Source organism: Erinaceus europaeus, chromosome 2 (assembly GCF_950295315.1).
Source record: "Erinaceus europaeus chromosome 2, mEriEur2.1, whole genome shotgun sequence".
NCBI classification, from domain to species: Eukaryota; Metazoa; Chordata; class Mammalia; order Eulipotyphla; family Erinaceidae; genus Erinaceus; species Erinaceus europaeus.
The window spans coordinates 17,126,270-17,193,504 of NC_080163.1; the positions used below are offsets into that span (position 1 = coordinate 17,126,270).

The 67,235-nt window shown below is 43.9% G+C and overlaps 1 protein-coding gene across 1 annotated transcript; it reads right to left on the reverse strand.

Moving 5' to 3' along the window:
• Window positions 1-19,566: 19,566 nt before the first annotated feature.
• FEM1C (fem-1 homolog C) lies at window positions 19,567-44,280 on the reverse strand. Its single transcript, XM_060177077.1, has 3 exons — window positions 43,985-44,280; window positions 41,841-42,541; window positions 19,567-24,264 (listed from the first exon to the last, which is right to left on the reverse strand). Exons 2-3 carry the CDS (start codon window positions 42,382-42,384, stop codon window positions 22,955-22,957), a joined length of 1,854 nt encoding a protein of 617 aa, XP_060033060.1. The 5' UTR covers window positions 42,385-42,541; window positions 43,985-44,280; the 3' UTR covers window positions 19,567-22,954.
• Between the last annotated feature and the right edge of the window lie 22,955 nt (window positions 44,281-67,235).

Consider the following 67,235-nt stretch of genomic DNA (forward strand, 5'->3'; position numbering starts at 1 on the left):
CCTGCTTTATCTCTTGGTCAGGAATCAGTGATTAAGCCAAGAAGCCGACTCATAGTTTAAATGCCCTCAGGCTCCCATAGCCTAAAGGGAAGAAAAAGAACAAAAGAGGCTTTTAAGCCACTGAGCTCCAACTCAGGGATTAAAATACTATTGAAACAACTGTCAATTTCTACAACTGTGAACCCTTTAATTACTTTACTTAGACACAAGTCAGTCCAGGCAAGAGTGATCAGTAATTTGAAAAAATACTGAGAGAGGGACCTCAGAACATACTATATAGAATGGTTAAACCAACAAGAAGAAATATTGGCGAAATGAACCAGGACAAGAGTCCAGCTAAAAGCCCCCCAAAGGTTGAAGCACAAAATAATGAAGTCAACATCCAAACACTAGTTAAGGAAATAATCAGAGGAGTAAAGAGGTTGAAAGAACTGTCATTAGAAATGCAGAAACAACAAAAGAGACTCTGGAAGAAAACACCAATTAACTCAAGGTTATTAGAAAGCTGAAAGCTGAAATAGTTAAGAACACAAATAGCTGAACAAGCTAAAACAGTATCAGAACAGGGTAATAAGATAGATGAACTCCAGAAAACAGGAGAGGGGAAAGAGAATAGAGTCAATGAGGCTGAAGACAATTAGCAAGATTGAGGACGAATTAGAGACAACTGAAAAAGAAGTAAGAAATCTCAAAAGGAGATTAAAAGATACTGAAAACAACAACAGAGACCTATGGGATGACTTCAAAGGAAATAATATATGCATTATTGGCTTACCAGAGGAAGAAAGAGAGGGAGGGGAAGAAAGCATTCTTCAGGACGTAATAGCTGAAAATTTCTCTAGTCTAGACAACATCAAAGACATAAAGGTTCAAGAAGCCCAGAGGGTCCCAAATAGAATTAACCCAGACTTAAAGACACATCATATTTAGAATGGAAAGGAATAAGGACAAAGAAAGGATCCTGAAGGCTGCAAGAGAAAAAGAGTCACCTACAGAGGAAAACCCATAAGATTAGCAGCAGACTTCACACAAACACTACAGGTCAGAAGAGAAAGGCAAAATATCTATGGAGTGCTCAATGAGAAAGGCTTTCAATCAAGACGACTGTATCCTGCTAGACTGTCATTCAGACTAGATGGAGGCATAAAAACCAGAGCTGGACAGTGTTCCATCTCTCTCTCTCTCTCTGCCTCTCCTCTCTCCCTCTCTCTCTGTATTTGTCATTGAAATAAATATTTTTAACAACCAAAAAAGAAAAAAAAAAAACACTACAGTATGGGGCCCTGTCTCCTGAGCAGCTGTGATCTGAGTCTTACCCCAACTCAGCTTTCCAAATTGGAAGTCCATACATGGCTGAGTGCAGAGGCGGGGAGGCCGCAGTTGGATCAGAAGCAGGTATGCCGCTATGGGCACTGGCCCCTCATAGTCTGGGGACTTCAGTCAAAGTTTCAGATGAGCATGTTCCCTCAACTCCTGCTTCACAGGTTACTGTGGAGAATCAGCTAGCTCAAGTCAACATGTTATTCCCATCCAAACTTCCCATATGGAGGGAGGCTTTTTGGGTTTGTTTTTTGAGCCTCATATAATCCCCCTCCTCCCTCTCTTAAGCCAGAGTGCAGTGCAGCTTTGGTTGATGGTATTGCTGGGGACTGAACCTGGGACCTTTGGTGCTTCAGGTATGAAAACCATTTTGCTTCCCAGCCCCCAGCCTCACCTAATCAGATAAGTTATCTAGTCAGCCTGAGAAGAGTCTTCTTTGGCGAGTAATAGTAATAGCCTCACAGCCTTCGCTGCATTTTATTCTCTGTGCATCACTGAAATGACAAGCTACTTTCCCCCAGAATGTGTCAAGAATTCTGTTTCTTAGCAACACCCCTCCCACTGGCAATAAAAGACAAAAACAGAATTATCTTTGGGCATTAGGAGTCTGCTTATAATCCTGAAAATATGGCCAATTTTCCCTTAAATGCAGAATTTGAAATCAATATTCCCCCTTTGAAAGACAATGTGACTGAGACTTTTCCAAGCAAAGCTTTTGAAAAGTTGAGCTCATTTTTCCTGGGTAGGGGAAGCTATTTGAGAGCTTATTATTAGTATTATTTTTAAAAAGATGTTACAGAATAGACTAGGTCTTCTTGGCCTTGGTCTTTGTGATTCAGAATTAAGAATGGAGCTTTCCTGAGTCTAATTTCTTCCCTCATCGTACCTTTCAGGTTCACCTTTCAAGTGAGCATAACAGGTTACTCATTTCCAACACCAGCTGCTTTCTTTGATTTTGCATTCGGGATTGCAGAAGACACTGATTTTACGTTTTTGCTCAGGTGTTTTGATTGTGCACGTTGAGTTCACTTAGAGGTTACACTCCAAATAAATCTCAGTTGGATTGCATTGTATCATCTCCTTTTCACTAAGTAGTGATAATAATAGCTACGACACTAATGAAGGAATCATTACATGCCAAGTGTTCTACTTAGCACTTTCAATGTTTCATTTACTCCTCATAAAAATAATAAAAAAAACCACCACACCTCGCAAGATAGGTGTTATTAATTCTCATTAGTTGTGGAATAGAGGTTTAGAAATGGAAGGTAACTAGCTCAAGGTCACACCAGTAACAATAAGAAAACTTGGCACTGGAGTCGGGCGATAGGGCAGCAGGTTAAGCGTACGTGGCGCAAAGCGCAAGGACTGGCATAAGGATTCGGGTTCCAGCCCCCGGCTCCCCACCTGCAGGGGAGTCGCTTCACAGAAGGGTGAAGCAGGTCTGTAGGTGTCTATCTTTCTCTCTCCCTTTCTGTCTTCCCCTCCTCTATTCATTTCTCTTTTTCTTATCCAACAACGACATCAATAACAGCAACAATAATTACAACAATAAAAAGTGAGGGCAAAAGAAGGAAATAAATAAATATTAAAAAAAACAACAAAGAAATCCTGGAACTTATGGGATATGTTAATCTTTATTCTCTACTGTTTTATTGGGTCCCTCTCTGTGCTACTCATTGCTGGGCTTTGATCTAGTTTGTTGACTCTAATTGAGTAGGTTAAATAAAACCATGTGTAATTTTTTTTTTAAAGCCATTTCTAGAAAGGGTAGCATTCAGTAGATACCTAAGGGACTTGGATACATCCATAATTAGAATTTAATCTGTTCCTGCTATACTTGGATATTACCAAGCCAAAAAAAAAAAAGTATTTGGAATGAATTCAATGCGTTCCAGATCTGCAGTGAGCTCTGACTTGTTTTCTGGGCAGCTAAGTTTCTTCCACCAGCGCTTGACTCTTCCTTCAGCTGTCTGGTAAGCAGGACCATTTGCCACAGCTTCTCGGGGTCTGTCTGCACTGCTGTCCTGGCTCTCGGGTAACTGGGAGACCAGCAAGCACAACAAATGTGGTCACAGTTATTTAAAGCATCTTCCCATCTGACAGAGCTAATGTTTTCTTAGACACCTGACATCTGAATGACTATTATTTTCTATGGCTAAAAACAGTCTTGAGTTGCAATTTAATAGAGAGCTCCTTAAGTTTCAGGTAAGAACTTCAGCCAGTATACTGGTACACACTTACACAATCCCCAGAAGTGTTTCACCCCTTAGTTGTATATTAAATAACCTCAGAGAGGTATCTCTCTCAACCTCAGTGTAGAAAAGAATATATATATATATATATACTGTATTTTTCTCTGTATTTATATACTTGTATGTGTACATGTGAATTGGACTGTCAAGGTTTAGATTATATTAAATGGAAATCTTGTAATTCAATACACATTTCTTCTTTCAGTTCCCTTGATATTATGAGTTTATTGCTAAAGATATATAACATCCTCCTTTTTTATCCTTTTAAAAAGTGTTTTTATTTGTTTTTAATAGTTGGTTATAAGATTGCAAGAGAGGGGCCAGGTGGTGGTGCACCTAGTTGAGTGCACATGTTACAACATGCAAAGACTGGATTCCAGTCCCCAGTCCCCACCTGCAGGGGGAAAGCTTTGTAAGTGGTGAAGCAGTGCTGCAGGCGTCTCTCTGTCTCTCTCCCTCTCCCTCTCTACCCCCCTCTCAATTTATGGATGTCTCTATCAAATAAATAAAGATAATAAAAAATTTTTTAAAAAAACCAAGATCGGAAGAGTACAATTTTTCAGTTCCGCACCACATTCATCACCGACATTTTGCATCCCCATTCTCTTACCTCCCAAAGATCACCACCAGAGTTCTCCTAAGTCTTACAGTTCGCTAGCTTCTGTTTTGTTTGAATTTTGTTCCCTTTGGCAAGTTCATATAAATCAGATCTCTACTTTCCACATAGGACTGAAGTCATCCGGTGCTCGTCTTTCATCTCTTAGTTTGCTCAGCATAATCACCTCCAGTTCCATCCATGTTGTTTCAAAGGACACAAGCAGACCCTGAACTGGAGTTGGCGTATTGCACCAAAGGAAAGACTCTGGGGTGGATGGCTGGGAGAGTACAGGTCCTGGACAAGGATGAGAGGACCTAAAGGGGGTTGTATTGTTATGTGGAAAACTGAGAAATGTTATGCATGTACAAACTATTGTATTTACTGTCGAATGTAAAACATTAATCCACCAATAAAGAAATTTAAAAAAAAAAAGGACACAATATCATCTTTTTTTTCATTGCAGAGTAGTATTCCATGGAATACATATCCCATAACTTCTTTAGCCAACATCTGTTGACGGGCATTTAGGCTGCTTCCGTTCTCTGGCTATTGTGAACAATGCAGCTATGAGCATAGGGGTACATAAGTCTTTTCTCGTTGGTGCTTGAGTGTCCACTGGATAAATGCCTAAGAGTGTTATTGCTGGATACATGACATACTCTTTATTATTATTGCTGTTATTGTTGTTGTTGATTTAATAATGATAAGCAAGACCACAGGATAACAGGAGTACAATTCCGACCACTAGAGTTCTGCATCCCATCCCCTCCATTGGAAGTTTTTCTAGTCTTTATCCCTCTAGGAGTATGGACCAAAGGTCTTTATGGGGTGCAGAAGGTGGGAAGTCTGGCTTCTATAATTGTTTCTTTATTGTACATAGATACTGGCGGTCAATCCATACTCCCAGCCTGTTTCTATCTTTCTCTAGTGGGGCAGGGCTCTGGAGAGGTGGGGTTCCAGGACACGTTGGTGAAGACATCTGTCCAGTGAAGTCAGGTTGGCGTCATGGTAGCATCTGCAACTTGGTGGCTGAAAAGCATTAAGATATAAAGTGGAACAAACTGTTTAATAATCAGGAACCTAAAAGTAAGAATATAGCAGATGAGATTTGGGGTCTCCATTGTGGAAAAAAAATCTAGGAAGTCTATTTTAGGTATATTCCAAGGGGCCCGTGACTTTACTAATTTTTGCCTGAGCCTGACAGCTAACATGCAGGTGGGCTAAAGGTATTGTTTGAGGAGATGGTGTCAGAATTGGGAATAGGACTAGAAAGCTGGGTCAGGGAAGAGAGTAGCTCCTAAATATGGGAAAAGTATATAAACACCATTAACTGTAAACACCGTGGAGGGGCCAGGTGGTGGCGCATCTGGTTGAGTACACATGCTAAAATGTGCAAGGACCCAGGTTTGAGGCTCAGTCCCCACCTGCAAGGGGGAAAGCTTCATGAGTGGTGAAGCAGGCCTGCAGGTGTCTCTCTGTCTCTCTACCTCCCCCTTCCCTCTCAACTTCTGGCTGTCTCTATCAAATAAATAAAGATAACAAAAAAATTAAACCCCATTGATCTGATCTGGGGCCCATATTCAGCACAGGAGCCTGTGCAACATGTAACCTCTGCATCCCTGTAGGCCTGAGCTTCCCTTCTATGGGTAATAGCTAGGGACATTCTAGGCTGCCTGCATTTCAGGACCCATCTTCCTCAAGTGGCAGAGTATTTTGACCCAGCCTCCCTTTGGAGAGTGGAGCAGTTTCTACAATGAGGACAATGTCCTGTAGAGGCCCACAAGAGAGTTTATGAAGATGTTCCTGATGGAGATAACCAGTGATGGTGGAGAGAGGGATCTGTTAGAGGTCTAGGCCCATCTTATCTATGTAGAAATCCCAGGATTCCCTGACTAGGGCCCTGGATGATGGGGTAGCCTGGTAGTGACCAAAAGGGCCATCATTAAAATGTGCCAGTCTCTTACCCTTATACAACTTTTGTAGTCCTTACTTTATCTGACAAGGTTAGACTTAGGGTGATTGAGAGAAGTGAGATAGGGAGCAGGTGAGGAGGGTATCTAGGTCTAGGTAGAAACTATTTGATTGGGAGTCGGGTGGTAGCGCAGCGGGTTAAGCGCACGTGACGTAAAGCACAAGGACCAGAGAAAAGATTGCAGTTCGAGCCCCTGGCTCCCCACCTATAAGGGAGTCGCTTCACAAACCGTGAAGCAGGTCTGCAGGTGTCTATCTTTCTCTCCCTCACTCTGTCTTCCCCTCCTCTCTCCACTTCTCTCTGTCCTGTCCAACAACAATGACATCAATAACAACAACAATAATAACTACAACAATAAAACAACAAGGGCAACAAAAGGAAATACATAAATAAAGATTTTTAAAAAAAGAAACTATCTGATTAAGTACTAAATGGTATCTTTTTTTTTTTTTTTTAGGTCTTTCTACTTGTTTGTTGCACTTATTGAGTCACTGCAGACTATTGTACATTTTTACTTTAAGCTCTATGCTTTCCCCTGACTTGTGGATACATGTGCACATGTGCCCTATCTCATGGGCCCTGGTCTGTATCTAGGTTCTGTGGCTTTGTTAGGAAGTGCACCACCCAGAATTGGAACTAAGGAGTCTTATGAGCTAGGAAACGCCTCACCAAGAGTATCGGAGCTGGAGGGCTGACATCCCAGGCCTGTCATCTCTGGACACAGTGAAATATGTTGAAGTGACACTGGTTGCACTGATTTGGTTGAGGTCAGCAGATTTAATATCCATTGGTGTGGGTCGAGAGAAGCGTGAAGGAAAACGAGCAAAGGAGGCCCCATATCTTACTACATTGGAGCCACCAAGTTGCAGACGCTACCATGATGCCATCCTGACCTCCCTGGGTGGAAAACCTCATCAATGTGTCCTGGAACCTCACCTCTCCAGACCCCTGGTCCACTAGGGAAAGATAGAAGCAGTCTGGGGGTATGGATCAACCTGCCAGCGTCCATGTCCAGCAGAGAAGCAGTTACAGAAGCCAGATCTTCCACTTTCTGCGCCCCCCCCCCCAAAAAAAAAAAGTATTTTGGTTCATACTTCCAGAGGGATAAAGAATATGGAGGCTTCCATTGGAGTGGATAGGACATGGGATTCTGGTGGTGGGAACTGTGTGGAATCATACCTCTATTATCTTTCAATCTTGTTAATTATTATTAAATGACTAATACATTTTTAAGTTGTCCTTAGTGTACCCCCAATCACCCATAATTTGTCTAGTAAGTTAAGAAAATGCATCTCACACTCTCTTTTACTCTGGGGAATTGCAGGAAGGTTTGCCTGAGCTGGGTCTACTATACAATGAAGACCTGCTCTGCAGCCCAGACTGCTCACAGCCAGGAATCTCAGCCTCACTGTGGCTGCTCTAAGCAACTTTGCTTTCTGCTAGGGCAAAGGGATTACAGTGTTCACATTCACAACCCAGTTCACGCCCCAGGTCAGGTGCCATTCCCAGCAGCTATCATTCTAGCCTTTTCTGATCCACTAAAAAGCACAGCTGAATTCTTGAAGGACCATCAGTTTAAGAAGGACCTTGAGAAGATTAAGTGGTCATGTACTCATTAGAGTGAATACTTTACAATGCACAGAGACCAGGGTTCAAGCCCCCTGGTCTCTACCTGAAGGGGAGAAGCCTTGAAAATGATGAAGCAATGCTGCAGATGTCTCTCTCCAACTCTATCTCCTGCTTCCTTCTTGATTTTTCTCTGTCTCTATACAACAAATAACTAAGTCTTTGTTTAAAAAAATCAAAGACACAAGGTGACTAATATTAAAAAAAAGAGAGAGAGAGAAAGAATAAAAGACCTTGACTCAACTCGAATATCTGGAAAAATTCCTGAGTAACTTGTATACCTAAAACCTAGCATGGTGTAAAAGGAAAGCAATGCATTACTCATAGCAGACGATGAATGGAAGCAGCCTAAATGCCCATCAGTAGATGACTGGCTAAAGAAATCATGGGATGGTGGTCCGGGAGGTAGCACAATGGATAAAGCATTGGACTCTCAAGCATGAGGTCCTGAGTTCAGTCCCTGGCAGCACATGTACCAGAATGATGTCTGGTCCTTTCTCTTTCTCCTCCTATCTTTCTAATAAATAAAAAAAGTTTTTCAAAAGGAATAAATAATTTATGGGATGTATACCCCATAGAATATGACTGTGCAATCAAAAAAGATGATATTGTGTCCTTTGGAACAACATGGATGGAACTGGAGATGATTATGCTGAGCAAAATAAACAAGGAAGTGAAAGATCAGATGGTTTCATTCATCTGTGGAAGCTAGAGAACTGAAACATATGAACTAGCAAATAGAAAAAAGAAAAAAGGAAGGAAGGAAGGAAGGAAACAGAGGTAAACAAACTGTCTCTAAGACTTAGTGAGAACTATGGTGGTTACCACTGGGAGAGTGGGGACACAGAACCTTGGTAGTGGGTAGTGTCTTCCACTCTTGTAAACCACTATTAATCACACACACACACACACACACACACAAACACACACACACACACACACACACACGGCTTAAAAATACGAGGTTCATAGCTCTATTCTAGGTATAAGCCAAAGGACCCATGGCTTTACTAGTTGTTGCCTGTGCCTGACATCTAATATGCAGGTGGACCCAGGTTACTGTCTGGGGACATGGTGTGTCACAGTTGGAAAAAGGACTCGAAATCTGGGTCAGGGAAGAGAGTAGCTTCCAAACATGGAAAAGGTGTATAAATATTGTGGACTGTAAACCCCATCGATTTGATCTGGGGCCCATATTCAGCACAGGAGCCTATGTAACCTCTGCATTGCTGTAGGTCTGAGCTCACATTCTGTGGTCCCAGCTAGAAACATTCCAAGCTTTTTCCAAAATGGAGACCCCATATCTTCACCTGCAATATTCTTGCCATTAGGTTCATGATTAGTCAACAATTTGTTCTGTTTTGTATGTTAACTCTTTTTCAGCTACCAGGTTCCAAGTGATACCATAATGCCAACCTGACTTCCTGGGCAGATGACCCCTGGAGCCCCACCTCCCCAGATCCCTGCCCCACTAGGGAAAGAGAGAGACAGGCTGGGAGTATGGATCAACCTGTCAATGCCCATGTTCAACAGGGAAGCAATTACAGAAGCCAGACCTTCCACCTTCTGCACCCCATAATGATCCTGGTTTAACTCCCAGAGGGTTAAAGAATAGGAAAGCTATCAGGGGAGGGGATTGGATATGGAGCTCTGGGTGTGGGCATTGTGTGGAAGTATACCCCTCTTAACCTATAGTCTTGTCAGTATTTCCATTTTATAAATAAAAAATTAAAAAATACATGGATGACTTTATCTTTAAAAAAAAATTGGCTCAGAGAGCTATGGACTCAAAGATGACAACATTTTAATAAATAAGTAAAGACACAGTTGAGACTGAAAGAAAGGAAAATGTGCAAATTTCGCAAATGAAGAGAACCTAAAGGCAGAGCAGAGTGTCAGTGTCCAGGGCATAAATGCTGATAGGCTGGGAAGCCTAATGGTTAGGTGCTGTGCAGATGTCCCCTCAGGCTAGTGCCAGTTCCTGTGAGAGTTGGGACATTCTCGGAGCGCTTGTTCCTCCATGTTGTTCCCTCAAGCTAGTGCCAGTTCCCGCGAGAGTTAACACGATATTCTCGAAGTGCCCTTCCCAACCAATCCTGTCCCGGCTCGTCACTCCCGGATTTCGGTGATTAGACGCAGGGAAGGTTGCTGTGCAAGGCGGCCATTTTGGCTAGCTCCACGTGGCCCAAACCACTGTGCTCTCACCCAACTCTGAGGTGTCCTCGCAAATGAAGAATTGTGTTCCCTCTCCGCTCCGGATCTCCTCTCTCTCTCTCTCTCTCCTCCGCGTAGCAGCACGACAGTTAGGAACTGAGGTTTCCTGCCAACAGAAGGCATCGACTTGAGTCCCAATTAGACAGAAAGCTGGAACTGACTTCTCCACAGAATGTGAGCACCCCTAGAAAGAGCACACTTAAAGGAGCCAGGAAAACTCAGCCTCCTAGTCCAGTGAGGCAGGAAAACAACTTTGTCACCTTCCCATTGTCATGCTTTAGCTAAGGAAACAGAATTCCCCCATAAGAAGCTGGGTAGTGAGCGGGGGTAGATATCATAATGGTTATGCAGAGTGATTCTCATGCCTGAGGCTCCGAAGTCCCAGGTTCAATTCCCAGCACCACTATAAGCCAGAGCTGAGCAGTGCTCTGGTAAAACAAACAACCAAACAAACAAAAAAACTCCCTTGCCTGAGACTCTGAGGTCCCAGGTTCAATCCCCAGCACCACCATCAGCCAGAGCTGAGCAGTACTCTGGTGTTTCACTCTGTCTCTTTCTCTCTGCATCTCTCTCAAAAAAATTTTTTAAAAATAAATAAAATACAAAAAAAACTGGGTAGTAGCACACCTGGTTGAACATACATGTTACAGTGCACAAGGACCTGGGTTCAAGCCCCCAGCCCCTACCAATAGGAAGAAAGTTTTGTGAGTGGTGAAGCAGTGTTGCAGTCTCTCTGTCTCTCTCCCTCTCTACCACTCCCTCCCTTTATTCTCAACTTCTGCCTGTCTCTATCCAATAAATAAATAAGGATAATAAGATAAAAATTAAAGAAACTAGAATTTTAAGCATGCATTTCAAACTAGCCTTACATTTCTCTAAATGGATTCCAGAGCTAAAATGTTGACACAAAACTGTTTCTGGGTGCTGGGAGCCCTGGTTGCTGTGTGGGGTTTTATCCACAGCCCTACCTAGGCCCTAGGCCCATATAATTTCCATTTGAAGAACTAGCAGATGCAGAAGGTAGTTTCAAAATTAAGACTGAGCAGTCCCAGATGGACGTGGTGCAGTAGCTAAGACACTGAACCCTCAAGAATGAGGTTGCAAGTTTGATCCCTGGCAGTGCATGTTCCAGAGTGATGCTCTGGTTCATTCTATCTATCTATCTATCTCTCATATAAATAAAGAAGGAAGATCTTGGGAGTCAGGCGGTAGTGCAGTGGGTTAAGCGCAGGTGGCGCTAAGTGCATGGACCGACTAAGGATCCCAGTTGGAGCCCTCGGCTCCCCACCTGCAGGGGAGTCACTTCACAGGTGGTGAAGCAGGTCTGCAGGTGTCTGTCTTTCTCTCTCCCCTCTGTCTTCCCCTCCTCTCTCCATTTCTCTCTGTCCTATCCAACGATGACATCAACAACAATAACTACAACAATAATAAAAAAACAAGGGCAACAAAAAGGAAAATAAATAAAATAAATATAAAAAAGAAGGAAGATCTTTTTTAAAACATATATGTTTTTTATTTATTAATGAGAGGGATAGGAGGAGCGAAAGAACTAGACATCACTTGAGCACATGTGCTGCCAGGGATTGAACTCAGGAAGTCATGCTTGAGAGTCTAACACACCTATCCACTGCACCACGTCCTGGACCACAAGAAAGAAGATCTTAAAACAGAGAGAAGACGAAAGGACAGGAAAAGAAAGGGAAGGGAAGGGAAGGGAAGGGGAGGGAAGGGGGAAGGGGAAGGGGAAGGGGAAGGGGAAGGGGAAGGGAAGGAAACTGGTTGAGTGCACATGTTATAATGCACAAGGACCCGAGTTCAAACCTCCAGTCCCCAAAGGCAGGCAGAAAGCTTTTCAAGTGGTGAAGCAGGGCTGCAAGTGTCTCTCTGTCTCTTTTCCTTGTCTATCTCCTCCTTCCTTCTTGATTTCTGGCTGTCTGTATCCAATAAATAAATAAATACATAAGGATAATTTTTTTTCAAAAAATAAATATGGAAGCATCTTAACAAAACAAAACTCTGAGCTGCATTGTGCTCAAAATAAAAACAAAAGAAAAGAAACTAAAACTATAACTTCTTTCATGAAGAGAATAACAATGTGAGCAGGAGAATTAGAACAGTGAACTCCACCCAGTGGAAATAAAAAGGGATTCTAATATTTAAAATGATGAGGTAGGTTAGAAACTGGAAAAGAAAGAGGATTTTTTTTAATTAAAAAAAAGAACTTATTTATTTATGAGCTAGAGAACCATGCATCACCCTGACTCATGTGATTCCAGGGATTGACCTCTGGGCCTCATGCAGTCAAGTCCAACACTTGAATTCGCTATCCCACCTCCCAGGGCCATAGAGCAGGAAACTTTTAAACAAAATGTAATCTCTAGAAATAAAAATATAGGCACTGAAACTTTAAAACCTAATAATGTGTCATACACTAGATTAGAGATGGTGGGATTGGCCAGTGAATACTTTAAGAAAATTGTACAGACTATATTATGAAGAGGATGAAGGTGTAAGAAGAGTTAAGAGATAAAGAGATTGAGGGAAGTGGTCAGGGAGGTGGTGCAGTGGATAAAGCATCAGACTCTCAAGCATGAGGCCCTGAGTTCAATCCCCAGCAGCACATGTGCCAGAGTTATGTCTGGTTCTTTCTGTCTCCTCCTATCTTTCTCACTAATAAGTAAATAAATTCTAAAAAAAAAAAAGAGAGAGAGAGAGAGATTCACGGAAGTCTAACAATATGTCAGAGACTCTGTGCATAACCATTATGCTACCCCTGCTGCCTGCTATATAAATCTTTTTTTCAACATATTTCTTTTAATTTAAAAAAATGTTTATTTATTAGATAGAGACAGCCAGAAATCAAGAAGGAAGAGGTAACAGAGAGGGATAGAGATTAGAGACACATACAGCATTGCTTCACCACTCACAAAGCTTTCCCTCTGCAGGTGGGGACCAGGGGCTTGAAACATTGTAATGCATGCGCTCAACCAGGTACGCCACCATCCAGCCCCTTAAATCTGTTTTTAAAGTACATTTTATTTGTTTTATTTTAATGAGAGACCAGAGCACTACTCAGCATTGCTTATGTACTTCTTATTGCATCCAGGACATTGGAGCCTCAAACATTAGTGTCTTTTTTTTTTTTTTTTTGTAGTTATCTTTATTTATTTGATAGTGACAGTCAGAAATCAAGAAGGAAAGGAGGAAAGGGGTGGTAGAGAGGGATAGAGATTAGATACACCTGAAACACTGCTTCACCACTCACAGAGCTTTCCCCTGCATTTGGGGAACATGGGCTCGAACCTAGGTCCTTGCACATTGTAGCATGGGCGCTCAACCAAGTGTAACACCCTTATGAAAGTCTTTTTATGCTATCTCCCCCACCTGAATAAACATCTTTAAAAGTACTTTAGAGGGGGCCAGACGGTAGCGCAGTGGGTTAAGCTCAGGTGGCACAAAGTGCCAGGACCGGTGTAAGGATCCCAGTTCGAGGCCCTGGCTCCTCACCTGCAGGGGAGGTGAAGAGCAGTGAAGCAGATCTGCAGGTATCTATCTTTCTCTCCCCCTCGCTGTTTTCCTCTCCTCTCTCAAATTCTCTCTGTCCTGCACAACAACGATAGCAATAACAACAACAAAATAATAACAACAATGATAAACAACAAAGACAACAAAAGGGAAAAAATAGTCTCCAGGAGTAGTGGATTAGTAGTGCAGGTACCGAGCCCCAGCGATAATCCTGGAGGTAAAAAAGAAAAAAAAAAGTACTTTAGAAATGGGGGGTGAGAGCAAAAGAAAGTGTCTATCTTTCTCTCCCCCTCTCTGTCTTCCCCTCCTCTCTCCATTTCTCTCTGTCCTATCCAACAACGACGACATCAATAACAACAATAACTACAACAGCAATAAAAACAAGGACAACAAAAGGGAAAATAAGTAAATATAAAAAAAATTTTAATTAAAAAAAGGTAATTTATTCTCTCACAGCTGGGGAAGCCAGAGTTCAGATTCAAAGTGTCAACAGGCTGAGGAAGGCTCTGCTGCTCCAGGCCTCTGTTCTGACTCATGCTGGCATTCCTGAGCTTACAACTGCTTCTCTCCACTCTCTACCTCCACCCTCACATGCCCACCCACTCAGCTTCATCCCCCCCCCCCACCCCTGGTCCAGTTCTGTGTCTTCTTTTGTGTCTCTTATCAGGACACTTCATTGGATTTGGAGCTCATCCTAATCCAAGATGCCCTCCTCTCCAGATCTGCCCCCTTAATTAGATCTGCCTAGAGCCTATTTCCGGTCCTGTGCTCTTCTCGTGGGTCTGTCTCCCAGCTCTCTGTTATCCTCATGCTTAAAATGTCACATTCTGAGGTTCTAGGTGCACCTAATTCTACAGAACCTCAATGTCAACCTTGGATATGTTAAGATGTAAAGGGAGCCACCAAAAAGTAGTGTTTTTAAGGGTCCACGCTCTAAACAAATAGAAGGGGGGGGGGCGGCGGGGAGGAATACTGAAAACAATCTCCCTGAAGGTAGAAAAGGAGAAATGGAAAACTGAGTTCAAATAGAGTAAATAAGGTGGCAAGAGTCCAGACCAAATAAAATAGAAATCTCTCAAAAGTGAGAAAGTCACCTGGATGGTGGTGCACTGGATAAAGCTTTAGACTCTCAGGTATGAAGTCCTGAGTTCAAACCCGGCATCTCATGTGCCAGAATGATGATGTGGTTCTCTTTCTCTCATTAATAAATACTATTTTTTTAAAAACTAAGTTAACATGCAATTGCTAGAAGTAAAACTCAGAACATATTAAAAACAGAACGAACCCAGGAGTCGGGCTGTAGTGCAGCAGGTTAAGCACACGTGGTGCAAAACGCAAGGACTGGATCCCGGTTCAAGCCCCTGGCTCCCCACCTGTAGGGGAGTCGCTTCACGGGCAGTGAAGCAGGTCTACAGGTGTCTGTCATTCTCTCTCCCTCTCTGTCTTTCCCTCCTCTCTCCATTGCTCTCTGTCCTATGCAACGATGACATCAGTAACAACAATAGCTACAACTTACAAAAAAAAAAAAACCAGAACGAACCCATATATATCACTGCTGATCGAAATATGAAATGTTGGGGCCAGGTGATGGTGAGTCTGGTTGAGTACACATTACACTGTGAAAGTGCCAGGCTAGTGTGGGGGTGCCTCTTCCCTGGGCACGTGCTCTCTGGGTTGGAGGAGCCAGCCTGGGCCGCTACTCACTCAGCAACCCCGGGGAGATAGATGACTCAGGAACTTGTGGCAGCATGGTAATGCAAAAAGGATCTATTGGTCAGAGAGCCAATGCTTTTATAGGATAAAATCGGAAGTGGCTAGGAAAGGGGGTGGAGAAAGGCAAAAAGCACAGCTGGGAAGGTAGAAGTTTCCTTAGCAACTGATGCAAGGGTTTTAATATTACTATGAGATTAATGTTACTCTGCAGGCAGGGTGGGTCTCGAGGTAGAAAGAAGATAGATCAATGGGCTGTGTGCGGATCTTTCAGGCAAAACAATGATTATGTAAATAGGCCATAGTGTCAGCAATGCAGGATGGAGCAGGAGGGGCTGGCTTAATGCCAGACATGAAAGGACCCAGGTTTGAGTCCCTGCCCCCCACCTTCAGGGGGAAAGCTTTGCAAGTGTTGAAGCAGGGTTGCAGGTGTCTCTCTATCTCCCTCTACTCTCTCTCCATTTCTGGCTGACTGTATCCAATAAAGTAAATCTAATTTAAAAAAATATATATGAAGCGTTGGGTCTTATTTTCTCCAGTTTTGCAAGGCAGAAGTACTTTCTCATTTGATTAATGTTTTGCAGTCACTGCCACCTATGACAACAGTAATAACAGACTATAAAGCAGAGGTTACAAAGGAAGAAAGGGGGGGGAACGATGCTTTCAAACCAAATCTCCCTTATTCTGACAAAAGGAAATCATTCTGGATTCATTTCAGGATTTTTTTTTTTTTTCCAAAGAAACTTAAGATAGCTGAAAAGACCAACAAAAGGGTAAAACTGGGCTTCATTTTTTTTTTTTTTGATTCTTCACTCATCTTTATTCTTCTGCCAATTCTAAAAAAAAAAAAAAAAAAACTCTCACTTTCCAGACCACAGAGAACATATCTCATTACCAAAGCTAGGAGACTGATTGAATTTCTGTCATGGTGAGAGCGCCCAGCATGGGCCAAAGTTAACGAGTTTAGAATACAAAAGAAGGCTCTTGCAAACACACACACACACACACACACACACACACACACACACACACACATCAAAAGATGGCCCCTACAGTTCCCTGTGCACGTATATATTTGAAAATAAAATACCATGTACAGATCTTAGCAAAATAAAAAATAGATGAATTCAGAGGACTACATGTACTTTTCTTTTAATTCTCACCTTGATGAAACAAAAAAAAAAAGGGGGGGCCAGGCAGAGACACACCAGGCAGAGTGCACAGACACACACATTACAGTGTATGAGGACCTACCCGGGTACAAAAGCAGGACCTGGGGGCCATGCCAATATCCCCCCCTGCATAGCGGCGGGGGGACGCGTCACACGTGGTGAAATAGTGCTATAATTTCTGTCTCTATGCAATAAAGTAAGACTCAATAAAATATTAAAAAAATAAATGTTAAAATAATCTTTTTGTTAAAAGTAAGCAGATAAAGTAAAAAATAATAGGAATTAAGTACTTCGAAGATGGAGAAGAGTTTACAAATAAGAAAAACAACCTGGGTGAATCCTGTGGGCTGGATCACAAGTTGAAGAGGTCAGTATCGCAAAAGCTTAAATAGATTGGGAGGGAGACAAGTACCCACAAGCTAGCAGACACTCAACTAGCACATTTAACAATCAAGTCTTGGAATCGAAATGAAAAAGTCGGCCCAGAGGTGGGGGAGAGGGGGCAGGCGGTGGTGCACACCCAGTTAAGCACACATAGCCGTAAACACAAGGATCCCAGTTTGAGACCAGAGGTGGGGCTGGGGAGGAGGGTTAAGTCCTGGAACATGATGGATGGGCAGAGGAGGACCAGGGCTGAATTGCTATGCAGAAAACTGGGAAATGTTAGGCATGTACAAACTATTGTTTTGCTGTCAACTGTAAACCATTAATCCCCCAATAAATTTTTTAAAAAATATTTACTCCAAGACTCCAAACCCAAACTGTCTAATCTTTCCCAATGTGATCTCTGTACTTTCCTCAGATGGCTAGTCTCTGTGATTTGTTATCGAAACGGTAACAGCAACAAATGCTGGAGAGGGTGTGGGGTCAAAGGAACCCTCCTACACTGCTGGTGGGAATGTCAATTGGTCCAACCTCTGTGGAGAACAGTCTGGAGAACTCTCTGAAGGCTAGAAATGGACCTCCCCTATGACCCTGCAATTCCTCTCTTGGGGATATATCCAACAACGATGACATAAAAAAATAATAAATATACCAATAAAAACAAGGACAACAAAAGGCAATAAATATTTTTTAAAAAGCAAAGTTAAAAAGGGTGTGATGAACTCTTTTAGTCTATGCTGGATGAAACCCTTGTCACGTAAGATAACCCTAAGTAATCATAAATAACCATAAGATAGTCAATCATGTAAGCAAGAAGATAAACCAGAAAAGGGCAAGTACTGGATGACTTCATTCATAGGTGGAGCTTAAAAATCCAAAGGGAAAAGAGAAAGTTAAAACTAGCTGTGGCCTATTGCAACAGAGCCAAAAACTTTGGAGAGGTGAGAGCCAATTAAGTGGGCTTAGGGGTCTCAGTACACAGTTGTGAAGACGTCCGTGGGTATTGTGTGTGTGATGTGCAGAGACCTATTCATGGGGCGGTGAGAAATTACCCGGGGGAAAGGGTAGGATAATGGTTATGCAAAAAGACTTTCATGCCTGACTTGGGGGGGGGGATATGGACCAACCATCAACGCCCATGTACATCGGAGAAACAATTACACCCCATAGATTTTGACCCATACTCCCAGAGGGATAAAGAACACGGCAGCTTCCAATAGACGGGATGGGATATGGCACTGGTGGTGGGAACTGTATTCCTCTTATCCCACAATCTTATAGATCATTATTAAATCACTAATAAAAAAAAAAAAGTTGGAAAGTAAGAAAACACTAAGCAGAACTTGGGTTTGGTGCATTGCATCAAAGGGAAGGGTTCAGGTCCTGGAACATGATGGCAGAGGAGGAGCTAAGGGGGTTGAATTGTTATGTGGAAAAGTAAGAATAAAAAACTTGAGAAATGTTACACGTGTACAAACTACTGTTATTTTACTATTGATTAGAAACCATTAATTCCAATTAAAAAAAAATCATGTCTGAGGCTCCAAAGTCCCAGGTTCAATTCCCAGCATCATAAACCAGAACTGAGCAGTGCTCTGGAAAAGAGAAAAAGAAATTGTACTGATGTGACAACTGTCTTATAAATCATTTCCCCCAATCCAAGTGACTTGTTTTCAGACTGATGGCAAAGCTTGTGTCAGTCATGGATACTAGGTAACTGATTCAAAAGAGCCTACATATAACGGGCTATTTTCAGTGTATGCTTAACTCTAACCCTGGACCAGAGCATTTTCTGCACCTATCAATACTTTTTGTACTTGAAAGCTTATATATAGAAATGATCGGGGGGGGGGGGAGAATACTTAAGATTTCATGATTTAAAATGATGGAAATGAATTTATGAAACTTGTCTTCATACTAATATTTTTACCATGTACTTATATATATATATATATTTATTTATTTATTTATTACCAAACTAGTTTTAGAAAAGATAATAAGGGAAGGGAGGTCCAAACAACCTGGGTGGAGGGTGGGTTGCTTAGTACCTGGTGGTGGGCGGTGGGGTGGCTATGCACAAGAATTGAGGCAAAATCATATACCTCTATCAGATGTAGTCGTGTATAGCAACATTAACTTAAAAAAAAAAAACTAAGAGGGAGTCGGGCGGTGGCGCAGTGGGTTAAGCGCACATGGCGCAAAGCGCAGGGACCGGCGTAAGGATCCCGGTTCGAGCCCCCAGCTCCCCACCTGCAGGGGAGTCGCTTCACGGGCGGTGAAGCAGGTCTGCAGGTGTCTATCTTTCTCTCCCCCTCTCTCTCTGTCTTCCCCTCCTCTCTCCATTTCTCTCTGTCCTATCCAACAACAAAGCAACGTCAACAATGGCAATAATAACCACAACGAGGCTGCAACAACTAGGGCAACAAAAAGGAGGAAAAATGGCCTCCAGGAGCGGTGGATTCATGGTGCAGGCACCGAGCCCAGCAATAACCCTGGAGGGGAAAAAAAAAAAAAAAAAAAAAACTAAGACAGCTGCTGCCCCACACATTTCACAAGTATTCCCGTATCTTTTAGTTTCTGGGGTTTTTTTGTTTGTTTGTTTTTACTGGGGGAAAGATGAGAATAAACCACATAACTCATCATTCTCACACAGAAGAATTAACAGTGAACAACTGCGAAGTTCTAACCACGAAATCACCTAGTCCTTGTTCTGTTGAATACAATCTCACTGTTGTTTGCATTGGAGTAAACCACCAACCACAGATAGAAGTTAATAAGAATACACTTAGATTTGATGCAAATTTAATTTTATTAAACCTTACAATGAATGTTGTGGCATATCATTTTCCATTGTGTGACAAGTTTCCTGGCTGGCATTTGAATACAGTACTTCTTTTGAAAAATACACAATGGGAATTGACAAGAGGGAGAGAAAATAGTTGCTTAGTTATATATGAAGGGAAGAAAAAGAAGATGACCAATCCAGTTTAGTTTCTTAAGGACCTAACTCTAAAATGGTTAAAATTCCAAGCTGTTGTTATAAGGGTGTACAACAGGGTTGTTAGCTCATCTGACCCTCACAATTCTGAGAAAATTATTAAGAATTATTTTATCTGCAAAATTTAGCCTAAAAGGTTTCTGCTGGGCATTTGGATGTTAAAGAACTTTTTTTTCCTCCCCCAACTATAACTAAAACCAGTTTTCCAAGTCACAGTAGATGGGGGGTGGGGGGAATCCTAAAATATTATACATTAATTAAGGTTGTCACTTTATGAGTGAACGCTTTCTACTTGAAAACCCATATGGGCCAATGGTCTTTTGCTGATTTTGGTAATATGCCTGACAGATTCATGGATGAGTATTATTTTTTAAAACTATAAATAATTCATGTCTTTATAAAGTAGAATGGTATCTAATCTGAGTAAAATGATCTCTTTTACACAAGTGATTAATAGGAGAACATCTAGCATCCAGCAGACCTTAGCAGGGCTTTCTGGCAAATATGTTAAGGAAAACTCACATACCAGCTGCAGTTGTCATTGTCAGGCTACAATGTACAATAAATTAGTTTAGTTTGACCCACGTGAGTACAACTAGCTCATTAAGTCTTAAAATATTCATTTATGGCTAACAAAAAAAAAATGAAGGGTTTTTTTTTAAATTATTATTATGTCTCACAACAAATTTGAGAAGACTTTCTGATAAAGATCATAATGTCTGAGGTGGTGGATGTTAACCAGCTGCCTCTAAAAAACAAATTATGGACAGCTTTAAGCCATTAAAGTGATTTTTCAAGACCTCTCTAGAACATCTGTATTCTAATCATAGAAAGGTACTTATTACCAAGACTGAGTTGTAGTTCTAAGTTATGTAAAGAAATGATCGCTTTATATTGGGATTTCAGGTTTCAGGCTCACCTGTAAAAAAACACTAACTTCCTGGTGCTCTTATGGGAAAGAGCATGTAAACTTCCAAAAATGGGGGAAACCTACAATCACTTAAAAACGCAATCGCTCACCTTTTATACCAGAATTATTGAGGTCAGCTAACGGAGATTTGACTGCACATGCAGTTCCCCTGTTCTTTTTAAGAGTAACTCACACATTTGTAAATTTTCACACCACAAGGCTGAAGCAAATCATTTCAAAAATACTGGAACCTGTTATGTCTAGAACCTCTGCCCAAACTACATTATTCTTAATATACGTGACTAACAGAGTATTTCATCAAATCTGTTGTTGGCAAACAAGATGAATTCAAGTCTCTTCTCAAAAGACTGGGGTGACCATTTATAGCCAACCTGCCTTTCTGTAATGATGACATTTACAACCAAGTAAAATGAAGTTCAAAAGTATCAAACCTTAATTATTTTAACCAGAAAGAAAAGCTACCTCTTTTTATTTACTACTATTCAGTCTAAGTTTTTTTTTTTTTAACTGAATAAAGATGAAGATAAGCCTAATGTGACTGGGGGATGATGACTCCTTAAATACCATTATGTCAGCCTTCAGAATAAGACACTCACACAAAAATTCTAGTAATTCGTTTCATAAAACTCACAGGTAAACTGATTTTTCTCAAACCAATGAGGAGCTTTTTATTCAGAACAATCATTAAGACATTTGCAGGGCAAATATGCCATCACAAATTTTATTCTGAATAACAATAAAGTGCTGAATGGTAATTACCTGAATCTCATTTACTACTTTTCACTTATCTTTTCTTAAAAGAGCCCTTTCTGTGGCATTAGCAAAGCTGTTAAAAAAAGTTAGAAGGGAGAGAAGAAAAAAAAAAAAAAAACAGAAAAGAGAAACTAACTTACAGTGAGGGGACAGGAAACACAACAACCTTTTTTTTTTTCTTTTGCATTTAAAGGTGGCAATAATTGAGAACAAAGTAATTCATGCAAGTTATCTTTAGAGGTATACTTAAAGCTGGAAGGAAGGAAGGAAAGAAGGAAGGAAGGAAGGAAGGACACTGGTACTGACCTCTGACACTATGGCACTAAGTTGCATACTAAGAACACCTTATTGATTCTAGATCTGGCTTGGCAGGCATCATGCCACTGACATGCTTTAGCTCTTTATTGTTATTATTTTTAAACTAAAAGTGATTTGCAGTTCAATTACTGAAAATCTCAGTGTGACTCGTTTAGCTGTGTGGTAAACTTTGAGGTGAAATTTAAGCAGATTCTCTACACCTAATCACAGCATCAGCACAAGCAGGACAACGCTGGTGCAGCATGGGAGATGGGTCACTTTAGAAGAGTCTTCCTTTGACGGCATGATATATTAAGATGACAGACCTAAATTTCAACTGGGTTAATGAGTTAGAATAGATTTGCTTCCCAAATTTAGCACACAATCATTTCAGTGGATTAGAGAAAGAAACCTCAGATGTGTGTGGAAAAAAAAGAGAGAAAAGAGCCAAACAAACGAACGAACAAACAAAAAAGCTTCAGCTCAGGAAGTTAACCTACAAGCTCTAAAAAAAAAAAAAACCAAACAAAAAACAACATCATGCTACAGGAGTACTTTCATGAAGTCTCTGACAAACCTGTTTTGGGGGTTGAAGTTGACCAACTGCTGCATAGAAAATATGCTGACACACAACAGTCAAGTTCAAGCCGGTGCATAGAGAAGATAAAGCACTTATGGTAACTGCAAATGGTAACAAGTCCATCAAGTCTGTACAACTTAGCAGGGGTCCGAAAGGGGAGAAGAGATTGCTCAGTAGAAATGGTTAGGGGGAGGAAAAAAAAAAAGTGAAAACACGGGAGCCGCTTGAAGAAAAAGAAAGGAGAAGCGGGGGGCGGGGGGTGATTTTCAGTTGTATAAAATTTACGAGTAAAATAGAAAGACACCACTGAAAAATTATTAACTCTGACCGAAACACACCCAACAACAAACAAAACCAGAAGGGATAATAAGCCTTTGGCGATAATTTTAGAAATTTGAATATGACGTAACATTTCTCAGTAATTCACAAACAATATATTATATGGTATATTTATATTAAATACTGGGAACCCGATCCTGTAAATCTGATGCTTCTAATGGTGTAGCCAACGAGAGCACAATGAGATCAAGCGAAACGAATGCTGGTGTCATCACGACAGTGCTCATAGCCGAAAACAACTGTTTCGCGCTTCAACGGTGCTTAAAAGACAGTCAGATTATCATCTGTGAAGTGAAACAAAGGTCTCCAGCTTTTCTGGAATATTCCCTTTATAATAAATTCTATGATTCACTATGACACGAGCAGCAAGACACTGCAATGTGGTATGATTAATAGGCTGGATCAAATTCTTAGCGATCTCCTTCTCGTCCAGCAAGTCACTAGCAGTTTGCTTGTGTAAGTTTGTGGCATCGAAATGTGCACCTGATTTAATGAGAAGATTCATGATGTCTGGATGGTTGTTGAGAGCAGCGATATGTAGGGGACTGTTGTCATCAGAGTCTCTGACGTTCACATCGGCACCACACTCTATCAGTATTGCGGTAACTTGCAGCGACGGGAACTTACAGACTGGGTACCGACCTACGCACGTCGTGTTCTTGTCCACAGCCAGATGCAGGGGGCTGAAGTTATTCTTTCCTCTTGGATGCAGCTTCAGAAACCTGTATATAGTCTGTTTTTTGAAATGGTCCTGTTCTAGGGTACAAGGAACTTTTTCTAACAAGCAAATTAAGTGCAAAATGATGGAAAGGGCCTTATTCAGCTGCAGTGGGTCAGCTGGGCACTGTGTTTGTTTGATCGCTCGCTCTATTTCAAGGACACTTTTGCAGAGTATGCCCATGAGATCATCAAAGGTGACAGTGGTGCCCAGCAAGCCTTTAGCCCTATCTTGGAGCATGAAAGAGAAGAGTTCTGCGAAAGATAATAAGCTGCTGGCAGTCATCGGGCTTAAAGGATCCAAATTGTTCTGCTGCATGTCCAAAGCATACTTCCAAAGGTTGATGCATCGTTTGAAATTTCCCGAGTCTGCATAGACAGCGCCTCTATACCTGATATAGTAAGAAGTATCAGGATGAGAAGGGCCCAGGATACGTTCTCTAATTAGCAGTGCCTGCATCCTCATCTCGTCGGGATCAGCAATCAGACCCTCCAGCTCTTCCGCACTGTTTACCTCCTTGGCGTAATCATAAGCCATAATTAGTGTCTGGGGCACTGGTTTGCTAATGATATTAGTCCTGTCACTGTATCTCATGTTCATTGCCTTTTTCCAGTACTTCAAGGCGCCAAGCAGATCTCTCTTTTTGTCGACAAATGTAGCTCCCAGGAGCTCGAGAGCATTGATCCGCTCTGTCTTGCTGGTCTGTGCATGGTGAGTCAGGAAATCCACAATGTTCGTGTGACCAGTCACACTCGCGGAGAGGAGAGGGGTCATTCCGTACCCGTCCCTCTCCATCTTGGCACAGTACATCAGAAGCATCTTCATGATGTCCAGGCTTCCAGATTCTGCACAATCGTGCAGCGCAGTATTACCTTAAGGAAAGGGGGGGGGGGGGGAGAAAAAAAAAGATGTAAGACATATCCCGAAAGGCCAAGACACAATGTAATTAATACCTGTGTGTGTTTTAGAATCCAGAGAAAAACATAGTTTCAAGTTGCCAGACTGGGGGTTTCTATTTTTTTTTTTTGAAAGACAAATTTTTACTTTCGAGAAATATATATATATATATATATATTAAACCCCAGAGAATTAATATGCTGATTGGTGACTTGTCCTCCTCTTCAACACTGCTGATATAAAAGGTATGTTATACCAAGAGGGAGATCACATAATGGTTATGCAAACAAGACTCTCATGCCTGAGGCTGTGAGGTCCGAGGTTCAATACCCCGCACCACCATAAGCCAGAGCTGAGCAGTGCTCTGATAAAAATAAATGTATATTATACATTAAATCACTAATAAAAATAAAATAAATAAACGACTAAAAAAGATTACATCTTATTAAAGCTTCGCCCAGATACCCAGGCAACACTGCTCCTAGAAGGGCAGTGTGTCCTGTGTGTCTGCAAGCCACATGTGCACAGCGAACAGGTAGCCCCTGGTGCTCTGTTCCCCACTTCAGTTTCAGTCACTGGCTTTCCTATTAGTCTGCCGGGAAAGGTTTGGGACAGAAGTGGAAGGGTGGCTGTGACCAGGGGCAGACACTGCAGATGATTCGCTGCCAATCACAGCAGTGGGGCACTTACCGGCAGGCCCTGGGAGGCAGAGATTCCGAATGGGAGATGTTTTAATTCAATTACAAATGGAAGAGAGGAGGAGCGAATCCTCTACCACCTGAAAGTAGTGTCTGGCACAGAGCAGGGGTTAAAGAAATGATGAAAATTTTTTTTTTAAGTTTGTTGAATAAAATGACCAATCTAGAAAAGAAAGGAAAGGATATCCAAAGTCCTGAGATGAAATTGAAAATTAATCTATGGTCTCCTGGGTTGTTTGTTTGTTTTTTAACCAGAGCACTGCTCAGTTCTGGTTTATGGTAGTTTGGGGAACTGAACCCGAACCTAGGACCTTCAGTGCCTTTTGGTGTCCTTTTACATAACCATTATGCTATCTCCTCAGGCCTCCTGGTATCTTTCAAGTGTACATTCTATGACTAAATACTGATGAAGTGAAATTAACCATTTATTGCTGACAGTCTTTCTTTTTTTTTTTTCACCCATCAAGTCAACGTATACCGAAGATTCTCCAATTTGATTCTAATAGTAGCTAGAATTTTTTTCTCCCCAGCATTTCTGATTGTCAACTGAACTTCAGCAGTTTCAGTCAAAATTCTTGGTATCAAAATACTTTCCTCCAAAAGCTCCCTTAAGAAAAACAAGTCCAATGAAATTGGGGGGGGGGGGGAAAGAGGGAAAAAAAACACGTGGGTGGTTCAATATGAACTTTAAAAGGAGACATCTGAAGTGTCCTTTCAGAATGGATTATTCCCCATTGTAGTTTAATTTTTTTAAGCATTCTTTTTAGATGTACTAAATGTTCTAACACTGTCCTGTTCTTCCCACGCACGCACTGGGCACGAGAGTATACGCCTATGTAAAGCGCATTAAGACATTACAACCACTCAAATACTTCAGTTACCTAAGATTAATCATGAGCGCTTTGCTCACCATCAACGCAGAAATGTATCGTGCAGGCCTTTAACATGCCCCTACAGTGTTCACAGAGAAGGCCAGGGCTGAGTCACCGCAGGCGCGTGTGGACAAGAGTTAACTCAACAGGCTACGGCTGCTCCCCTCAGAGACAAGCACGGCCCTTCACTGGCACCTGCAACTGTCGGACAAACGGTTCCCAGATATAAAACTTGCCCTAAACGGCAGAAAGGCTCACTGTGCCTACACTGTACAAACAGCACTGTTTAGACCGAGCACCTGCTTCCTTTCTGGGAGTCTGAAATTTAAGAGCTGTGCTTGGCCAAGGGTGTGGGACTGACCCATCTGAGAACCACGGGCACGGAGTCTCTACTGGGTTTCCTTGGGGGGGGGGGGGCGGGGGGGGGAGACACCTTTCAAACATGCATTTGGTTGCTAGGCAGAGTGGTCTGGGAGGTGGCACAGGGGATAAAGCACTAGACTCTCAAGCATGAGGTCCTGAGTTCGATCCCCAGCAGCATATGTACTAGAGTGATGTCTGGTTCTTTCTCTCTCTCTTCCTGTATTTCTCATTAATAAATTAATTAATTTAAAAAAAATCCCAAGCAGACAATACTCCAGATCCTGCATGTGACTTTTTCCTTTAGTACTGTGAGAAATCTTTTTTTTTTTTTTTTTTTTTTTTTACCAGAGCACTGCTCAGCTCTCGCTTTGGTGGTGCAGGGGATTGAACCTGGGACTTTGGAATCTCAGGCATGAAAGTCTCTTTGCATAACCATTATGCTAGCTACCCCTGCCCAGTACTGTGAGAAATCTTAGCCGTGAGTATAATCACACAGTCACCCCTCAGCGCCAAGAGGGCAGCGTGCAACACCAGAAAATGATTTAAACCTACGCACTTCACTTATCCAATCTACTTTATAATTAAAATTAAATGAAACCAGAAATTACTAACAGATTAGGTCTTTAATCACTCCACACACGTACTACTTAAGTCTTCTGCAGTATCTATAGCTACAAAATTATTTCAGATTTTCAATCTGACCAGGGATCTCAAAGGTTGAGAATGGAATGGTGCCTGCTACACTAAATAGAAAATTCAGGTGTTGTAAACTTTAATTATACTTAACAGAGTCAAAAGATTAAACATTAATTTTGAGAGTCAGACTGAAACTGGAAACTACAAAAAAGAAAGAAAGAAAAAACAGACATTCTGAAAAAGTTCAGTGGGAGGTTTTAAAACAACTGAATACAGAATTAGTGACCTTGACAGTAAACTAGAGGAAATACATAGAAAGAGGCATGGATTTAAAAGGACAGACACACAGACGATTCTAAGAGACAGGTGAGAAGGGTTAATATCCGTACAGCTGGAATCCCCACCCCCCCCAACCAGCCCTGCTCAGTTCTGGTTTATGGCATGCCTAGGACTGAATTTGGGACTTTGGAGCCTCAGGGATGAGAGTATTTTTTGTATAATCTTTACACCATCTCCTCAGCCCAGGTCTGGGCCTGCTGGGCCTCAGGCATGAAAGGTTTTGTTTTGCCTGCAAAACTATTACTCTATCTCTCCAGTCCTAAGACCCAAAACCCAAAAGAACTCTATAGTAGAAAATGGGCCTGAAGTAATGCTTTAAAAGATTAAAAAAAAAAAAAAAAGCTGGGGGCCAGGCTTTGGCACACCTAGTTAAGCACACACATTACAGGACCCAGGTTCAAGACCCTGGTCCCCACGTGCAGGGGGAAAGCTTCACGAGGGTTGAAGCAGGTCTACAGGTGTCTCTGTCTTTCCCTTTTTCCCTCCCCTCTCAATTTATCTCTGTCTCTAACCAATAATAAATACATTTTTTAAAAAGCTGAAAAGTCTCTGAAAGGTTAAGTGAAAAATTTAGTAAGCTAAAACAAAAGATAAATATCAAAACCAAGTTGAGACAGAGTACATCAAAGTTGGGGGGGGGAGAAATAAAAGGAAAACCTTCAAACCACAAAATGGGTAGAAATAACCTGGATGAGAGCAACAGTTAGACTGACAGCAGAGTTACTTCTCATCAGGAGTAACAGGAGTCGGGAGGCAGCAGACTACTAACTCTATAGCACTAGCGGAATACAACTGCCAACTCGGGTTTCCATGTCCTTAGCAAGGGTCTCTGTGGAAGTCGAGAAGCAGATCACACAGGAAGGGGTGTCTTTCCCCGTGTGGAGCCAGATTTGAGCCCTGACACCACAAGGGAGCTTCACAGCACTAAGAGAAGCTCCACTGTGTGTCTCTCCTGTCTTTTATTTATTTTCCCTTTTGTTGCCCTTGTTGTTTTGTATTGTTGTTGTAGTTATTATTGTTGTTGTTACTGATGTCATCGTTAGATAGGACAGAGAGAAATGGAGAGAGGAGGGGAAGACAGAGAGGGGGAGAGAAAGAGAGACACCTGCAGACCTGCTTCACCGCTTATGAAATGACGCCCCTGCAGGTGGGGAGCCGGGGGCTTGAACTGGGATCCTCATGCCGGTCCTTGCGCTTTGCGCCATGTTCACGTAGCCCGCTGCGTCACCACCCAACTCCTCTCTCCTGTTTTTCTAACTGAACTTGAAAAATGAAAAAATGAAAATAAAAAAATTCATAGTGGAGAGAGGGAGAAAGATAAAACCAGAGCATTACACTGGCACATGCAAGACCCAGGACCAAACTCAGGACTTTATCTGAACTTTTTTTTTTTTTTTTTTTTGGTACTAGAGAAGAGGAGTCACACAGGTTATGAAACCCTGGTGCCACCAGAAATAAATAAATAAATAAATAGAAATATGGAGGGGGAGGGGGAGGGAGATAGCATAATGGTTACACAAATAGACTTTCATGCCTGAGGCTCCAACAAGAAGAATAATCTGTGTACAAGGTAAATAACTATTGACTCTAATAACGCTTTTAGGACTCGAAAGACAAAGAAGCAAAATGCTTAAGAGAAATACCATAAAAACAAGTAGGATAATTAAGAGTTATGGCATGCCAAGATCTCTGTATCATGTGGAAAGAGATACAAAATAATAGATGCAAGCTAACATTTGATGACTCAAAGCAGTATTATCAAGGGTACCCGCTAAAATGATAAGAGTATGCACATATATACGCATTCTAACCGTGTCAGAACAGAGAAAGGTTGTAAGTGTGAGGATGAGAGAAAATATATTCTCTATGCAAAAGTCAACTGTAACAAAGTGATGCTATTAAAATACCAATATAGACTTTAAAGGAAAACTTGGTTTTTTTTTAATTTGATAAGAGAGAAACTGAGAGGAGAGGGGGAAGACAGGGAAAAAGACAGAAGAGACACCTACAGCACTGCTTCACTGCTTATAAGGCTTCCCCCTGCAGGTGGGGAGCAGGGGCTCAAACCTGGGGCCTTATGCACGGTGATGTGTGTGCTTAACCAAAGGTACCACCAGCTCCCCCAGAAGGAAACTCTTATGACAGAAAACTGAAAAGAATGTATAAAGATGTAATTCAGGGTTGGAGGGTAGATAGCATAATGGTTATGTGAACAGACTATCCTGCCTGAGGCCCCAAAGTCCCAGGTTCAAGCCCCCGTACCACCATAAGCCAGAGGCTGAACAGTGTTCTGGTAAAATAATAATAATAATAATAATAATAATAATAATAAAAGATGTAATTCAGAATTTATTTTCACATAAAAACAATTTGAATTTCATATAAAGCAAAATTCATCAGAACTACAAGAGAAATTAAATTTACAATCATGTATCTGGACACACTTTTCTCACTACAGAAAATCAAAACCAGGGGTGGGGACAGATCCAGTATAATGGTTATGCAAACAGGATCTCATGCCTAAAGGTCCCAGATTCAATCCCTCAACCACCACCTTAAGCCAGAGCAGAGGAGTGGGGTGTGGGGGGGGGGGGCGCATGAAAGGGAAGGGGGTAACACTGTCAACAGAATAACAAACCCAGTAACAGCACAAACGGGCTTCAACACAACAAACTAAATTTAACTGACACATATAAGCCGACACTGGACTGGACAATTGCAGGATACCATTTTCCCCCCAAGGATACATAAGAGCATATATAGGTACTGACCAGATTCCAAGAGACAGCTCCCCAAATTAGAGCACACCCTTTACCATGCATGGCGTCAGGGCAATGGAGTAGTCTTGTGATTTCACACCTCTCTCTCCCCCCCCATCCTCTCTCTCCATACAGGCATGTGTGCACACACACACGAAAATAAAAACAGAAGAGACAGAGAAAGAGTGTCTGCCCTGAGCAGTGGACCCCTACAAGAATGAGGCTGGCAGGCCAAAGAATCAAAACAAATTACTGACCTTATTCTATTCCAGCCAGTGAGCTTCAGACAAATGTCAGAGGACTGGAATCACTGAGTGAAGACAGCAAACAAACTGGGGGGGGGGGGGGGGGGGGCAGGCCTATATATTTGAAATTATAAAATACACTTCAAAGAAACCCACTGGCCAGAGAAATTCCAGTGATACCCCCCTCCCCCTCTTCTGGACTATAATGAAAGCACTAAGTAACAAAACATGTTGGCTATGACTGTGCATTTGTAGGTTAGGAAAGGCTGAAAAACTGCAGAAAGTTTTCATTTCAAGAAACTACAGGGAAAAAAACAGAAAAGTCAAACCCAGAGAAAGCAGCAGCGAATGATAAAAAGCAGAAATGATGAAAACTGTCCCAGCTACTCTTGTGCAGCAATTTTTATTTGCCAGAGTTTTATTAACTGCTACTCCTTGAGAATCTTTTCTTTGAATTTTTTTTAGATACACTAAGTTACTTATTCATTCATTGGATAGAGACAGAGAAAAACTGAGAGGGGAGCGAGGGAGACAGAGAGACACCTGCAGCCCTGAGGCTTCACCACTCGGGAAGCTTCTCCCTGCAGGTGGCGACTGAGGGCTTGAACCTGGGTCCTTGTGCACTGTGACATTATGTGCTCGACCAAGTGCACCAGCACCCGGCCTCCACTCCTTGATAATCTTGTATGAACAACTCTCCAGAGAAGAACGGATAAGCTTATTGTACGAATGGAGAAGAGAAATTAATAGTCAAACACAAACCCGGGCCGGCCTCCCAACTGCCATTTCGGTGTACTGTTCTGTTCATTCCTGAGGTCATGATAATTTAAAGGCTGGTCAGACCAGGCACCGGGACTAAGTGACAGCTAATAATATAAGCCAGATTTCATTAATTAAACTGCGGCTACTCACATCACTTTCCAATTCAAAAGCCTCCATGTCTCCTCTGAGGAAAAAGCTGAACATCTTTAAAGTGCTTTTTTTCAACACCCTACACGGAAGCACTGTGTGGCGTGGGAGGAGCACCGAGGAAGAAACCTAGAGCTTTAGAAGAAGGTAAGCAAGGGGACCAGGCAGAGTGCACATATGACAGTGCACAAGGACCCGAGTTCAAGCCCCCAGTCCCCACCTGCAGGGGCCCGCTTCACAAGGGACTTCTCTGTCTCTATCCAAATAAATAAATATTCAAGAAAGAGAAGGAGAAAAGCAGAACAGGTAGAGGACGAAGGCTTTATCCTAGCAGAAAAATCCCTAGGAAGACACAGGATGGGAAGTGAGTTTCCAGAAACAAGTATTTCCCTCCTCATCTCCAGTGGGAGCGCTGCAGCGTGACGTCACGCTGGCCCAGGAGCTGGCAAAACTCTCTGTGAAGGGTCAGTAAGGCAGTGCTTCAGGCTCTGCAGACCTTCATGTCTCTGAGACAGACAGCAGAATATGTTGCTACCTCACAAATAAGTCTTCTTACCTGAAAGGTTCCCTACAGTACACAGATCCTATATAATTCCTTCTATCTCAGAAAACAGCTGGTTTGTTAAATCTAAGATTATTTTTATTTTTTTATTATTATTATTCGTTTTAATATTTGGGATCATTTTCTTTTCTTTTCCTTTTTTATATATTTTTTAAAATATTTATTTATTCCTTTTTGTTGCCCCTGTTGCTTTATTGTTGTAGTTATTATTGTTGTTATTGATGTCGTTGTTGTTGGATAGGACAGAGAGAAATGGAGAGAGGAGGGGAAGACAGAGAGGGGGAGAGAAAGATAGACACCTGCAGACCTGCTTCACCGCCTGTGAAGCGACTCCCCTGCAGGTGGGGAGCCGGGGACTGGAACCGGGATCCTTACTCCGGTCCTTGTGCTCTGCGCCACATGTGCTTAACCCGCTGCACTACCGCCCGACTCCCTTGGGATCATTTTCTAGGTGGGCTAGGAAGATGGCAAAGCCATGGCACACCAGACTGAAGACTCAAAGGTTACATGTTCTTTTCCCAGCATCCCATGTGCCAGAATAGTGCACAGCTCTGGTTTCTGTCTTCTCTCTCACGAGAATAATAAACGAACAATAAACAACAAACTTTTAGTGCACAACACTATAGGGCAAGTGCTACTAATTCAGTTTAGACATCTCCCCTTGAACATACTGTCAGACCACACTTTCAAGGGACTTTATATCTCAACTTGATAACGTCTGGTCTGCTCAGGGTGAGAAAGACATTGAAAAACAAAACAGAACACAATGTTCAAAACTCTGCCAGAAACCTTAGATGAGATTAAGAATATGTAGCATTGAGGTTGAAAGAAATCAGACTGTACCTTCAGCTACAGAAAAAAAACCAAAAGATAAGTAGCTGGTGCAGCTGCTCTAGGGAATATCTGACAGTTCCTCCAAAGGTTAAACATAGATTTGCCATCTGACCTCGCAGTTCCACTCCTCGGGATATGCCCAAGAGAAATGAAAACACACCCACAGGAGAACTGGCACATGAAGATTTGCAGCAACGCTGTTTCGAAGGACTCACATGGAGAAACAGCCCCGATTCCCACAACAGGCAAGGACAGCACCGACCTGCCACACACAAAACAGATGAGCCTGGAGAACATGACGCTGAGTTAGACAAGTCACGTGAGACCACGGATTGATGATCAGTGACACAAGATGTCCAGAATCGGTCCATTTACAGAGACAGGGTTAGTGGTGGCCCGAGACCACTCACTCCCTCACGTGAGGGGGTGTGGAACGGAGAATTAGGAGTGGATCTTAGGGTTCCATCCCCTGCACCACAAGACGCCAGAGCTGAGCAGTGCTCTGGTAAGAAAAGAAAAGAAGAGAAAAAAGAAAAGAACATACAGAAATTTAAACAGTGCTGGTACCAGAGCTCACAACAAAGTTCAATGTTAAAAAAAAAAACATCTGCACTCAGAGGTAAGATGCATTCTCAGGGCTCAAGGGGACAAGGCACTGCTTTGTAAAGGGTTTGATAAGAAGTACCTAAACGAAGGGATCAGGACTAAAAAGAACTCATAGTAGTATTTAAAAAACTCCTTGGGGGGTGGGTACCCGGAGGTAGTGCACTGGGTTAAGCGCCGCACATGGCTCGAAGCTCAAGGACAGGGCAAGAATCCCAGTTCAAGCGCCCAGCTCACTGCTTCATAAGAGGTGAAGCAGGTTTGCAGGTGTCTATCTTTCTCTCCACGTCTCTGTCTACTCCTCTCTCCATTTCTCTCTGTCCTATCCAACAGCAGCAATGGCAACAAAAATGGGGAAAATGGCCTCCAGCACCCAGCCCCAACGATAACCCTGGAGGCAAAACAAACAAACACTCCTGTGAAGGCTGAAAACAGCAACACTGCAATTCAGACCTGATTACAATTCCCTTTCCTTGGCGTTTGAGTTCAGAATCCCTACTCAATAGCTTCTGGGAGGTGGGGGTTGTTAAGGAAAGAAATGTTTTAGTGGGAGTTGGGCAGTAGCGCAGCGGGTTAAATACAGGTGGCTCAAAGCCCAAGGACCAGCGTTAAGGATTCCGGTTCAAGCCCCCGGCTCCCCACCTGCAGGGGAGTCGCTTCACAAGTGGTGAAGTGGGTCTGCAGATGTCTTTCTTTCTCTCCCCTCTCTGCCTTCCACTCCTCTCTCCATTTCTCTCTGTCCTACCCAACAACAAGAAAACAAGGGCAACAAAAGGGAATAAGTAAATAAATATTTAAAAAAGATATATTTAAGAAGAAATGTTTTAGTTAGATTCTCACCTATTTGACTTCCCCAGCCAGTTCCCTACCTCTTCTAAAACACAGCCCGATAGGGGTTTTTGGTTTGTTTTGTTTCTTTTTTGGCAGTCTGGGAGCCTCCATGCAAGCACTGCCTCACCACCATGAGGCTTCCCTGGCACCATGGCCCTGGGGTCTTGCACATGGTCAAGCGTCCGTGTGTTCTAGCGGCTGAAAAGTCTCCTGGCCCCTCACCTATACTGACACCCCAGTCTTGTTAATAAAACAAACGTTAGGTATCTAGGGAAATCTGTGAAAGAGAAATTTAGTGAGGGGCCAACACACGTGAGTAACGACCAACAAGAAGAACACACGTGGGTCCTGGAGTCCCCGTCCCATCGCAGCCGAACCCACTGTCAACACTCCGGGTCCGGGTTCAATTCTGTGAGGTGAGGACTCGCACTTCCCAGCCCAGTCTCCAGGGCTAGAGGAACACGACAGCTGTTTTTCTACTCAACTCAGTTTACACACCATCTCTGGCTCTGCTTCTCCAGCTAGGGTATCCAGTCTCCTTGAGAAGCCGGAGTAAGTGTGCCAGGGGTTGATTACAAAAGGAAAAAGGTGGGATGTGGAGTGATTTGCAGGAATAAATTAATTGATAGTAACATGTTAGGAACGCCACTAGTCAGGTATTCAAACATTAAATATAAAAATCAATATAAATGCAGAACTTATTGATGTTAACATCCTCTCTCTCTCTTCCTTTTCCCTGTAGGAAGTGTGGAGGTGGGAATCGGGCGGTAGCGCAGTGGGTTAAGCGCATGTGGCGCAAAGCTCAAGGACCAGCGTAAGGATCCCGTTTTGAGCCCCCGGCTCCCCACCTGCAGGGGAGTCGCTTCATAGGTGGTGAAGCAGGTCTGCAGGTGTTTGTCCTTCTCTCCTCCTCTGTCTTCACCTCCTCTCTCCATTTCTCTCTGTCCTAACAACGATGACATCAATAACAACAACAATAATAACCACAGCAGTAAAAAACAAGGGCAACAAAAAGGAAAATAAATTAATAGAGATAAAAAAACTTATATTTAAAAAAAGTGTGGAGGTATCCAACTGAGCAGAGTTCTCAACACCAAGAAGGGAGGGAGAACTTCAGCTTCCAACACTCTGTCTGACCTAGTGCGGAAGTAGCTACCCAATCTGCAGGGAACAGGTCTTAATTTCCTTGAAATTCCTCTTCAGTCACAGTGGGTAACAGCATATAATTTCTTTTTGCCCCTTCTTAAAAATTCTTTCATTCTATTTATCAGATAGAGACAGAGAATAATTTAGAGGGGAGGAGGTGGGAGAGAGGGAGACAGACAGACACCTACAGCCCTGCTTCACCACTCATGAAGCTTTCCCCCTACAGATAGGGACCAGGGGCTTGAACCTGGGTCCTTGCGCACTGTAAAATGTGAGCTTAACCAGGTGTGCCACCACCTGGCCTCCCCCCTTTTGTTGTTTCTAGGCTGAAATACTTCTATGCCTTAAAATTCCAGTATTATGGGAGAAAATATTAAGCTGTGACAGACACACACACACACAAATAAATATTTGCCTCCAGGGTTATTGCTGGAGCTCAGTGCCTGCACCATGAATCCACTGCTCCTGGAGGCCATTATTTCCCCCTTTTGTTGTTGTAGCCTTGTTGTGGCTATTATTGTTATTGCTGATGTCATTTGTTGTTGGATAAGAGAGAGAAATGGAGAGAGGAGGGGAAGACAGAGAGGGGGAGAGAAAGATAGACACCTGCAGACCTGCTTCACTGCCTGTGAAGCGACTTCCCTGCAGGTGGGAGCCCGGGGCTCAAACCGGGATTCTCACCCCCGTCCTTGAGCTTAGAGCCGCATGCGCTGAACCCGCTGCGCTACCACCTGATCCCCTTTTCTATATATTTCTATGCAAAAAGGTGTCATGGCTTTTCCTGACAACCCACTACTAGTTTGTTCTAAGTTACCGCAGAAAACAAATGGAGAGGAGAGAAAAAAAATATTTTTAAAAGCTTTAGCTAGTGTGGATAATTGGTGAAGGAAGGTGATGACCAGTGGCGCAAGGTAGTTTTCTCTCCATTTCTGTACACGGTGGAGAAATTTCATAATTGAAACGACCAATCAGCAGCTTGGACTGGCTTTTCCTCAAGCCCCCTCCCCTTTAAGTATTTTATTGTTTATTTTATTATTATTTTTAACTAGAGCACTACTCAGTTCTGGCTTATCGTGGTGGTGCAGGGGATTGAACCTGGGACTTCGGAGCTCGAGAGTCTCTCTGCATAACCATTATGCTATCTACTGCCTCCTTTCCACTGTTTCTTCCTTCTATGCCCAGCTAGAGTTCTGCCCTGACATGCAACCAATCATAGTCCACATCGTCATATTCATTCCCTGCCAAGGAACTAAACACAGTCCTTGCCGTTGAAAGAATTCATGGCCTTTCTTCCTGCAGTCACCAAGCTTATTTACCCAATAAGCACGACAGGCCAGATACTCTTAATACAGAGGTTAAAAACATCAGTTCCCCGGTCTCAAAGAGATCATGATCTAATAGTATTACAATGTAGTTAGATGACCTTCCAAATGGATGGGGACACTTTGCTGAAAAAGTTCCCTGACTTAATGAACTACTGCAGAGAAGAATAAAATCAAAGTCTTTACCCAGAAGTCAACGTCCTTTCTATCTAATCTTGAGTGTCCTTTGGTCTAAATATGCCAACTTTGCAACTCTTGGACAGACACTCCAACATGCCTTCCTCAACCCCAGTATCAAATCCCCTCTTCAGATCTCAACTCCAAAGGCTGATTCAGCTTCTCTGTGGAGCCTTGAGACAATCCACTCTTCTAAAATCCTCTGCCATGTGTTGATCACTCCTTTAGCCAGTAACCAGCCTGACTCTGCAGAACACAAACGCACAGCATTCTTGTTGCCAGTTTACTTAATGACTCTGAGGACCATGATGAGCCCAGCTGTAAGGGTAAGTCTTGTAGGGCCAGTCTTCTCAGAACCCAACTCCCAAGTGCTTTTCTACTGGCCTGTAATAAGTCACCTTCAGTTTTTCAAGTCTCAGAGGAATTTGTATATGTAAATACCATACATGCATCTATACGTCACAGATTTGTATATCTACATGAATCTATTTTTCCTTTCCCCTCCAGGGTTATAGCTAGGACTCAGTGCTAACACTACGTACGAATCCACTGCTCCTGGCGGCCATTTTCCCCCCATCTTATTGGACAGGACAGAGAGAAACTGAGAGGGGAAGGGGGAGGATACAAGAGAGGGGGAGAGAAAGATACCTGCAGACCTGCTTCATCGCTTGTGAAATGACCCCCTGCAGGTGGGGACCTGGGGGGCTTGAAGCGGGATGCTCGCATGGGTCCTTGTGCTTTGTGCTATGTGCGCTCAACCCAGTGCACCACTGCCCAGCCCAGCCCCCATGTGAATCTGTATCACGGCTTTGTCAAGTTCTATTCTGAGCTAACTAACAAACATTAACAAAGAGTCAAATGCAGTGGTGCTGTAGATAAGGCAATGAACCCATGAGCATCAGAGTTCCAGTCTTGCCCTGGTTATGTACGAGAGTGATGTGGGTTTTCTCACTCAGGAAAAAGAAGGAAGGGAGGGAAAAAGGGAGGGAAGGAGAGAGGAAGTCAGCCAAAGATGACTACAGTCATGAAGTGCTGAGGTGAACGTGACAGGTTTGGATGTGTTTTTCTAATCACTTCTGATGTGGAGTCTATAGTTTTCAAATAGCAACTAACAACCCTGTCTCCAAAAGTCAACAGTTGTGTTCAAAGGAAGAGGAGTTTCTAAATATCTAAGTTTTTTCTCTCCTTTTTGGATGCCATGGCAAAAGAAGCAAGCAGCAGTTGACCAAGGTAAGGAAGGAGTGGATGAAGTTATTTCCAAATATCTAACAGAAGAAAGCATTCACTGAACTATGGTTTATGAACCTGTCTCTGTGCTCAAGTCATGAACTCCTCAGAGCGGGGAGTCAAGGACTGGACGGCATTCTGCGTATCCCAAGGCTGGCACACCAATTAATGAGCAAACTCCACTTTAGGTTAAAACCTTTTCAAAAATGCCAGCAGGCTGTTAAAAAGTAATGGAGAGAGGTTAAATAATAGATGGGACTGCCGAGTGTCTATAAAAAAAAAAAAAAAAAGGTAACGGAATGTACAAGTCCCATGCATGTGACGTGTGAGCAAGTAAAGCACACACTGATGGTGCTTTCTTGCTTCAGATCCATTCCAACAAGCAGCAGAAATTTTTCCGAGAAACTATTAATTTGGGGTTGGGGGTGTCACTCCATAAGCTGTGAAGCAGGTCTGCAGGTGTCTATCCTTCTCTCCCCCTCTCTGGGTCCTATCCAACAACAACAACAACAACATCAATTGCAACAACAAGGGCAATCAAATGGTTTTCATTCAAAACAAGGTTTTTTTGATGCTGTTTCGGCTCCTTCTCCTGTGTTCCTGTCTTAAGTTTTGACTGACTCCCACTTTATTTTTAATTATTCTTTAACCCCTAAAAATAGCTGACAAGTCAATGAGAGCGTGAGAATCAAAGAGCAGAAGTTTGGAATCAGCATGGGGGAGGATACATTTGTTCCTCAGCATCCCCCCCACCTGGATCACTCAGTAAGGGTCGCTGTCAATACTTCCACGGCACCATGAAAAGGTAAAGTAGTAAGGCTTGATCATGCACACACTGTGTGCTACATATACATTCTCTGTATGGTGCACTTACATGGGTACAGAAACTAAGGCTAGGGAACAATTTTGGCATAAAACTCATTTCTCCTATTATGTAATTGTTAAGAGGTAGAAATGCTAGATACTGGTAACAGAAGGCTAAAAAAAAAAGGCCCTAGTGCTAGTGGACCATCCACAAAGCTTTCAGTCGTAGGGAATCACGTTAAATCTTGTTCATAGTTCATTAGGAAAAAATGCTGGCCAAAATAGGAGCTATTTATAGATAGCATGGGCCTCTCCTACATGGTATCTCCAGAAATAGCTTTTCAAACTTAAGGGAAATTGTACAGTGCTATCAGAGTCTAAAACATACCAAACTTGTCTTCAGCACATATTTATCGACAATCTGTGCATCATTAGACTGATGAATAAGCAGCTCAAAACAAAGAAAAGCTCTAACAGGCCTGAATAAAGTCACAGATCTTTGTCTTCTTGTTAAGATCACAAGAATTTCCCCAATACTGACATGGTGTCGCCTAAGTAATTTGTTCTCTTAAGACAAGTGTCCTTTGAAAAAAAATTACGGGGGGGGGGGGGGGAGAATCATGCTATGTTTTTTGACCCAATAATCTACCTTAAAGATAATTAGGAACAAATGGAGACCCATAGAAGAGGGGATGTTGACAAAAGCATTTTTTTTTTTATAATCAGGCTGAACAACAAGGAAGCAACAGAAAGCTCCAGTGGCAGGATATGCAGCTTCAAATCGAAGTGCTTAATTAATGCCATGAAAAATATTAATGCACTGAATTCAAAGCTGCCTTCAAACCGCATACATATGCCCAGATGCAAAATTCAGAAGTATCTGTGACGACTGAAATTTTCTCATTTTCTTTTCTATTTCTTCTGAAAAAGATACTTTTCAAGAAAATCACAATGAGCCTGATCATTTGTATAGCAACCCCTTCTTTTTTTTTAAAAAAAAGATGATCCCAACTTCAGTAAATCTGCTTAGTACTTCACCTAGAACCCCCAGAACTAATGGTATTTATTTAGCTTCCCTGAAAGGCACTTAACTACAGACAGGAACACAGGAATCAGTGCACGTTCACTCTGATCTACAATAGCACTTCTCCTAGGTATTTATAACAGTCTTTTGTTCAAGAATGGTTGCAGTGGCACTGTTTTACTGGACGTGAAAGACTGGTGTTAAAGCAGAATGATGTAACCACGTATGTTGGAGCTGAATGCCACTGACAATGAACTGAGATTTTTAAAGATGAGTCTCGTAACATAGAGACAAACCTGTACCTCTGGAATTCTGTAAATTAATGTTAAGAGTTAAAATTCAACAACAGAAAACAGTGTCAACCAACGGGGGAGGGGGAGAAATATGGATAAGTGTGTTTGTATTTGCAAACACTTGGACACACAACTCTTTGAAAGTGTTTGCTAGTTAAAAAAGAAGGAAAGAAATGCATTTGCTAGTAGGTGGAAGGAAGGTCTGGAAAACAGGGATGGTAGAGTTATTTTTCATTGTAAACATATAAGTCAATTTGCGTTTGAACTATTTTAACAGGGTGAGTGCTATTTTTAAGTTTTAATACTTGTGTAAATTATGCTGTATGTTATACTGTGGCTATGTAAGTAAATATGCTTATGAAAGAGAAGAATTTCATACAGAAGAATCAAATTTCATATAGCAGAATCAAATTTCAGAAACAATAGCTTTTAAAAAAAAAAAGACCTAAGGGGGGGCAGACAGCATAATGGTTATGCAAAGAGACTCTCAAGCCTGAGGCTCCAAGGTCCCAGATTCAATTTTCAATTCTCCATCCTCCCAAGCCAGAGCTGAGTAGTGCTCTGGTAAAAAAAAGAAAAAAGAAAATCCATCATTTGCTGATGGATTAAAAATATATATATATGATGATAAAAATATATATATATTTTTTTTTTTAACCAGACCACTGCTCAGTTCTGGCTTGTGGTGGTGGGAGGTGCATAACCATTATGCTACCTGCCCCCACACCATCATCATTTGCTCCTTTACAAATCATGAAAATCAAACACAATTGTAAGCCAGAGTTCTCCTTCTGGACAAAAATGTTTATATTGTTGTTGCCAGCTAACAAGTTCACATCAGTTTAGCCTAGTCCTTGGCTTGTTCCCTCCCTATTTTAGCAGACTTAAAAATCTTTTCTCTCTTTAGTCATACCTAACACATGTTCCACAGAAAAGGTCGGACAATAAATCTGAAAGGCAGAATGAATATCCTCCTTTCCTGCTCTTAGTCCTTCCAGGTCCCTCAGGCCTAGCCTTCCCAGACATGGCAACAACCATCCACCTCCAGCAAGGTTCACTCCAAGGTTGTCCTCACAGAGTTAAAGCTAAGACAAACCTATCACACAAAACACAACCCTAGGGGTCTGGATCAAGTACCACAGCTTGCCTACGTCCCAGGAACTGGAACTGGAAGGTGCCTTCCAAGAAGAGACAGAAAATGCTGCTTTGCAAGATGACACTTTTTTGTCGCATTTGTTCAATGTATTACCAATGCCAGGGAACACACTCGGGCAAGGTTGGACAGAAAGGGACACTTAATCAAAACAGGTCTGTCAACTCAACGCCATTGCTTTTAATTAAATGTCCCAGGCCTGGGGAGACAGCATCATGGTTATAAAAAAAAAAAAAAAAAAAAAGAGAGAGAGAGAGAGAGAAGAAAGAAAGAAAGAAAGAAAGAGAGGGCGCAAAGCACAAGGACCGGCATAAGGATCCCAGTTCGAACCCCGGCTCCCCACCTGCAGGGGAGTCGCTTCACAGGCGGTGAAGCAGGTCTGCAAGTGTCTGTCTTTCTCTCTCCCCCTCTGTCTTCCCCTCCTCTCTCCATTTCTCTCTGTCCTATCCAACAACAACAATAATAATAACTACAACAATAAAACAAGGGCAACAAAAGGGAATAAATAAATAAAAATAAATATTAAAAAAAAAAAGAAAGAAAAAGAGGAAAACCAAAAAGAAGAGAGAAAGAAATGGCCATACCAGAGGCACCTACGGCCCCGGGTTCAATCCCCAGCCCCACTGTGAACTAGAGCCGAGCAGTGTTCTGGCAAAACAACGCACAGACCAGAAATCACTGTCTTGTATGGCAGGAGAAACAAAAACAACCCCCCCCAAGTGAAAGTAAGTCCTGGAGAGGCCGCCGGCCTTACCTTTCACGCTCTTGCGGTTCACGTCCGCCCCCTTTTCCAGCAAGTACTGAGCAATCTCTTTGTGTCCTTTGTAACAGGAGATCATCAGGCACGTGTGCCCGTGGCGGTTGGACACCTCCAGGTCGGCCTTGTGCTCCACCAGGTACTTGACGATCTCCAGGTGGCCGTCGAAGCAGGCGGCCCGCAGCGGCGTGGAGTTGGTCAGCGTGGTGTTGTTGACCGAGGCGCCGTGGTTCAGCAGCGACTGGACCACCTTCAGGTGCCCGGCCGCCGAGGCGGCCCAAAGGGGCGGCGCCCCCTCGATCGTCTCGCCGTCGAAGTTCACCGAGCCGCCCACCTCGATGGAGGCGCTGCACTGCTCCAGCAGGAACTCCACCATGTCCAGGTGGCCGTAGCGGGCGGCCATCAGCAGCGGCGTGGCCCCGTTGGTCTTCTCCGAGATCAGGGAGGAAACCTCCTCCTTGGACTTGCTGGCCAACAACTTGGTGAGGAGCCGCAGCTTGCCATCCCGGGCTGCGTTGAACACGGCCGTCTTCAGATCCATGGAGGTGCGCGGGGTGCGGGGAGGCCGCCCGCCGGCCGCCCTGGGTCCTCCCGCCGCCGCCGCACTCCCAGCCGCCCCGCACCGAGCGCCGCGCCGAGAGCTACTGGCCGCCGCCGCAGCCGGGCCCTCCCCACATCGGACGACCGACAGCACCCAACTAGAGAAAGGGGAAGGGAGGAGAAGATTTAAAAAATAATCATGATAATGATAGTAAATAAGTAAAACAAGATGCAGACTTTTTTTTTTCTTGAATTATCCAGGGATAAAGGGGCAAAGAGAAAGAGAGCTGTTGAGGTTCCTGGAATGTCTGTCTACTCTTGTGGGAAATTAATTTCAAAGAGAGGGAGAGAGGGAGAGAGGGAGAGGAAGAGGGAAGAGGTATATACTTCAGGGACTTACTCTGCCCCCACCCCACCCCACCCCCGTCCTCTACCCCTGCAAAAAATAAATAAAACTAAAAAAAAAAAAAAAAGTTTTGGATTATCCATAAAGGGGCAGAGAGGTTCTCTTAATGTCTACTTTTGTGTCATGGGGAAATTAAGTTCAAAAAAAAAAAAGAGAGAAAGAAAGAAAGAGAGAGAGGGAAGGAGGGAGGGACTTATACTTAAGGGACTTACTCTGCCCCCCCCACCCCTGCAAAAAAAAAATAATAATAAAACTAAAAAAGAAAGAAAAAAGTTTTGAATTATCCATGGATAATGGGGCAAAAAGAGAAAGAGAGCTGCTGAGGTTCCCCTTCATGTCTACTCTTGTGGGGTGGAGCAATCAATTTCAAAAAAAAAACGAAAAAAGAGAGAGAGGTGGATTATACTTTAGGGACTTACTTTGCCCCCCCCTCGAGTCCTCTACCCCTGCAATCAATCAATCAGTAAATAAATAAATAAATAAATAAATAAATAAATAAATAAATATGGAGAAAGGAGAATCTTTAAAAGGTGCAGGGCAGAGAAACCAAACAGTTCTTGCTCTGCACGGGGGAGATCTGGAGGGTTTGCAAAGCAGGCACGCAGGCAGGCAGGCAGGCAGGCAAGACAGACAGACAGACAGGACAGACAGACAGGACAGACGGACAGGACAGGCAGGCAGGCAGGCAGACAGACAGACAGACAGACAGACAGACAGACAGACAGGTTTCTAGGCCCCGCCTGGGTCCCCTGGCCAGCTTGGCCAGACCAGTCCAGCTTGGTTCTGTTTTTTTGTTTTGTTTTGTTTTTGTCGGCTTTGCACCCGCCCGCCTGGTGGAGACAGCGAGCGGGCGGCGGGCGGCGGGTGGCGGGCGAGCCCGGCCCGGGGCGGGAGCACGAGCAGCGCGGAGGTCGGACCCGCTCAGGAAATCCGCCCGCCCGGCCGCCCGCTCCATCTTCAGCCGCCCCGCTCCCCCCACCCCCGATCCTCGGTCAACACCCCGCTTCCCCGCACACCCCGACGGCGCCTGCCTGCCTGCCTGCCTGCCTGCCTGCCTGCCTGCTTGCCTTCCTCCGCTCCGCTCGGCCCGGAGGCGAGCGGCCTCCCTCGCCCAGCAACCCGCGCTGCCCACCCGGCCTGGGCCTCCCGTCCCCGGGGCTCCGCTTGGCACCGCCCGGCCGCCCCGAGCCTCTACCTGCCCAGGGACTCGTCCTTCTCCGCGCCGCCGCCGCCCCTTCAAATGGAAACCGTTGTGGAAGCCCGGGCCGCCTGGGCCGCCCAGCTCCGCCCGCGGCCGCCCAGCTCCGCCATGGCCCCCCGCGCCCCACAGGAATGAGGCCGGCGCGCCGCTCGCCCCGCCTGCCCGCCCCGCCCCGCGGGGCCGCCTCCCGCCCTCCCAGGCTGCGCGGGCTGCGCGGGACTGCGGCGGCTGCAGCAGCAGCTGCCGCGGCCGATGGTGTAATGGGCTGCGGGCCAGGGAGGGGGTGGGGATGGGGGGGGTCGGACGGGCCCGAGCGCCGCTTCACATCACTGACGCGGCAGCCGCGCCATTGGGTCGGCGAGGGAGGGAGGCGGCCGCCGCGAGCAACCGCCCTGGGGCGGTGTGGGCCAGGCGGAACGGCCGGGGGGCGGGGAGGGAGCAGCGTAGGAGGCGGGGCCAAGCGTAGGAGGCGGAGCCAAGCATAGGTGGCGGGGCCAAGCGTAGGAGGCGGGGCCAAGCGTAGGAGGCGGAGCCAAGCATAGGTGGCGGGGCCAAGCGTAGGAGGCGGGGCCAAGCGTAGGAGGCGGAGCCAAGCATAGGTGGCGGGGCCAAGCGTAGGAGGCGGGGCCGCGAGTCCCCTGTCCGGCGGAGGACGCGCCTTGCGTGCACCGCCCCGCGCAGTAGGGGTGGAAGGGCGGGGGAAGGAGCGCGAGAGGGCGTGGCCATGAAGTGCCCGCGGTCCTCTGAGATCTCGCGGGCTCTTTGACTGTGCGCAACTACAGCGCCTGGTGGCTGGACCTGGTCGCCTAGGATCTCCCGCCCCCTCCCCCCCCAGGGCTGCAGGCCACCATCACTGTCACATTCTGAGGCGTCTTTGCTTCCTCTTGGAGGGCCCTGGAAGATACTGAGGTTGTAATTTGTTCTCAAACACGCACACACGAAGCAAAGAGAAAAAAAAAAATTCATAGTTTTGGAAACTGTCAATCATGACTGATTGTTAAAAAAAAAAAAAGTAAAAATTACACGGTCATTGTCACCTTCTGAGGCTTCATCACAGATAAGTCACTGCTGCATTTGGACATTTAGAGCTTGTAATTCAATCTCAAACATACACACACAAAATAAATGGAAGGGGGAAAAGAAACATACTTTTAGGAGCTGTCAATCATGACTGCTTTAAAAGTACAGTCTAAAAATTACAGAGTGTGTAGAATGGTAATGATTACAAGCACTAAAGGGAACAAGTTTCTTGTTTACTCTCGAGCCTTGAACTATTAGACCAATCAACCCAGGAAATGAAAGAAGGCTCGAGAAGTTAATTTGGGACAAAGCTTAATGGTCATGCTAAAGACTTTGATGCTTGATCACCAACATAGGCCTAAACTGAGCAGTGCTCTTGTCTATCTGTATCACTCAAAATAAAATAAAATATTACCTTAGGAAGAAATAAAAGTGGAAGCAGGTTCAGTGCACATGGCAGAAAGCGCACGGACGGGCATGGGGATCCCGGTTTGAGGCCGGCTCCCCACCTGCAGAGGAGTCACTTCACAGGCTGTGAAGCAGGTCTGCAGGTATCTGTCTTTCCCCCTCTCTGTCTTCCCCTCCTCTCTCCATTTCTCTTTGTCCTATCCAACAACAACGACAATAACAACGACGATAACAAGGGCAACAAAAGGAAAAAAAGTTTAAAAAAAGAAAAAGAAATAAAAGTTAATTTGGAAGAAAGAAGAAATTCAATATGAATTTTAAAAGGAGGAGAAGGAGACAGAGAAGAAGCAGTGATTGCAGGGCCCGGTGGTGACGAACCTGTTTGAGCGCTCATGTTACAATGTGCAAGGACCTGTGTTCGAATCCCCAGTCCCCACCTGCAGGAGAAAAGCTTTGCAAATGACGAAGCAGTGCGGCAAGTCTCTCTCTCTCCCCTATTTACCCCTTCCTCTCGACTTCTGGCTGTCTCTATTCAATAAATAAATAAAGATAATAAAAAATTAAATTAAAATCAAATAAAAGAGAGAGAAAGAGAAACACTGGCCAAGGGCAAGGGGGGGACATAACTCTCAAATCTTTTCCCCTATACTTGTCTTTTTCAATTATGCAGCGTTTCCTCATCTTGTCTACATATGTAATTTCAGATTCTCACATGTAAAATAAGTGAAGTCAAGTGTTTTCTTCCTGCCATCCTTTTTTCTTTCTTTCTTTTTTTTAAATCTTTACTTACTTGTTAGAGATAGCCAGAAACCAAGAGGGAAGGAGAAGATAGAGAGGAAGAGACAGAGAGACACCTGCAGGCCTGCTTTACCACTCATAAGACTTTCCCCCTGATGGTGAGGACCGGGGACTTGAACCTGGGTCTTTGTGCATTGTAACATGTGCGCTCAACCAGGTGTGCCACCAGCCAGCCCCTCAAGTGTTTTCTTCTAATAGATATCCAAACTACGGTAAACACCAATAGATAGTCATACTAGAATTATTTTCCCACCATTCATGTTAACAGATGTAAATGAAAATCTCTCACAAAATCAAAATTTTTATCTTAACAATATGGACATTAACTAGTTTCCCTCTCCTCATCTCTGCTTGCTTGGTTGTATTTCCAGGACTTAGACACACACACTGCATGATGGCCAACCCAGCTCTAGCCTGAGCTGACCTATCATAAGTCGTAGCAAATTCAATAAGATGATCTGACATTTTCCATCAGTGGCCTTGCACCTTCCGCAGGAGACCTTGAAGTAGGAGATGCACACTTACTTATTAGTTTCTGAACCTTCTACTTGATCTGTATTCTTTCATTAAAAGATTTGCCTGTGGAGGAAGGTGGACAAGGTCTCTCCTATTTCATTTTCCACCTCTTTCACAATAGCTATTTGCAATTGAAAGGGCATTACTCTTACTCACTGAGAATCTTTAAATGGTGCTTTAGTCTGGAGTGTAAAACCCCCAAGCAACTTTTGTCCTTTCAGTTTTAAATATAAGACTGTGTTGAGAAAGTATGTAGTTTTTTTTTGGTTTTTTTGGTGACTGGGAAACAAATTGTTTTGCAAGTCAGATGATTGCCAAATAATTGCTCTCCATAAAGTGTAACCCTGAGATCACTAGTGAGTCTAGGAAGGAATGAAACCAAAGAATGGAGTGACATTGATGTGGAGTGACAATGATGTGACAAAACTGTTTACAGACTCATCTACTTACTAATGTAAAAACATCTTCTAAGAATGTGTGAAAATGGAAAATTGAGAAAGCATCGGTGCTACACTCTGACTCACTGTTGTAAGAAATAGCATTTAACAACTAGTGTGTGCACTAATTATAACAGATCACATGTTTAATAATTATGACATGCGCAACATGCTGTATTGTTTTGAATGCTAGATTATGTCTAATAATTATATCTCAATCATTACATTAAGAAAACATGTTTCAGCACTTACAGTCTTTCAGTCAATGGTACTAAAATATTTAATATATATATTAATTGCAGAGAAATATAATAATCACTAAGACGTCTGGTGGTGCGCAGCAGGTCAAGCACAGGTGGTGCAAAGTGCAGTGACGGTATAAGAATTCTGGTTCGAACCCCCAGCTCCCCAACTGCAAGGGAGTCGCTTCACAGGTGGTGAAGCAGGTCTGTAGGTGTCTCTCTTTGTCTCCGCCTCTCTGTCTTCCCCTCCCCTCTCCATTTTTCTCTATGCTATCCAACAACAATGACATCAATAACAATAACTATAACAATAAAACAACAAGGGCAACAAAAGCAAGTAAATTAATAAATATTTTAAAAAATAATAATCACTAAGACACATTCGAACATAAAAGTGTGTTACATTAGGATATAGTTGGGGGAAGGCGTGGGGATCTGGAATGAAGTATGAAGAAGGGGGCCAGGTGGTGGCACACCTGCTTAAGTGCTCACATTACAGTGCTCAGGGACCCAGGTTCAAGACCCTGGACCCCACCTGCAGGGGAAAAGCTTCACAAGTGGTGAGACAGTGCTGCAGGTTCCTCTCTGTCTCTCTCCCCCTCTACATCCCCCCATCTCAATTTCTATATGTCTCTATCCAATAATAAATAAATATATATATTTTAAAAATTTAGTTTGAAGAGGAAAATTTGAAAACTGGTTGTGTAAACATTACTGCAGATAAAGAGGAATATATATCTCCATAGTCAAAACTTTTATTTATTTATTTATTTTACTGGGGGGATTAATGGTTTACAGTTAACAGTAAAATACAGTAACAAAAAACAAAATACCGGGGCTGGGTGGTGGCACACCTGGTTGAGCGCACATGTTACAGTGCGCAAGGACCCAGGTTCAAGCCCCCGGTCCCCACCTGCAGGGGAAAAGCTTCACAAGTAGTGAAGCAGGGCTGCAGGTGTCTCTCTGTCTCCCTATCTCTCCCTTCCTCTCAATTTCTGGCTGTCTGTATCCAAAAATTAAATAAAGATAAAAAATAAAAAGATACAGTAGTAGTTTGTACATGTATAACATTTCTCAGCTTTCCACAAAACAATTCAACTCCTTCTAGGTCCAATGCCTTCATATTCCAGGACCTGAACACTCCCCCCACTCCAGAGTTCTTTACTTTAGTGCAATACACCAAACCCAGTTCAAGTTCTCCTTTGTGTTTTCTTATTTTCAACTTCTTTTTTTTTTTATTGTTAATTATGAGTCATTTAATAATGATAGGTAAGATTGTGGGAGAAGAGGGGTCCAAATCATACAGTTCCCACCAGCGGCATGCCATATCCCATCCCCTCAATTGGATGGTTCCCTATTCTTTATCCCTCTGGGAATATGGACCAAAGATCATTATGGGGTGCAGAAGGTGGGAGGTCTGGCTTCTGTAATTGCTTCTTCACTGGACTTGGGCGTCGGCAAGTGGATCCATACCCCCTGCCTGTCTCTACCTTTCCCTACTGGGGTACAGCTCTGGAGAGGTGGGGTTCCAGGACACAACGGTGGGATTGTCTGCCCAGGAAAGGCAGAACTGGCATTATGCTAGTATTTTTCAACTTCTGTCTATGAGATCATCCCATATTCATCCTTCCCTTTCTAACTTATCTCACTTAGCATGATTCCTTCAAGCTTCATCCAAGATGGGGAGAAGACACATAGTCAAAACTTAATTGAAAAATTAACGCCAAAATCAGAGATCAAAGAGATATGCCTTACAAAATTAACAAGTTACACTATCCTGATAGACCAATTACTGAACTGATAAGGCTTTCTGCGATGTAACACAATGTAAGTTGTGCCATCACAACCCTTACTTCCTTCTAAACAATCACCCAGTCTGTGACTCTGGCCTTCCCCGCTGTGGAACAACCTACAGAGAGCCACTGTCTATCTACATACTTGGCTGAAAACCACAGTGGTCTTGTAGCAACCTGGACATCTTATATCCAGAAAGTAAGACTTCGGGATTAGAACCAGTTGTTGCTTTTATTTGTTTATTTATTTATTCATGAGAAAGATAGGAGGAGAGAAAGAACCAGATATCACTCAGGTACATGTGCTGTCGGGGATCAAACTCAGGACTTCATGGTTGAGAGTCCAGTGCTTTATCTACTGTGCCACCTCCCGCACCACCAGCTGTTGCTTTTTTATATTCTTTTCTTTTCCTCATTCGAGGACTGGTGCAGCAAATCTCTAGCCAAAGGCATATTGACCCTTTCTAGAGTACAACACTCTCTGATGTGGTAGAAATCTTATTTGCTTATTTATTTATGTTTATTTATTTATGTTTATTTATTTATTTACTAGAGCACTCCCCATCTCTGGCTTATATTGATGGTGAGGATTTAAACTGGGACCTCAGAGCTTCGGGCATGAAAATCATTTTTGCATGACCCCTATGCTATCTCCCCAGCCTGTGCATACATTTTTTTAAAGGGTGGATGGCAGGCAGAACTGCTGTGGCATTTAGATTTCACTTAAAAGAGGAAATCCTGTTTTAAAACACCAATGTCTACAATATGTGAGAAGTTGCATCCTTTTTAAACCTAATATGAAATTTTAAACCCAAGATGAAATATATATATATATGACATCAATGACTTTTTTTAAAATTATTATCTTTATCTATTGGATAGACAGCCAAAAATTGAGAGGGAAGGGGGGAGAAAGAGAGAGAGAATGAGTGAGAGAGAGAGACCTGCGGCACTGCTTCACCATTTGCAAAGCTTTCCCCCTACAGGTGGGGGACAGGTTGAACCTGGGACCTTGCACACTGTAACATATGTGCTCAACCAGGTGCACCATCACCTGTCCCCTCAGTAATTTTCTTTAATGTGGGGGCCAGGTGGTTCCACACCCAACAGCGTCTGCCTTTTACAGAACACCAGGACTAGGGTTCAAGCCACCAGTCCCCACATACAGGGGGAAAGCTGCATGAAGAGTGAAGCAATGCTGAAGGTGTCTCTCTTTATCCCTTCCTCTCATTCTCCCCCTGACCTCTCCATTTCTCCCTGTCTCTATCCAATAAATAAAAAGGTAATTGGATACATTTCATGAACATGAACAGAAATGTGTGAAGAATACTGATTTAATCACTAGCCCTCTATTGGAAGAGGATGACTCCATTTTTTAAAAAAAAATTAATATTTTATTTATTCCCTTTTGTTGTTCTTGTTGTTTTGTTGTTGTAGTTATTATTGATGTTATTGTTGTCGGATAGGACAGAGAGAAATGGAGAGAGGAGGGGAAGACAGAGAGGGAGAAAGACAGACACCTGCAGACCTGCTTCACCGCCTGTGAAGTGACTCCCCTGCAGGTGGGGGAGCTGGGGGCTTGAACTGGGATCCTTATGCCAGTCCACCTGTGCTTAACCCAATGCACTACCACCCAACTCCTTATGACTCCATTTTTTAAGATGTTGCAATATTTATCCTTCCAAGAAACCATGTTTCAGTTTTCTATTTTCTCAAACAGAAATCTCACACAGATTACCTTTTCGGTGCTCGCTTTGGCAGCACATATACTAAAATTGGAACGACACAGATTACCTTTTCGTTACTGACTGAAAGCCCTTACATCACATAGCTCAACACCTACCTCCTCTCTACCCTCCATGAGTGGGAGGGAAAGGTTTTTTTGTTTTGTTTTGTTTGGCAGGTTTGTTGAGTTTGGTATTCTTGGATGTCTGGCTATGGCTTAGTCAGCAATTGCTGTCTTCCTGGAAACCTCAGAAAGCTTTGGTGATGGGGTGGAGTGGGAGCTAAGAACAAAGAAAACCCTGGACTTAAATTTGAGGCTTCTGCAGAAGGGGCAGCTGAGAAGTGGAGATTGAAAGAGGAGAGGAGCCACAGAAACTCACTAGCTTAGCTTTTCTGGTAAGTGTCTCCCCCGTCCAACCCCCAAAAGTCGAAGGGGGTAGACCAAGGCCAGGCACCCCAGTGAGGTGCCTAGAATACCCAGTCAGTCCCTGAGGAGCAAAGAGCCCTGTCTCTGCGTCCCCAGCTCTGACTCAGAGACCTGGCCTGAGGCCTGAGGCTTCACAAATGGCTGCCAGGTCTCAAGACTGAAGAAGATATTCTCTCTTATCTAAGAGGGACAGGGAGTGGGGAGTAATTAGGCCAGCCGAGATGAGAGACCCTCATTACAGGATCTGCCAACATTCTCAGATATGTAAATTTGTTGGTTTGGTTCATGGTGAAAGCTGGGGATTAAACCTAGGCTTTTTGTTGCTTCAGGCATGAAAATCTTTTTTTGCATAACCATCATGCTATCTCCCCAGCCTTATAAACTGTTTTCTTTTCAAGTAATGTTTGGAAAGTGTTTAGGACTCACATTATGGAACATCTTTCTTGATCCTCATACATGTCATCATACTGCTAACCAGAGCATTGTAAACTCTTGAGTCTGGCATGACAGTCTTCCTCCATAATCACGATGCCACACACACACACACACACACACACACACACACACACACACACACACACACTAGCCTGGTGCTGTGGTGGCGTCTCTCTTCTTTCTGTCTCCTCTATTTCAGTGGTTGAAAGAAAAAGAAAATAATAAATAGATGTGGTCCAGGAGGTGGCGTAGTGATACAACTTTGGACTCTCAAGTATGAGGTCCTGAGTTCGATCCCCAGCAGCACATGTGCCAGAGTGATGTCTAGTTCCTTCTCTCTCCTCCTATCTTCCTCATTAATAAGTAAATAAAATATTAATAAATAAATAAATAATCCTCTGGGAGAAGTGGAACTGCATGAACTCCTGGCAAGCCCCACATAAAAAGATTATTATGGGAGTCGGGCTGTAGCGCAGCGGGTTAAGCACAGGTGGCGCAAAGCACAAAGACCGACATAAGGATCCCGGTTCGAACCCCGGCTCCCCACCTGCAGGGGAGTCGCTTCACAGGCGGTGAAGCAGGTCTGCAGGTGTCTATCTTTCTCTCCCCCTCTCTGTCTTCCCCTCCTCTGTCCATTTCTCTCTATCCTATCCAACAATGACGACAATAATAACTACAACAATAAAACAACAAGGGCAACAAAAGGGAATAAATAAATAAAATAAAATATTAAAAAAAATAAATAAAAGATTATTATTGTTATTATTATTATGCCACCAGTTTTGTTTGTTTGTTTGTTTTGCCTCTAATATTGTAGCTGGACTCAGTGACAGCACGTGAGTTCATTGATTCCTTTTTCTTTCTTCTTTTTCTTTTTCTTTTTTTTTTCCTTTTCTTTCTTCCTTTTCCCATCCGTGTCCATGGTTTTGTAAATTCAGTCGTATACTGTGGTGGGTGCTAAGTGAAGATGTCCTGTTTTCTGGTTTTCAAAGAATCTTTGCTCTATGGAGGAAGCATTACTCTAAACAAATCAGAGTGAGATGTGTATATAAACCAGAGGGAGAGTGCATGGTACAGGAATGGCTAACTCCCCGGGCATGTCTGGGCGTTAAACTGGATCTTTTTTTTTTCCCTTTTGCTGCCCTTGTAGTTTTTTATTGTTGTTGTAGTTATTATTGTTTTTGTTATTGATGTCGTTGTTGGATAGGACAGAGAGAAATAGAGAGGGGAGGGGAAGACAGAGAGGGGGAGAGAAAGAGAGACACCTGCAGACCGTCTTCACTGCCTGTGAAGTGACTCCCCTGCAGGTGGGAAGCCCGACTGTTACAGCTCTGAGTGTTACACTCCAGGGTGCAGCAGATCCAAAAGATGAGTCTGAGGCCAAGACCTACCAGACCCGCACAGCTTTTCCTGCAGCCCACAGCTTTTACCAGTTTCAAACTGGGCGCGGCACAAGCTAATTGGTTAGAAACAATGTCCATCTCACATTCTGTGGTCATCAGTAGGAACGTTCCAAGCTGCCCCAGTTTCAGGACCCATCTTCCTCAAGTGTAACATAGAGTATGTTGTCCAGCCTCCATTCGGAGGATGGAACATTCTCTACCGTTGTTGATCCAAGTTGGGGGCAAGGTTCTATGGGACCCCACAAAGAGGTCTATTTTGTTGTTCCTGATAGAGATGACTGGTAACAATGGAGAGAGGGATTTATTTGAGGTCTAGGCCCATCAAGTCTGTTTGGGAATCTCAGGACTCCCGGAATAGGGCCCCAGCTGATGGGGTGGCCTGATAGTGACTAAAGAGTCATCGTTAAAGTATGCCGGTCTCTTATTCAACTTTTGCAGTCCTTGCTTTGATAAGGCTAGCTTGGGAGTCAGTGAGGGAAGTATAATAGGAAGCAGGTGAGGAGGGTATCTAAGTCTAAGTAGACACTATTTCATTATGAACTTTATACTGACTCACTGAAGACTATTGTGTACTTGTGCTTTCAGGTATATATTTTGCCCTAATTTATGGGTACATGTGAACATATGCTCTATCTCATGGGACCTGGTCTATCTCTAGGTTTTGGGACTTTGTTAGAAGGTGAACCATCTGGAATGGAATTAGAGAATCTTATGAAAGGAAAGATTTCACCCAAGTAATAAGGCTGAAGAGTTGACATTCCATGCCTGACATCTCTGGACACAGTCTGAAGTGAAGCATGCTGAGGTGGTACTCCTTGCGTTGATTAGGTTGGGATCGGCAGATGCAATATCATTTGGTATGTATTGAGAGAAGCATGCAGGAAAGTAAGCCCCACCCTAGAGGTTCCAGGACTGAGGAAATAATAGGCTTTATTGCAGGGAGGTTCCTGCTGTCTTTGGGTTTAAGAAGGTAATAGATAGTTATTGCTATAATCACATTACTTGGCAATTGGGTTAACTTTGAAAAACCCCTTTGTTAGGATTTGCTGTATCATACACACCATCACCATAATTTACGTCCTTTGACATTATTTGTATATAGATAGCTGTGCCACCGGTTACTTCTGTTCTCTCTGGCTTAACTGGCTTTTTAAAGTTGCATCTTGCCAGAGTACGTACAATATTATATAACTCTGGCATTGGGGAGCAGAGGCTTGAACCCTTGCGGGTCCTTGCACTGGTCCTCACTGTTTGTATCATGTGTGTTTAACCTGGTGTGCCACCGCCCGGCCCTCCTATGCTCTTATTATTTTAATTATGTTTTCCCATGCCTTAGAGGAGTTGGAGGCATAGAGCATGATGGTGGAGGAAGACTTGCTTCACTTGGTAGTGGGAATGGTAGTGTGCAGATACCCATCATGGGGCCAGGTGGTGGCACATTTGGTAGGGTGCACACATTAACATACACACACAAAGACCCCCGGTTCAAGCTCCTGGTCCTACCTGCAGGGTGGGGGAGGAGGAGCTTCATGAGTAGTGAGGCTTTGCTGCAGGTGTCTCTCTTTCTCTACCTCCCCCTTCACTCTCAATTTCTCTCTGTTCTATCACATAAAGAAATAAATAAACCTTGTAACCATGTGACAACAACTACCCTTTGGAAATCGCTATTTTTTTAATGAAATAATGTGGGTGGTGGGTCTGATGTGGAACTATAAACTATACTCTTACAATCTTGTAATCAACTATTAATAAATAAAATTTTTTTTTAAAAAAGTGTGGAAAAAAATTAAGAGACTTGGGCTGTAGCATAGCAGTTTAAGCTCATGTGGGGAGCACAAGGACTGGCGTGAGGATCCCTGTTGGAGCCCCCGGCTCCCCACTTGCAGGGGAGTCACTTCACAGGCAGTGAAGCAGGTCAGCAGGTGTCTCTCTTTCTCTCCCTGTCTCTGTCTTCCCCTCCTCTCTCCATTTCTCTCTGTCATATCTAACAATGACGATATCAATAACAACAACAATAATAACTACAACAATAAAAAAACAAGGGTAACTGTTGCTGAGGACTTATTCTGATGCAGTCTCTGCCCCCAGGTTTTTCTATGCTCCGCTAAATCCTAGAGTGCCCCCTTTCAACCAATCCTGGCTCCGCCCCCAGGTTTTTCTATGCCCCGCTAAATCCTAGAGTGCCCCCTTTCAACCAATCGTGGCCCTACACGTCACCCCTGGTTGTCGCCCAATAAAAAGCCCCCTCACCCCTCCCTTCTCTCTCTCTGGGCTCTCTGCTCTCCCTCTCTGAGGTCTCGCTCCCTGCTCTCCCCCCCCCCCCCCCCCCCCCCCCGTGGTCGGCCATTGCTGGCTGGCTCCACGTGGTCTGAACCAAACCTCCCCCCCATCCTATAATAAAGATCTGTGTACCCCTTTGCTCTGGACGTCTGCTCTCTTCTCCGCGGTGCAGCCCGACACCAGACCACCTCAACAACATCTGGCGCCCATCGTGTTCCGTACCCACACCACGCCCGGCCTGAGGTCTCCGAAACCGCCCAGACACAGGTAAGTGGAATCCGCCCGCTTCTGTGGCCCCGCGTTTCCCTCCACCATGGGATTTTTTCCGTTTTATGAGGAGGTGTCCCAGACATTCTATCCTTCTCTCCTGGGACAGGCTTTCGATCTCAGAGACGCTTTAATTTTTGCTACACCATGGGTTCTCATGGCTATATTTACTATTTTCAGGATATGTACAAGGCCTCCTGCCAAAAGGTTAAGTGACCTTGAGGCTGAGATACAGGAGTTAAAGGATATTTGCTTAGGACTTAAACACCCTAAGCAATCTGCAGTCAGCCCCCAAACCACTGCCTCCGGGGACACGTGTTCGGTTTCTCCTGCGGCAGCTTCCGCTTCCACGACCCCTCCCCCCACTGCCCCTGAAGACACGTGTTTTGCCGCTCCTTTGACCCCTCCCCCAGCTGTCCCCACAGACACGTGTTCGGCTCCTTCTGCAGACAAGTGTTCGGTCCCTTCTGTGGCAGACACGTGTTCAGTTCCTTCTGCTTCTCTGGCCCCGCCCCCCGCTTCCCATGAGGCTTCCGGTTCTCTAGCCCCTCCCCCTGCCGTTCCGGTTTCAGCTCCGCCCCTGGCCCCTGCCACCGCGGTTTCAGCTCCGCCTGAGGCTTCCTCGTCCCTGACCCCGCCCCCTGCTGATACGTCACCATTAAGGGACCTAGTGGCTGAGATACGAGAGCTAAAGGATATTTTTTCAGCATTTAAGGATTTTAAACCATGTGCAGTCCACCCCGGGAGCTCCGTCCCCGTAGATATGCGTTTAGTCTCCCCTGCAGCCACTACAGCAGTTTCTACTGAACTTTCCACTTCTGTAGCTCCCTCTCCCATGCCATCGGACCAAATCCACACATTCCCAGTAAACTTGGCCCCTTCTAAACAAAACCCTCAGCCGTGGCAGCCATATTCCTCAAAAAAACTTGTTACGCTCAGGCAAGCAGTCAGGGAGGATGGTATGCACTCTCCATGGACCAAGTCCGTTTTGAGAAGCTTTTACCATCATTTAAATATACCACAAGACTGGAAAGAACTGGCTCATGCTGCACTCCCAGACCCACTCTATCTTCAGTGGCAGGCATGTTTCCGCGATGAGTGCTCTAGGCAATTGCAGGAAAATAGTAACAAACAGGTAGAATGGAATTTTGATGCTTTGTTTGGAGCAGGAGCTTATGAATCTGGAGCTCAGCAGGCAGAAGCCAGGTTTCCAACTGGTTATTTTGAACAGGTACGCATCTGTGCAACACAAGCATGGGAAAGGGTGACCACACCTGATGTAGATCCATCAGCTCCCATTAACTCTTTTCACCAAGGCTCTGATGAGTCATTGGCGAGCTTCATCTCAAGGGTGAAGAGAAGCTTAGAGAGAAAGGTTTATAATCCTGACGTCCGCACACTACTCCTGCGCTCTATTGTCTGGGAAGCCATGACACCACAATTCCGTCAGGTATGCCTTAATCTTAAACACCTACACCCAGATAATTGGATTCTAGCGACACAGGAACTTACATCAGGCAATTATGGGACACCCGCTACGACGCAGGTCTATGCAGTTGCCCCACGTAAGCAAAACGGGGCCTGCTTTCAGTGCGGTCGCCAAGGACATTGGCGTAACCAATGTCCTGATAAGTTGCGACCACGCCTCCAGTCAGGGAAACCACGCCTCCAGCCAGAGCAACCCCGCTTTCAGTCAGGGAGCCAGAGACCACGTACTGTTTGTCCAAAATGTCGGAAGGGGTTTCATTGGAAGAGAGATTGTTGGTCCCAATTTCATAAAGATGGTTCGCCCCTGAATAGTACAAATTCGGGGCCTGAGATTTTGTGGACTACTCCTGTTTTAGAACAAGGTCACCCTTCTATGACAGTAAAGATAGGCAACATTCCTTTTAAATTTTTGATTGACACGGGGGCAGCAAAGACGATTTTAAGGCAAGAAGAGATTCCCCAAGATTGGGAACTCATCCCTGGACCCAGTTTACATGGAATAGGAGGGATGACGAGAGCATTTTACACACGAGACTCGCTTATGTGGGAAGACCCAGAAGGTTCTACTGGACACTTCCGCCCTTTGGTAGCTAATATTAGCACCAACTTACTGGGCAGGGATCTTCTGGAATGTCTTAATGTTAGGATATCCACAGACGCCTCTGCAGAGCGTAAAACTCATTCCCGCGATACCAGGTCTATTCAGCACCCCCAATACTAAATGCCACTGTTCGTAGCCAAACACCCCACTTAAGCTGGCTTTCTAATGAGCCTGTCTGGGTGGAACAGTGGCCTTTACCTAGGGATAAGCTAAAAATTTTAAAAGAGCTCGTCCGAGAGCAGTTGTCCTTGGGACACATTCGTCATTCTCGAAGCCCATGGAATACTCCTGTCTTTGTGATTAAAAAGCGCTCGGGAAAATGGCGCCTCCTTCAAGATCTCCGTGCAGTAAATAAAACCATGCAGGTCTGGGGCTCCCCCCAAAGGGGTTTGCCTCTTGTTTCTGCAATTCCCACGGGAATTCCAATCATAGCTATTGATATACAAGATTGTTTTTTCTCTATCCCCTTGCATCCGCGAGATTGTAAACGTTTTGCCTTCTCTGTTCCGTCTATTAATAATGCCAGCCCCGCTGATAGATTTGAATGGGTGGTGCTGCCCCAGGGTATGGCCAATAGTCCTACAATTTGTCAGGAGGCTGTTAAATCTGCCCTTGTCCCATATATTCATAAGGGCCTTAATATTTTTCATTATACAGATGATATTTTAATATGGGGAAAATCAGATACAGATCTCTATGCCTTACGTGATTTTCTCATTCCTGCATTAAAGAAAAGCGGCCTTAATGTAGCCCCTGAGAAGATACAGCTAATCCCTCCAATATCCTTCCTAGGTTCAGAGATTTCTCTAACGCAAATTCGTCCCTTAAAACCTAATGCTACCTTCCCTTCTAACCTTACTCTTGCTTCTTTACAAAGTTTTCTAGGAAATTTAAATTGGCTTAGGCAGTATCTCTATCTGCCCACAAGCTGCCTCCAACCACTGTTTGACCTGTTGAAAGGAAACAAACAGCCCTCTTCAAAACGTAAATTAACTCCTGAGGCCTCCTTGGCACTGGAAAGGGTTAACCAGGCCCTCCAGGACATGCACCTTGTTCGATTCTCCCCCTCCTCTCCGGTAAACCTTCTAATCTTCAACTCCACCCCCACAGTAGTAGGGGCACTGTGGCAAGACCATGGGGTTCTCGAATGGCTTCACACGCCAGTAGGAGGAGCTCCAAGACTCCTCACTGAGATAGATGCGTTAGCATTCATGGTTCGCCAAGGAAGAAATAGGTCTGTGCAGGTCTTAGGGAAAGAACCGGATTTAATCATTCTGCCCTTTTCTCTCACAGATACAGAGTGGCTTATACGCCATCATTCCCGCTTTGCCATAAGCTTCGTGGGGTTTCCAGGACAAATAGATAACCATTTTCCTTCTAATAAATTGATAGCTTCTTTACCTCTTCTGCCTCTACTAGCACCTAAACTTTTCTCTCGGGATCCCATTCCCTCTGCTCCTACAATCTTTACTGATGGCGGAAAAAGGGGAGCTGCTGCCCTTATATATTACCCAGACAAACAATCTCCTAAACCTCTCTTTACTGAGCTTCCTGATAATTCCCCTCAGTACAAAGAACTTTATGCTGTTTTTCTTGCACTAAAAGCTGTACCAGAATCCTTCAACCTTTTTTCTGACAGTGTGTATACTGTTAACTTACTTCCATGGCTTGCTCGTTCGTATGTGAAAATTGATGACAACCCACTTTCCCCTCTCTTGATTCAAATCGCCTCTATGCTCTGTTCTCGAACCCAACCACTGTATATTCAACACCTTCACTCCCACAGCCCTCTTCCTGGTTCCCTGTCCGAAGGGAATGCCGCAGTTGACCGCCTTGCCTCCACAGGAACTTTCCCAGTCTCTGTCTCTGATCCTGCTAATTTTCACTCTCTAACCCATGTTAATCTTAAAGGCCTTCAAGCTCGATTCCCTGATGTTCCTGTATCACAGTTAAAACATATCCTCGCTACATGCTCTTCTTGTGCAAGTCTCATAAAGACACCTGCTATCCAGACCCTTGGGGTTAATCCCCGAGGTTTAAAAGCTAATGCTATTTGGCAAATTGATGTCACCCACATACCAAACTTTGGCAAACAAAAATATGTGTTTGTCTCAATTGATACCTTTTCTAAATTTATGTGGGCTACAGCTCAGACAGGAGAAAGTGCTAAAAAGCTTGTAAGCCATATGCTCTCTTGTTTTGCCGTTATGGGGGTCCCATTATTTTTGAAAACAGACAATGCACCTATGTTTACAAGTAAACAATTTAAAGATTTTTGTTCCTTCTGGAATATTACTCATACCACGGGCATTCCCTACAATCCACAGGGACAAGGCATTGTCGAGAGGGCCCATCAAACTCTGAAGGCTCAACTAAATAAAGATAAAGGAGGAACATATCCCCCAAATATCCAGCTAGCAAAAGCCTTAACTACGTTAAATCTCTTTAATATTTACAATAACTCAGCCTTACCCCCTATTATTCTTCACTGGCAAACACCATCTACCCTCCCATCTATTAAGGTCAAATGGAGAGACCCACTCGATAAAGTTTGGAAAGGGCCTGACCCATTATTGACCATGGGAAGGGGTTTCGCATGCATTTTCCCTCAAAATTTCTCTAAACCTGTCTGGGTTCCTGCCCGCCATGTCCGACAATACCCGCAGGATGGCGCTGTTATTCCTGAAGAACAAGAAATAACACAAGAGGACCAGGTGCAGGATACATCCCAGGATCCATAATATGGCATGGCAGAACCTACAAAAGTTGGCTCACAGAGCCCTCTCTCCTACCCCTTCCCTGAATGTCTTATGTTATGAATGGCCAGTTGTGTTTTGTGAGTGAGTGTGCTGAATGACCAAACATTTTTTGTATGACCCATCTGCTCAGAAGTACTCTAAATGTTAAAACCATTGTTACTAACATGCATTAACTCTCTAAGTAACCTGAGTCTGCTTATAGTCCAAAGTCAATTATAGTAAACCTCTAACTTGTTACAAGTTTTATTGTTTTCCACAAGTAAGTGATTACAGCTATCAAGCCTTCATATGAGGAATCATCTGTTCATATGGTAAGGTATTAAACTGTAAGAAGTTCCTCCATATCCAACCTATGTGAATTAGCAACATTCACATATTCTTGTAAACTTAACTGGTGTATCTTGTCTTGCCACCATAGGCCTGCCTTTGTCAGCCAACAATTTAAAGATGTTTCTCTTTATAACATCACCCATGCCACGGACATCCTTTACTACCCCCAAAGACAAATGGCTGTTCCCCTGGACATCACATTCACTGACTGCTTCCCTTAGACTTGAGATATGCTCCTACCTCTTCATATCAATGGATACATTCCCCCTTCCTTACCTGTATACCCTTAGTTGTGAGACCCTAGCTTGTTTTACTTCTTCTGCTCACAATAGGTCCTATAATTCTTTTTTTTTTCAACATTTTAAATTTATTTATTAATGAGAAAGAGAGAAAGAACCAGACTCACTCTGGTACATGTGCTGCCAGGGATCGAACTCAGGACCTCATGCTTAAGAGTCCAAGGCTTTAGTCACTGCATCACCTCCCGGACCACAGTCCTATAATTCTTAACAAGCTCATGGCCTTTTGCAGCAACAGATTGATGCCATAAAGATGCAACCTATACAAAGTCACTATCATAGGCTGGACATGGCAGAATATTGAGTTGCTGTGGAGGATTTGCCCCCCTCCATCAGAACGTCCACCATGTAGAGGGCTGGCTAGCCAATGACGGGTAAGAGGAAACTAGCGCTATCCAGTCAACCTAAGACAGGGTATCTGGTACTACTGGGCAAAAATGACCAGGTGTTCCAATGACGGGTAAGACGGAAGGCTGATCCCCAACCTAAGACAGGCACAGTCCACCCTGCCACAAAACAAAGTCCGCCAAACATCAAAACATGATATAAGACAGGGGGACATGTGGGGAGCCACATGTGCCCTCAAGGTTGCTATTGGCATGGCCTTAGAGTTTATGTTAAAAGATAGTTCCTGGGAATCGGGTGGTGGCGCAGCGAGTTTAGCAAGAACTGGCTTGAGGATCCCAGTTTGAGCCCCCGGCTCCTCACCTGCAAGGGAATCACTTCACAGGCGGTGAAGCAGGTCTACAGGTATCTTTATCTCCCTCTGTCTTTCCCTCCTCTCTCCATTTCTCTCTGTTCTATCCAACAACCACAATATCAGCAATAACAACAATATAATTACTACAAGAACAACTAGGGCAACAAAAGGCAAGATACAAGATACAAAAAAAAAAAAAAAGGGATAAGATAGTTCCCTCTTCCCTACACCTTAGAGTCTTTGTTAAAAGATAAGGTCTTTTTCCCCATGAAGCACCCAGGACCTTCCAGATAAACGGCTGACTTCCATGACAAATAATATAAAATGTAATCATAAATGAATAGGAAAGATACATCCCCCAATACTCAGTTGGTCAAGGCACCAAACCTCTTCTTCTATAAAGCATTCAAATCAGATGCCCTGCTAACCACGAGAAGCAGATTGTTTGTGTTTCTTTCACAGGAATCCCGGAAAAACCATCTGAACCCCTGCACACCCTGACGTCACTCACTAGATGGCACGACTACCGTGGCACACCCCCCAAAACCCTAGATGTCACTCAACGCGATCTGAAGAATCTGATTCGCAGACTCCAAGGACAGAACCCTTTTACTGCTTGTCTGCCTTTCCTGCTTTTGCTTTGACCTGTCACGTTTTGGCGGTTCCAGCTCACAATCTACAGAAAAGCAGAATTCCAGAGGCTGACCTTCCTCATGCAGCATTTCATCCCTTGCCATTTCTCCCCCAGTCGCCTACTTTGGACTGAGACTTCTATCGGACTTGCTGGTATACCCTTTGGACGCTTTTACAATTTTACAGCAGCTTCCTTCCCTTCACGTTGCTGGTTTTTCATAGACTGATCCTGAGTAATTCATAGACTTTACAGACTGTTGCCTTGAGGACTATACAATGCCAAATAGCCCCTCTGTTTGGTGGGTCATGCCTCCCGCCTCCCCCTCATTATGTACCCTTGCCCCTTTCCCCACCCAAACAGGGAATGCTCCTTTACACACCAATCCTTCCCTTCACACCACACTGGCTTTTACTTCTCCCCTTCGTGTCCCTTCCTATTTTGTTATGTCATGTAGGCTTATGCCCAAAAGGTTTCTGCCCCATGATAGTCTTTTATAGACTTTGTACATCTTATGCTATTACTAGGTAGAAAGATAGAAAAGATGTAGAGATATTGTGAAGAGATGGTTGAGCAGGCTGCGCTTAAACCTATGAGATGAGTCTCTCCAGGTAAGTCTCTCTCTCTAAAGAGGGGTTGAGCACAGGAGGACGCATAAATCTCACAAGGTTGGCAGCCATTTAAGCCTTCCCTCCTCCACAGAAAGTCCTACATCTTCCCACCCGAGCATGGCATTCCTCTAAAACATTTAAGCCTGCTCCATTTTTCTTTACTGTGTCCATTTAGATATAAAGGGATAGGAGGAGATGTTGCTGAGGACTTATTCTGATGCAGTCTCCGCCCCCAGGTTTTTCTATGCTCCGCTAAATCCTAGAGTGCCCCCTTTCAACCAATCCTGGCTCCACCCCCAGGTTTTTCTATGCCCCGCTAAATCCTAGAGTGCCCCCTTTCAACCAATCCTGGCCCTACACGTCACCCCTGGTTGTCGCCCAATAAAAAGCCCCCTCACCCCTCCCTTCTCTCTCTCTGGGCTCTTGGCTCTCCCTCTCTGAGGTCTCGCTCCCTGCTCTCCCCCCGTGGTCGGCCATTGCTGGCTGGCTCCACGTGGTCTGAACCAAACCTCCCCCCCCATCCTATAATAAAGATCTGTGTACCCCTTTGCTCTGGACGTCCGCTCTCTTCTCCGCGGTGCAGCCCGACACCAGAGCACCTCAACAACAGGTAACAAAAGGGAAAATAAATTAAAAAAGAAAAAAAATAATGAAAGGCCATTTAGGATGAAAGACATACATAGAAGAGAGACAGACAGAGACCGTAACAGCGAAGTTTCCCCCAGTGCACTAACTCAAGAACATCAAAAACACCCTTCACCTTCTCGGTCCCTGTTGTTTTCGATGGGTTATGTTGTTTTCACCGGGCTGGCTTCACGGGCAGGTAACAGACGACCAGGGACTCATAGTTGAGCTGTAGGCAGTATCTCTTTATTCATGCAGGACGCAGCACAATCTAAGACGAGCTGAGCTAAACTCAAGGTAAAGTACTCTAAAACTCACAATGCTGTCTTTATATATACTTGCCAAGTAGGGTGGAAACAGGGTGTGACATAGAGAGGGTGGAGAGAAAAGTGACTGGTGACAATCAGAGTGTGACAAGGAGAGGATCAGGGTGTGACAAAGAGGGGGGGTGGAGCAAAAACATATCATGAAACAGTGGGGATTGAACCAATGCCCTGGAGGGAGGTGCTTGTTAACAGCGGTTATATAAATAGAATGAAGTGGTTATGTAAATAGAATAGTGTTAAGCAGGGGGGATTTAAACCAAATGAAACAGAAAGGGTCTCATGTATACCAACAATTCCCCCTTTCTTTTTAACTAATGGCCATTGTGGGGTGAACAGAAACGTATATCGTACAGGCGTTTTCAAAATAACTGGCATAAGACATGGAAAACAAAATAGGCGAGCAGCAATAACCAGTGTGATGCCAAGGGGAGCTTTTCTTGCCTCAAAGGGCAAGGCCTAGCAGGTGAAAGGGCATTTTTTGCCTCTGGGAGCACTTCATGCCTCTGGGGGCATCTCTTGCCTCAAAGGGCGTTTCTTGCCTCTGTGGGCATCTCTTGCCTCTTGGGGCGCTTTATGCCTCTGTGGGCATAACCTAATAAGGAGGGGGAGTTTTCTGCCTCTGGGACAGAGCCTGCAGGCGAGGGGACATGGTCTATAAAGTCTCAAGGCAATTGGCTGAAGTTAGTCTTTGAGAAACACAGCTGTGTGTACCAGTAAGTCCGATGGAGGTGTCAGTCCAAAGTAGCTGACCACAGAAGAAAATGCCGGAGGATGAAACGCTGCACGTCTGTCTCGATGGGGAATGTTGGCCACCAGAATTCTGCTTTTCTGTAGAGAGTGAGCTTTCGAGTCTGTGAATCTGTTTCTTCAGGTCGTGCCAGGTCACATTATTGGTTTCCGGGGGCGATGTCAGAGAACAGGGGTCCAAATGGATTTCCGGGAATTCCATTTGAGTAGATGCTTTTTCATGTGAAGACTTGACAGCTGAAATTCACTTACTTGTCAAACAAAACTTGTAGCAGATTAGAAGTTTACTATCATTGATAACTCCATTATAATTGGAAGTCCTTTCTAGTATCATTTCAAGGTTGTTAAAACACTTTAAACTCAATAAAATGTGGAAAGGTAAACAGAAGAACCACGGTTAAAAGCCTTAGGCATGAGAATAATTAACATAATCATTGCACTATGTGCCCCACCCATAACTCATACAGTTTTCAGGATTAAACGTTTCAGATTCATGTCAAGACGTAAAAGAGAAATCAAAGGAGGAAAAAAACAATTTTTTGGATTGTTTCTGGATGTCTCTAGAAATCATGGCTGCGTCCAGCATTTTTTTTTTTAAGTCAATGTCAAACAAAAATTCAGTCATTCAAATCATTCTCTTATGAAACGCAACTTGAACCAGATTATCAAGATCTCACCATGTAGGATTAAGAATCCCCAGAGGGTGACCTAGTCCAAAAAGGTCCTCGAAATTCCATTTAGGGTGTTTCTGACTGTTCCTGCTGGATTGCTTCAGGCACCCATTTTTAAAAGCGTCTTCCCATTGAAGAAAGAATCCAATCAGGAGAGTAGAACTAACCACATGTCTCCATACTTGGGATCTGCCAGGGTACTCGAGAATGTTCTTCAAATTAGAGTAGTCCTTCTCCACGGGAAACATTCGAGAAGAAGTCCAGAAAGTTCCAGGGGAAATCCCCATGCATATCCCAAGGTCTACGATCACGGTCATAAAGAACCAAACTGTGGCCCGGAGCAAAATGTAGTCCTTTTCCTCAGGAAACATGGGAGAGGGAATCCAGAAAGTCCAAGGAGAAATCTCCGTGCGTCTCCCAAGCTCTATGATCCCGGTCATAAGAAACCAAAGTTCCTGGTGAGGGAACCGAAGTGTGGCCCAGAGTAAAATGTTCCAGAGACAGAGAAACTGTCTCATAATGAAACAGTAGAGGCTTTGGCAAACCTCTTCGTAAGTAGAAGAGAAAACCATAGTGCATAGGTAGGCAAAGTCTTCACTTATCTGGGAGTTGCGCAGGTCTGGTCCCACGTTGTTGCGCCATATGTCGTTTTCGACGGGTTAGGTTGTTTTCTCCGGGCTGGCTTCACAGGCAGGTAACAGACGACCAGGGACTCATAGTTGAGCTGTAGGCAGTATCTCTTTATTCATGCAGGACGCAGCACAATCTAAGCCGAGCTAAGCTAAACTCAAGGTAAAGTACTCTAAAACTCACAATGCTGTCTTTATATATACTTGCCAAGTAGGGTGGAAACAGGGTGTGACATAGAGAGGGTGGAGAGAAAAGTGACTGGTGACAATCAGAGTGTGACAAGGAGAGGATCAAGGTGTGACAAGGAGGGGGGGTGGAGCAAAAACATATCATGAAACAGTGGGGATTGAACCAATGCCCTGGAGGGAGGTACTTGTTAACAGCGGTTATATAAATAGAATGAAGTGGTTATGTAAATAGAATAGTGTTAAGCAGGGGGGATTTAAACCAAATGAAACAGAAGGGGTCTCATGCATACCAACAGGTCCCTATTCAAAGCAGCCCTCTGATGGGTTGTTGGTGGAGGGCAGGTACATCCTCCTGCAATCTAGATTGTCCAGCGGCTGTGTGCCCTAGCCCAGGCCTGGGAAGACTGTGTATGTGACATTACGTGACTTGGCCTGGACTGGTCACAGCTCCTCCTCCTCCTCTGGGTGTGGGGAGGATTGAGATGTGTGGGAGGCGGACTTTCTAGTCTGCTGGGTAAGTTCAGTTTCCATAGGTGAATAGGTGGTATGAAGAAAGTTCTAGGTAGAGACAGAGTTGAGAGGCAAGAGAAGCCCTGACTAGTGAGGAAATGAAAGAAGTTCCTTTTCTCCTTTCTTTCTCTCTCTCTCTTTCTTCCTCTTTCTTTCTTTCTTTCTTTCTTTCTTTCTTTCTTTCTTTCTTTCTTTTCTTTCTTTCTTTCTTCCTTTCTTTCAATCTTTTCATGTATTTATTATTGGACAAAGACAGACATTGAGAAGGATAAGGAAGACAGTGAGGAAGAAAGAGGAGACAGCTGTAGCACTACTTCACCACTTGTGAAGCTTTCCCCCCCCCGAAGATAGGGACCAATGACTTGAACCCCTGTCCTTC

Excerpts from the sequence above, each read along its gene's own strand:
- FEM1C (XM_060177077.1), bottom strand. The coding sequence starts at position 42,384 with ATGGATCTGAAGACGGCCGTGTTCAACGCAGCCCGGGATGGCAAGCTG. Across the intron at positions 24,265-41,840 it reads GAACCGCAAGAGCGTGAAAG|GTAATACTGCGCTGCACGAT; the intron begins GTAAGGCCGGCG and ends CCTTTCCTTAAG.